Source organism: Arachis hypogaea, chromosome 11 (genome assembly GCF_003086295.3).
Source record: "Arachis hypogaea cultivar Tifrunner chromosome 11, arahy.Tifrunner.gnm2.J5K5, whole genome shotgun sequence".
In the NCBI taxonomy this organism is placed as follows: Eukaryota; Viridiplantae; Streptophyta; class Magnoliopsida; order Fabales; family Fabaceae; genus Arachis; species Arachis hypogaea.
Window position 1 is genome coordinate 117,071,952 of NC_092046.1, and position 72,089 is coordinate 117,144,040.

Genomic DNA, 72,089 nt, shown 5'->3' on the forward strand with positions numbered 1-72,089 from the left:
AAGGTTTGTCTTATTGCCACTATTTTCCCTCCTTCTTTTTGCTTTTCTGAAAGAAAAATGGGTAAGAAAAAATATGAAGTTGATGATGACGGTTCTTATAACTGGGTAAGTGATTATGTGAAGGTTAGGGGTTCATTATTTGTGGATGATGGTAGTGATGGTGAGATTGATTTGTCGAAGATAGTTAAGAGGGTTTCTGGGGTATGGGTGCAGTTGTTGCCATGCATTAGGCTGATCGTATTTTCCATAGAAAAATGGATTTTGAATTCTTTTATATGTATAGTTGTTTTCTTGAAGAACTACACGTAAAATTGCCTTTTACTGTCTTTGAATGTGATATTTTGACACAATTGAATTGTATCCTATCACAACTTCATCCAAATGGTTGGACTTTTCTAAGGTGTTTTGAGATTTTGATGAAATTTTTGGAAATCAATCCTTCTCTAGATTTGTTTTTTACATTATTTCAAGCTAAAGGGGTTTGGATGAATTTAAATAGTGCTCCTCATTTTTCTGTTTTTAAACTCTATAAATCGTCATTCAAGGATTTCAAGGAGATGTCTTTGAAGGTCAGGTCGGTGGAAGAAGATTTTCCATGCTATGTGGACAAACATTTGGTGAGAAATTCCCTTTGTTTTGGTGTTCGAAACTAAATCAAATTTTGGGTCCAGAGGTGATTAGTCTGAGGAATGAGTGTATAATAGGGTACTTGATTGAGGCGGTGGATAGGAAAAGATTGATATATGTTGTGGACTTGCTTCCATGGGAAGAAAATAATTCGTTGCTGTTGAATTATCTTGGTGATGGGTTTTTTGCTTTTTATTCGAAGATGTTGTTTTTTGTTTGTTTTTGATAAATTTTATTAATTTTGTATAAGAGAAATATCATGGGGTATCACCGGCGAGCTTGAGAGCCCGTCTGAAGACGAAGAACTTTGATAAGGAAGGTTTGTCTTCGAATCTAGGAAAAATTGATGGAGATGGGGAGGTAAATCAACCAGCCCCCAAGAAGAAGAGTTTTGTTTTCTAGAAAAGAAAGGCTGAGGTTATTAACTTAGGTGATGACGTTACTGAGAAGGATAAGGAAATTTTATTGGAAGAGCTATCAACTTTTGTTGATAAGCAATAGAGGCTTCATAGGTTTTCCGAGGAGGGTGATGGGTCCTCGGTATGGGATAAGAGATATCCTTTATGGTTGTAGCTAATGAGGTAGTGCAAGCGTCTTCCGACGTTGCGTTGATTGATGAGGTCAGGAATGTTGGTGTCGACCAATATCTTCAGGTATAGTAACTAAACTTTGAACTGTTACTGATGACGAATTGTACATTTTAATCTTGGGTTCTTTCAGGTTTTGGGTTTTCGTCTGCCCAGTATAGGTCAGAGTCAAGAAAAGAAGCATAAAAAGATTTTGTTAAAAAGTAATGAGTTGCTGAGTCTTAAAGAAGAGTTGGACCTGAAGGAGATTGTAATACTGGATCTGAAAAAGAAATTGGCTGAAAAAGGTAAGGAGTTAAAATTGCAGAAGAGTGATCATGACAAAGATGTGGAACATTTAAAGAAGAAAAAAAATGATCTTTCTAGACTGAATGACCAAGTGATTGAACTTACAGTGAAACTAAAGAATATAGAAAAGGGTCGTGAGACTGAGGTTATAGATGCTTTTGCTGAAGGGTTTGAGCGTACTATTACTCAAGCAAAGTTTTTAGCCCCGGATACTGACTTTTTAATGATGGATTTGAGTAAAGTGGTTCGAGATGGAGTTTTGGTTGATGACGAGGATGTTGCTGAGGATGAAGATGACAACATGGCAGATTGATGTTGGTATTTTGTTTTCAAAAAACTTTTGAATTGCTTGGACACATTTGATAGTTGCCAATTTGTCTTGCCTTTTTTGGATTTGTAATAGGTAGTTCTTGAACTTGACGTTATTTTGATAATATTCAATCAGTACTTGATCATGTGGTTGAGACTGATCTCTTTTTTATATTATTTGATTATTTGAGACTTGATAAGTTAGTAGATAGATACTTGATTTGAATGAATTAGGCAATGGCACTGATGTATTTGTTCCCATTATTGAGAAGGATATGATTCAATTTGTTTGGGTGAGAATATCTCGTTAATTTACCTTTTCTTAGTGATTTGATGATTGAGTTTGATTGTGCATGTGTAAACGATGCGACTTTGAATTTGAACAATTATCGCAAAAGGATAAGTGTTTTTGCTTGTTTAATATTTGATTTTTTGACTGTTGAAAGTCATAGTTCGAAGATAGTTGATATAGATCTGATGATAGTTGATACAGATCTAATAGTGATTGATATAAGTCTGATAATGATGGATGCAAGTCTGGTAATGATTAATATAGATCAGAAAACAAGGATAATAGATATAGATCGGCCTTTTCCTGGCCATAATGATTTATTATACGACCTTTGAATGTGCAGGTAGGCTTGCCTCACTAAAACCTCTCCAAGAAAAACCCTTTTTGAAAAAAATCTTGTGAGCAGGAAAAAGAGTATAGGCCTATCCTTGTCTTTTAGCTATAGTATTGCTTTAAAGAAGAAATATTCTAAGAGTTGGGTAACATGCTATCATCTAAAGATTTGAGATTATAAGCTCATTTTCCGAGGACTTCAAGCATTCTGAGTGGGCCTTCCCATTTGGCCGCGAGTTTTCCATGGGATGGAGATCGTCTGGCTTGCTCGGTTTTTCTGAGCACTAGGTCGCCAACTTGAAATGAGAGAGGATTGGCCTTCTAATTGTACCACATAGCTATGTTTTGTTCCATTCCTCAATGGTGAATAGTGCGTGAAATTGGCTCCGCAATATTCGTACAGATAGACCAGAAAGTGCACCGGGTCGTCCAAGTAATACCTCAGGTGAGTGAGGGTCGATCCCACAGAGATTGTTGAATGAGCAAGCAATGGCTATCTTGAAGATCTTAGTCAGGCGAGTAGAAAATATAGATTGTCACGAAAAACGTATAAAACAGAATAGATAAATAAAACGTTACTAGATAGGTGTGAAATCAATGGTAGGAGAACGGTTGAGGCTTCAGAGATGCTTCTTTCTTCTGGATCAACTTTTCTCACCATCTACTCTAACTTCTGATTGATTCATTCCATAGCAAACTGTAAATGATTAACATCGGGTTACCGGTCATTAATCTCCTCTACTTCAGATCAAACGCCGGGTCAACGGTCATCCAATCTGAACGAGGGTGAAGCTCTAACAGTCCATTCCCTTGGTGATCCTACTCAAAGCACCACAAAAAAGGTTAGATATTTTGGATCAGAGAATGCTACTTCAATGGTTCTAGCCTATACCACAAAGACCCTAATCGCCCCGCACCTCGGCTGAACTGATGTCTCGAGAAGTCCCCAACGAAGCCGTGGATTAGCCGTCTAAGAGATGTATAATCAAGCTAGTGGTTCAATACTATCCCGTCAAGGACTCCCAAGAACCCATGTGAATAGGGATGACGGTCAAGTTACATGCCCAATTCATTAGGATGAAGAACGAAGATACATCTTAGAATAGAATCAAGCATAGGTTGAAATAGAATTGTGATATTATTAATTCATAAGAATCAGCAGAGCTTCTAACCTTAACCTAAGAGGTTAGTGACTCATGCTGTACATAGAATAAAAGTGAAACATGTAAAGTGGGCAAGAACTCCTAACAAGGGTGAACTCTTGTCTATATATATACAAATCTGCTAACTAAGAATTACAAAAATAAGATAAACAAGTCTTGTAGTGCAAAAATCCACTTCTAGGGCACACTTGGTGAGTGTTTGGGCTGAGCTTGAGTGAGATCCACGAGCTAGTACTCCCTTTTGGGTGTCCAACACCAGCTTTGGACTCCAGAATGGGCGTTGGACGCCAGCTACTCCCCTTTGGGAGTTGGACGCCAGGAATAGGGCTGGTGGCTGACGTTGAACGCCAGTTTTGGGCCTTCATTTCTAAAGCAAAGTATGAACTATTATATATTTCTGGAAAGCCCAAGATGTTAGCTTTTCATAGCCATTGAGAGTGTGCCATTTGGATATCTGTAGCTCCAGAAATGCTCCTTCGGGTGTATGGAGGTCAGATCCTGACAACATCTGCAGTCCTTTCTCTGTCTCTGAATCAGATTTTGCCAAAACTCCTCAATTTCAGCCAGAAAATATCTGAAATCATCATAAAACATACAAACTCAAAGTAGAATAAAAAAATGTGAATTTTTCACTAAAACCTATGAAAATATAATAAAACTTAAACAAAACATAACAAAAACTATATGAAAATGATGCCAAAAAACGTATAAAATATCCGCTCATCAGAACACCAAACTTAAATTATTGCTTGTCCCCAAGCAACCAAAAACAAAGTAGGATAAAAATAAAAGAAGGATACAGTAAATCTCAGAGTTCTCAATGAAGCTCAGTTTCAATTAGATGAACGGGACTGGTAGCTTTTTGCTTCTGAATAGTTTTGGCATCTCACTATCCTTTGAAGCTCAAAATAATTGGCATCTTTAGGAACTCAGAGTCCAGATGATACTATTAATTCTCCTAGTTTTGTTCTTTTTTATTCTTAAATACAGCTTCTTTTAAGTCTTGGCCGTGACCCTGAGCGCTTTGTTTTCCAGTATTACCACCGGATACATAAACGCCACAGACACTTAACTGGGTGAACCCTTTAGGATTGTGATTCAGCTTTGCTAGAATCCCCAACCAGTGGTGTCCAGAGTTCTTAAGCACACTCTTTGCTTTGGATCACGACTTTAACTGCTCAGTCTCAAGCTTTTCACTTGACACCTTCACACCACAAGCATATAGTTAGGGAAGCAACTCATTTAAACTTTTTAGGCCAAGATTGTGTTTTTTCAGGCCCTCCTAACCATTGATGCTCAAAGCCTTGGATCCTTGCTCTTGCCTTTTGATTTAAAGAGCTATTGGCTTTTTGCTCTTACCTTTTGGTTTTAAGAGCTATTGGCTTTTTCTATTTCTTTCTTTTTCTGCTTGCCTTTTTTTTTGCATATATATATATTTTTTCTTTTTGCTTTTTGCTGCTTTTTCTTGATTCAAGAATCAATTTTTGGATTTTTCAGATTACCAATAATACTTCACTTTTATCACCATTCTTTCAAGAGCCAACATTCTTAACTCCAACATCAAATATGCACTGTTTATTCATGCATTCAGAAAGTAAAAGCAATGCCACCACATCAAGATAATTGAACTATTCTTATTATATAACTCGAGTTCGTGTATCTTACTTCTCTTTTTCAAATAAAATTTTTCTTTTTAAGCAAGGTGAGAGATGCATGGAATATTTTATAGCTTAAGACATAAATACAGGATGATCATGCACTAGAAACAGATAATAAGATGAAACACATGGAAAATAGAAAGATAACATGTGATTAAGGGAACGAGTCCACCTTAGTGACGGTGACTACCACTCCCTCTACAGAATCCAATGGAGCACTTGATGTCTTCTATTTCACGCTCCTGCCTCTGTTGTTCTTCCCTCATGGCTCTTTGATCTTCTCTTATGTCATGGAGGATGGTGGAGTGCTCTTGATGTCCGATCCTTAACTGATCCATGTTAGAACATAATTCTCCTAAAGAAGTATGCAATTGCTCCCAATAGCCTTGGGGAGGAAAACGCGTCCCTTGAGGTATCTCAGGGATTTCTTGTTGGGGTAGCTCCACATGCTTTTGTTGAGGTGCATGTGTAGGATCTCTAGTTTACTCCATCCTTCTTTTAGTGATGGGCTTGTCCTCCTCAATGGGGATGTCTCCTTCTATAAAAATTCCAACTGAATTGCATAGGTGACAGATAAGGTGGGGAAATACCAACCTTGCTAGGGTGGACGACTTTTCAACTTTCTTGAACAACTCTTGAGGTATCACCTCATGCACCTCCACTTCACTCCCAATCATGATGCAATGAATCATGATGGCTCTGTCAATGGTCACTTCTGATCGATTGCTAGTAGGGATGATAGAGCGTTGGATAAATTCCAACCATCCTCTAGCTACGGGCTTGAGGTCAAGCCTTCTTAGTTGGATAGGCTTGCCTTGAGTATCCCTATTCCACTGAGATCCTTTTACACAAACATCTGAAAGGACTTGGTCCAGCCTCTAATTAAAATTAACTCTCCTAGTGTAAGGATGTGGGTATCCTTGCATCATTGACAAATGGAGTGCCAATCTTACACTCTTTGGGCTGAAATCCAAGGGTTGCCCTCGGACCATGGTATTCCAATATTTGGAATGTGGGTTCACACTAGTGTTATGGTTTTTAGTCACCCATGCATTAGTGTAGAACTCTTGCACCATCAAGATTCCAACTTCCGGGATAGGATTGGTTAGGACTTCCCAACCTCTCTTCCAGATTTCTCGTCAGATCTCTGGGTACTCATTCTTTTTTAGACTAAAGGGAACTTCAGGAATCACCCTCTTCTTTGCCACTACTTCATGGAAGTGGTCTTGATGAGTTTTGGTGATGAATCTCTCCATCTCCTAGGGTTCAGAGGTGGAAGCAATAGCTTTTTCTTTCCTCTTTCTAGAGGATTCTTCAACTTTGGGTGCCATAAGTGTGAATGGAAAGTAAAAAACAAGGTTTTTCCAACACCAAACTTAAAAAGTTTGCTCGTCTTCGAGCAAAAAAAATGGAAGAAAAGGGAAGAAAAGAGTAGAAGAAGTAGAAAATAGAGAGAGATGGAGGGAGAGAGTGTTTCGGCCAAGCGGGGGCTTTTGTGTATGAAGTGTGTGTTGAAAGGGTTAGAAGAAAGGGTATTTATAAGGGTGGGATAGGGTAGGGTTCGAATGTGATGGGGGAATTGGGTGGAAAATTTTGAATTTGAAGTGGGTAGGGGTTGGTGGGAGTTATGATGGTTTTAGGAAAAGATATAGATGTGATTGGTTGAGGGTTTATGGAAAAGAGTGTGCGGGGAAGAGTGAAAGTAAGAGAGAGAAAAAGATGGGGTAGGTGGAGATTTTGTGGGACCCACTGGTCCTGAGAGGCTAGGGAATTCAAATTTTCTGCCCCCTTGTGGGTGTTGAACGCCCAGCTCCTACTCCTAGTTGGTGTTCAATGCCAGCTTCATGCTCCTCATAGGGCGTTGGACGCCCATAGGCTAGGCGACCTCTTTCCTGGCATTCAACGCTAAGTCTCTGCCTCCTGGCTGGCGTTCAACGCTAACTGCATGCTCCCTGGCTGGCGTTCAACGCCAGCTTGGCTACTCTTTTTGGGTGTTGAACGCCCATTCTTGCCTCCTTGTCTGGCATTCAACGCTAGCAAGGTACCTGTTCCATGGTGTTCTATTTCCAGTTCTGACTGTCTCTATTTCTGTTCTAACTACTGCACATGATCACAACTTAAAGGAACAAATATGAAAATTAAACTGATATAACTTAGATAAACTTAAAAAAAATAGAAATAACTTTAATTATGGTTGGATTGCCTCCTAACAAGCGCTTTTTTAACGTCACTAGCTTGACAGTTAGCTCCTTACGGAGATGGATAGGGGCTCAGAATTTTGCCCCTTACAGTGAACTTCTTGCCTGTGCTCTCATAGATAAGTTTCACATGTTCTAGAGATAGGATCTTGTTCATAGTGTGTGGGATGACTGGATTGTTAGTGAAGATAACTCTCATGCCAGGTGAGAGGCCTTCAGTGGGGCTTTTCTTATCCCTCTAGCCCTTAGGCACTTTCTTCTTACTGTCATTCCTCTCATGGCTTGAAGATGGTTGCCCCACACCAAACTTAGAATTGGTGTCTGGGAGCTCTGTTAGGCTCTGTACTGAGAGGAGTGGTTGAAGCACTTCATGTTTGTTAATGGTGCTTCTTTCAACTAAGGTAGAATGAGGTTTATGAACCTTGAACACAAGATAGTCCTCATCTAATTGCAGGACTAGTTCTCCTCTATCTACATCAATCACAGCCTTGGCTGTAGCTAGGAAAGGTCTTCCTAGGATGATGGATTCATCCTCTTCCTCCCCATTATCTAAGATTATGAAATTAGTAGGAATGTAAAGGTCTTCAACCTTCACCAAGACATCCTCTACCAGTCCATAAGCCTTTGTCATGGACTTGTCTACCATCTCTAGTGAGATTCTTGCAGCTTATACCTCAAAGATTCCCAGCCTCTACATTGCAGAAAGTGGCATAAGATTTATGCTTGACCCTAGGTCATACAGAGCCTTCTCAAAGGTAATGGTGCCTATGGTGCAAGGAATTAGGAAGCGTCCAGGATCTAGCAGCTTCTGAGGTAGTTTCTTTTGAACCAAGGCATTAAGTTCCATGGTAAGCACTGGAGGTTCTTTCTCCAATATCTCTTTTCCAAATAACTTGGCATTTAGCTTCATCAGAATTCCTAGGTACTGAGCAACTTGCTCTTCCCTAGTTTTCTCTTCCTCATCAGAGGAAGAGTGATCTTCATAATCCATAATTTGCAATAAGGCACTCAATCATGAGCCTTAGTTGCCTTCATTTCTTCAATAGGGAAGTGTTTTGTGGGCGTTGAATGCCCAGCTGCCCTATTACTGGTGTTCAACGCCAGATGTTGTGCCTCTTTGGGCGTTGAACGCCCAGTAAGGACTCCCTTACTGGCGTTCAACGCCAAGAATGTCTCTTGTTTGGGCATTGAACGCACAGTAAGGGCTCCCTTATTGACATTCAATGCCAATAATGGTTCCTCTTTGGGCATTGAACGCCCAATAGGGATGCCATTACTGGCGTTCAACGCCAGATTATCCCCTTCAGATTTGGCCTCAACTTCTACAGTGATGGCCTTGTACTCTTCTATTGGGTTTACTTCAGTGTTACTTAAGAGAGTGTTAGGAGGGGTCTCAGGGATTCTCTTGTTCAGCTGACCAACTTGTACCTCCAAATTTTTTATGGAGGACCTAGTTTCTGTTATAAAACTGTGAGTGGTCTTAGACAGTTCAGAGACTATGGTTGCTAAGTCAGAGAGGCTCTGCTTAGAAGTTTCCATATGTTGCTGAGAAGATGGGAATGGTTTATTACTGTTAAACCTATTCTGGTTTCTTCCACCTTGATTATTGTTGAAACCTTGCTAAGGCTTCTGTTGATCCTTCCATGAGAAGTTAGGATGATTCCTCCATGAGGAGTTGTAGGTATTTCTATAGGGTTCTCCCATATAATTCACCTCTTCCATGGTGGGTTGATCTGGATCATAAGCATCTCCATCATAGTAGGTGTCTTGAGTGCTGCCAGCTGCAGCTTACATTTCAGTCAAATGCTGAGAGATCATATTGACATGTTGGGTCAAGATCTTGTTCTGAGCTAATATGGCATTCAGAGTGTCACCCTCTAGGACTTCTTTCTTCTGAGCTACCCCATTGTTCACAGGGTTTCGCTCAGAAGTGTACATAAATTGGTTGTTTGCAACCATTTCAATGAGTTCCTGTGCCTCTTCAGGCGTTTTCTTCAAGTGGAATAATCCACTAGGAGAATGGTCCAAGGACATCTTGGACATCTCAAAGACACCATCATAGATAATACCTAGGATAGTCCATTCTGAAAGCATGTCAGGAGGACATCTCCTGATCAGTTGCTTGTATCTTTCCCAAGCTTCATAGAGGGATTCACCCTCTTTTTGTCTGAAGGTTTGAACTTCCACCCTGAGCTTGCTCATCTTTTGAGGTGGAAAGGACTTGGCCAAGAAAGCATTGACCAACTTTTTCCAAGAGTTTAGGCTTTCCTTAGGTTGAAAATCCAACCATATCCTAGCTCTGTCTCTAACAGCAAAAGGGAAAAGCATAAGTTTGTAGACCTCAAGATCCACTCTATTGGTCTTAACAGTATCACAGATTTGCAAGAATTCAGATAAGAATTGATGTGGATCTGCTAGTGGAAGTCCATGAAATTTTCAATTCTGTTGCATTAGAGAGACTAACTGAGGCTTAAACTCAAAGTTATTTGCTCTAATGGCAGGTATGGAGATATTTCTTCTATAGAAGTCAGAAGTGGGTGCAGTTAAGTCATCAAGAACCTTCCTTGCATCTTCTTCATTATTCTGTTCGGCTGCCATGTTTGTATTTTTAGCTTCTTGTTCAAAAAGTTCTATGAGGTCTCTTCCGGAGTGTTGTGCTTTAACTTGTTGTAAACGCTTCCTTAGAGTCCTCTCAGGTTCAGGATCAAGATCAAAGAGAGGTTATTTATCTTTGTTCCTGCTCATAAACAAGAAAAAGAAAAACAAGAACAAGAAAGAACGGGAGTTTCTATGTCAAAGGATAGAGAACTCCCTGTGAGATGTGAATAAGAGAGAAGAATGAAGATAGAAGAATGAGATGAAGAATTCGAATAAAGGGGTAGAAGAATTCGAAAATTAAGAAGTAAATGGGAAAATTAGCATAAAAATATTTTTGTTTTTATTTTATTTACTAATTAAATTCGAAAAGAAGAAGAAATTTAAAGACTAAGATAACTAATTGATTAAAAAGATATGAAAATTAAATATGTGATTTTCGAAAAAGAAGAGAGAGAAAGAAGTGAGAAGTTTTCGAAAATAGAAAAGAAGAATTAGTTAGGAAGTTTTGAAAAAGATAGAAGAGAAGACAAGTGACTAATTAAGAAAGATCTGAAAATAAGATAATATAGAAGAATTGAAAAAGATTTGATTTTAAAATTTTTAAATTTAAGATTGGAAAAGAAAAGTCAACAACATAAAATAAGAATTAAAAAGATTTGAAAAAGATTTGATTTTGAATTTTGAAATTGAAAGAAGATAAGATAAAGATTTGAAAATAAGTTGAAAAGTTAAGATATGGTGAAGATTTAAAAAAGATTTGAATTTTGAAAAGATTTGAATTTGAAATTTAGAATTAATATAAGATAAGATAATGATTTGAAAAAGTTTTGAATATTAAAATTTAAAAGAAAGATAAGATAGGAAAGAATCAAATTAAAAGAAAAAATTTGAAAAAATAAGATTTAAAATTTAAAATTTGACTTTACTAACAAGAAAACACTGAACATTAAAATTTCTAAATCAAAATAAAAGAGAGAAACAAGATTTTCGAAATTTTTAAATAAAGATAGAAAATATATTTTTTATTTTTTGAATTAATGAAGAAAGAGAAAAACAACTAAAAGACACCAAACTTAAAATTTTGAGAAAATTCTACTCCCCTCACCTGCGAGATACTAAAATGACGCTCTCTGCCCTCTATTTATAAAATGTACATTCCATTCCCTTATAAACCTCTTCTTTAATCTATTTTAAATTTTTTTGTGTTAACTAATGTTAACTTTATCTATTTTTCAAAAAAAAATTACTTTTTACAAAAATACCTTTTAACAAAAATTTTATTTTTTATCATTAAATTTTGTTTACCAAAATACCATTTAATAAATTATTTTTATTTATTAAATTATATTTTTACCAAAATATTTTTTTAAAAATTTAATAATTAAATTATTTTTTCTAAGATACCCTTCAATAATTTTTTAATTATTAAATTATAATTTTACCAAAATTTTGGTTAATAATTTTTCATATTTTACTATTAATTTTTCGATATCAATGTATATTATTTTAAAATTAAATAAAAAAATCTTACCATTGTTAATATGTATAACAATTAATATATATTGATATTGAAAATAATCTTACTAAGATTTTTTTTAATATTAAAATAATATATATATTAATATCGAAAAATTAATAGTAAAATATAAAAAAATTGTTAACAAAAATTTTGGTATAATCATTATTTAATAATTAAGAAATTATTGAAGGGTATCTTAGAAAAAATAATTTAATTATTAAATTTTTTTAAAATATTTTGGTAAAAATACAATTTAATCAATAAAAAAATAATTTATTAAAGGGTATTTTGGTAAGCAAAATTAATGACAAAAAAATAAAATTTATACTAAAGGGTATTTTTGTAAAAAAATAATTTATTTTTTCTTGAAAAATGGATAAAATTGAAATTAGTTAACACAAAAAAATTAAAATGGATTAAAGAGGAGGTTTTTTAAAAGTTATAAGGAAGGGGAATGTACATTTTATAAATATAGGGGAGGGGAGTGTCATTTTAGCATCTTGCAGGGGAGGGGAATGAAATTTTCTCTAAAATTTTTAGATCAAAGACACTTATTATTCGAAATTTTTAAAGAAAAACAACTAAGGACACCAAACTTAAAAGTTTTATGATCAAACAAAGAAAAGAAACAAGAACAACTTGAATACCAAGAAGAACACTAAGAACAATTTTCAAAAATTTAAAGAAAATAAAAAACACACAAAAGACATCAAACTTAAGAACTGACACTAGACTCAAACGGAAGACAAAGAAAAGATGAATTTTTGAAAAAGTTTTTGAAAAAGAAAACAAAAGACACAAACAAAAGTGAAGAAAAAGTTCCTAATCTAAGCAACAAGATAATCCGGTAGTTTGTCAAATCCGAACAATCCCTGACAACGGTACCAAAAAGTTGGTGTGCAAAACTGGCTCCGCAATATTTGTACAGATAGATTGGCAAGTGCATTGGTGCGGAATTTATAAACCACAAACTAACCGGCAAGTGCACCGGGTCATACCAAGTAATACCTCAGGTGAGTGAGGGTCGATCCCACGAGGATTGATGGACTAAGCAACAATGGTTGATTAATCTACTTAGTTAAACAAACAGAAAAGAGTGTTTTGGTATTCAAAAGCATTAAACAATAATTCAGAAATTTAACAAAGCAAGCAGTAAACAGGTTGTGAAATATGTATGGAGAAACAATTAAGGTTTCAGAGTTATCTATTTTCTGGATTAACTTTTCTTATTAATTTATTTTAGGGATAAGTACTTTTTTCGTCCCCAAGGTCTGGGGTCGAAATCAAAATCGTCCCCGACCTTTTTTTCTTATTAAAATCATCCTTAACATTACAAAACATTATAAAATCGTCCTTTTCTATTTTTTTGGACCAAATTATCCTTAACTATTAATAAAAATAATATTAAAAAAATAAAACCCCACCCCACCCACACCCAGCATCCCTTCGTCTCCCCTCACCCCAAACCCACCTCTCACCCCACTCCCTCACCCCCTCACCCCTTCACCCCCTCACCGTAACCCTCCACCCCTCACCCCCTCACCGTAACCAGAATTCAAATTTTCAGGCAAACTCATGCTAAATTATCAGAATACTAAGATGCCAATTCACCAGGAACGAAAATTATTGGAAAAAATCAAAAGCTGCAAGACACAAAATTGTCATAGAAAAATGTTGCCGCTAACCATGATCAACTGAAATCAAAGAACCCTCTTTGGGAAAAAAAATCACAAAAAAAAGTAATCACTTACAACAGATCCTCATGAAAATTCAAAACCTAGGCATAAGTTCTTTTCCTCAATTGAATCCAAACCAACAATCAAAACTGACTTAAAGCCACAGAAAAATTATTGATCCCACCCTAAGAACCAAAAAAAAAAAACTGTTCATGGTCATCATCATCATCATCAACAGAAAATTCAAGCAACATGCACTTTGAATAATAATCAACAAATTCAGCAACAACAATATTCCAATTTCAAATTTCAGCAACAATAATATTCCACAACAAATTTCATCAAAAAATCCAGAAATTTCACAAAAAATCCAGTTTAAAGAAGCGGTGGTGCGGTGGTGCGGTGCGGCAGGACGGCAGGGCGCAGGGACAGCTGCAGCTGATGGGTCGCTGGCGGTCTGGGCATGATGGAAGGGGGAAGAAGGACTGCCATGGTGGTCTGTGATTCGGTTCTGTGCTTGAGAAGGAGAGGGGCTCTGTTCCGCTGCTCTGAAAGTTCCGTTTCAGTGAAAAGGAGAGCGAGCTGGAGGTGATGGGTCTCGCACAGAGCAAAGGAGAACCGGTGGCGATGTGGGTTCTGGAAAGAAGAAGGCTTGGTGGTTCGCTGATGATGGTGGTTTCTGGTTCGAGGAGGTGCAGGGGTGTGCGAGACAGGGGAAGAGAAAAGAAGGAAAGAAAGAGAGGCTCGCTGGCGGTTAGGGTTGCTGGCGTGGTGGAGGTGGTTGACGCGAAGGTGATGGTGGACGATGGCGAGGAAGAGCTGGCGCGGTGGGTTCTAGGATCGCGGAGGTGGCTAGCGATGGTGGTTCTCTGGTTCTCTGGTTCTCCCCAGTCCCCACCCCCTTTTCTTCTTTTTTTCTATGTACTTTATATTTATTTTATTTTATAATTTTTTAATAATGAAGGGTAATTTAGTAAAAAAATAAAATTGAAGTAGAAAAGGACGATTTTATAATGTTTTGTAACGTTGAGGATGATTTTAATAAGAAAAAAAGTCGGGGACGATTTTGATTTTGACCCCAGACCTTGGGGACGAAAAAAGTACTTATCCCTTTATTTTAATCATGCAAGATTTAATTCATGGCAAATTATATGTGACTAGACCCTAATTCCTTAGACCTTTCTAGTCTCCTCTAAAATTTATCAACCGCCAATTCCTTTGTCACTTAATTCCAATTAGAGGTGAAGTTCAATTCTAGTTTATATGCCACAGAAATCCTAATTACCCAAATATAAGAGGATTATATATCGCGTATCCCTTTAAGTCCAGATAATTTGAAACTTAGGAGAATATGTTTTCAAGCTGTTGTTCAAGTAAAGAGCTTTTCCAAGTTATACAAGAACTCAATTAGAAAGAGGGTCATACTTCCGTTCCACCCAAATTCATAAAATAAAGAATGAAAACAATTCTTGAAATATAAATTAATACATGAATTAAAATAGAAAAATAATAGTATCAATCCATACAATAGACAGAGCTCCTAACCTTAACAATGGAGGTTTAGTTGCTCATGGTTCAGAGAAAAAAATAAGGATTGTAAATTAGGCTGAGGTGGAATGAAAAGTGAACTAATGTTAGGATCCCCAAAAGAGAAGTTTTTTTCTCTTTTATATCTAATCCTCATAAAAAAATCTATCTTTTAAAACTAAAATAATATCTTTTCCTATTTTTAAATAAAATAGAGTTTAAATTAGAATTAATAGATCAATCAGCATTTTTTGCGTTTTCTGCATGTGGCGCATGTCACACGTACGCGTCAGTCACGCGTACGCGTCGATAGTCTTCTTCGCGTGTCACGCATACGCATCAGTCACGTGCACGTGTCGCTAAGCAAATCTTCAAATCACGCGCACGCGTCAGGTACGCGCACGCGTCGCTCCTCGATGTCATCTCCTTTAATTCTTGTGCTGATTCCATTTTTGCAAGCTTCCTCTCCATCCTCTAAGCCATTCCTGCCCTATATAGCCTTCTTCCTTTTTCTACGAAAGTTCCATCAAATCCATCCAAATGCTATCTAAAATAAACAGCATTGCACAAGATTCAAAGTAGCATCCATAGTGGCTAAAAGATAATTAATTCTTGATTAAACTCAACAATTTAAATGCAAATTTACTAGGAAAAAATAGGAAAGATGCTCACCCATCACAACACCAAACTTATGTAATTCATTGGTGAGAATTTCAGATAAGCTTATAGAGATGCTTTCGTTCCTCTGAACCTCTGCTTTCCTGCTGTCTTCATCCAATCATTCCTACTCCTTTCCATGGCAAGCTTTATGTAGGGCATCACTGTTGTCAATGGCTACTTCCCGTCCTATTCATCTGTCGGTTCTCGATCATACTGGAATAGGATCCATTGATCCTTTTGCGTCTGTCACTATGCCCAGCACTCGCGAGTTTGAAGCTCGTCACAGCCATCCCTTCCCAGATCCTACTCGGAATACCATAGACAAGGTTTAGACTTTCCGGATCTCAGGAATGGCCATCCATGGGTTCTAACTTATACCATGAAGATTCTAATATCTCGGACTCGGTCCCCTATATTAGATATCCAAGAGATACCCATTCAATCTAAGGTAGAACGGAAGTTGTTGTCAGGCACGCGTTCATAAATTGGGAATGATGATGATTGTCATGATCATCACATTCACATTGAAGTGCGAATGAATATCTTAGAAGCGGAATAAATTTGTATTGAATAGAAAAACAGTAGTACTTTGCATTAATTCATGAGGAACAGCAGAGCTCCACACCTTAATCTATGGTGTGTAGAAACTCTACCATTGAAAATACATAAGTGATGAAGGTCTAGGCATGGCCGAGAGGCCAGCCCCCAAACGTGATCTAAAGATAAAACTAAAGATGTAACTACAATAGTAAAACGTCCTATTTATACTAAACTAGTTACTAGGGTTTACAGAAATGAGTAAATGATGCAGAAATCTACTTCTGGGGCCCACTTGGTGTGTGCTTGGGCTGAGCATTGAGCTTTACACGTGTAGAGGCTTCTCTTGGAGTTGAACGCCAGTTTGTAACCTGTTTCTGGCGTTTAACTCCAGAATACAACATGGAACTGGCGTTGAGCGCCAGTTTGCGTCATCTAAACTCAGGCAAAGTAGGGACTATTATATATTACTGAAAAGCCCTGGATGTCTACTTTCCAACGCAATTAAGAGCGTGCCATTTGGAGTTCTGTAGCTCCAGAAAATCCACTTTGAGTGCAGGGAGGTCAGAATCCAACAGCATCTGCAGTCCTTCTTCAACCTCTGAATCTGATTTTTGCTCAAGTCCCTCAATTTCAGCCAGAAAATACCTGAAATCATAGAAAAACACACAAACTCATAGTAAAGTCTAGAAATGTGAATTTTATTTAAAAACTAATAAAAATATACTAAAAACTAACTAAATCACACTAAAAACTATGTAAAAACAATGCTAAAAAGCGTATAAATTATCCGCTCATCACAACACCAAACTTAAATTGTTGCTTGTCCCCAAGCAACTGAAATCCAAATGGGATAAAAAGAAGAGAATATACTATAAATTCCAAAATATCAATGAAACTTAGCTCCAATTAGATGAGCGGGACTTGTAGCTTTTTGCCTCTTGAATAGTTTTGGCATCTCACTTTATCCATTGAAGTTCAGAATGATTGGCATCTATAGGAACTCAGAGTTCAGATAGTGTTATTGATTCTCCTAGTTCAATATGTTGATTCTTGAACACAGCTACTTTATGAGTCTTGGCCGTGGCCCTAAGCACTTTGTTTTCCAGTATTACCACTGGATACATAAATGTCACAGACACATAACTGGGTGAACCCTTTCAGATTGTGACTCAGCTTTGCTAAAGTCCCCAATTAGAGGTGTCCAAGGTTCTTAAGCACACTCTTTTTTTTGCTTTGGACCTTGACTTTAACCGCTCAGTCTCAAGTTTTCACTTGACACCTTCACGCCACAAGCACATGGTTAGGGACAGCTTGGTTTAGCCGCTTAGGCCAGGATTTTATTCCTTTAGGCCCTCCTATCCACTGATGCTCAAAGTCTTGGATCCTTTGTATTACCCTTGCCTTTTGGTTTTAAGGGCTATTGGCTTTTTGCTCTTGCCTTTTGGTTTAAAGAGCTTTTGGCTTTTTCTGCTTGCTTTTTCTTTTTCTTTCTTTTCTTTTTCGCTTATTTTTTTTTCCTGCAAGCTTTTGTATTCACTGCTTTTTCTTGCTTCAAGAATCATTTTTATGATTTTTCAGATTATCAAATAACATTTCTCCTTTTTCCTTATTCTTCAAGAGCCAACATATTTAACATTCATAAACATCAAATTCAAAAGACATATGCACTGTTCAAGCATACATTCAGAAAACAAAAAGTATTGCCACCACATCAAAATAATTAAACTAGTTTCATGGATGAATTCGAAACCATGTACTTCTTGTTCTTTTGTTTTTAGAACAGTTTTCATTTAAGAGAGGTGATGGATTCATATTCATAACTTTAAGGCATAGACACTTAGACACTAGTGATCATATAGCAAAGACACAAACATAAATAAAACATAAAGCTCAAAAAATCGAAAAAAAGTAAAATAAATAGACAAGGAGATTAAAGAATGAGTCCACCTTAGTGAGGATGGTGTCTTCCTCTTCTTGAAGAACCAATGGTGCTTTTGAGCTCTTCTATGTCTCTTCCTTGCCTTTGTTGCTCCTCCCCCATAGCTCTTTGATCTTCTCTAATCTCATGAAGGATGATGGAGTGCTCTTGGTGCTCCACCCTTAGTTGTCCCATATTGGAACTTAATTCTCCTAGGGAAGTGTTGATTTGCTCCCAATAGTTTTGTGGAGGGAAGTGCATCCCTTGAGGCATTAGTGGTTATGGAAAAACAAAAAAAAAAGCAATGCTTTTTCCACACCAAACTTAAAATGTTTGCTCGTCCTCGAGCAAAAGAAGAAAGAAAGGATGAGAAGAAGAAGAGATGGAGAAGATGGAGGTGTGTGAATGGTTCGGCCAGGGGGGTTTAGGTGGTAATGATGTGTGAAAAGGAAAGAGTGATGGTTTGAATTTGAGTGGGTGGGTGTAGTTGGGTTGTATGATGGTTTTGGAGGAGTAATAGAGGTGATTGGTGAAGGATATTTGTGGAAGAGAGTTATGAAAAGGAGTGAAGAGGAGAGAAGAAGTGGTGGGGATCCTGTGGGGTCCACAGATCCAGTGGGGCCAAGGACTTAATATCCCTGCTCCAATTAGGCGTGTAAAACGCCCTTGCTGTTCAATCCTGGCGTTTAACGCCAGACTACTGCCTGTTTCTGGCGTTAAACGCCCAAATGTAGCTTGTTTCTGGCATTTAACGCCAGGCAGATGCTTGTTTCTGGCGTTAAACGCCAAACTGCTCTCCTCCAGGGTGTGCTGTTTTCAATGCTGTTTTTCATTCTGTTTTTTATTTTTCAGTAGTTTTTGTGAATTCACATGATCATCAACCTAATAAAACAAGAAATAACAAAAGGAAAATAAAATAGATATAATCAAATAACATTGGGTTGCCTCCCAATAAGCGCTTCTTTAACGTCAATAGCTTGACAGTGAGCTCTCATGGAGCCTCACAGATGTTCAGAGCATTGTTGGGACCTCCCAACACCAAACTTAGAGTTTGAATGTGGGGGTTCAACACCAAACTTAGAGTTTGACTGTGGGGGCTTTGGTTGACTCTGTAGTGAGAGAAGCTTTTCATGCTTCCTCTTCATTGTTACAGAAGGAGATCCTTGAGTTTGAAACACAAGGTTGTCCTCATTCAGTTGAAGGACTAAATCTCCTCTGTCCACATCAATCACAGCTCTTACTGTGGCTAGGAAGGGTCTTCCAAGGATGATGGATTCATCCTCTTCCTTCCTAGTGTCTAGGATTATGAAATCAGCAAGGATGTAAAGGCCTTCAACCTTGACTAACACGTCCTCTACTTGTCCATAAGCCTATTTTCTTGAGTTGTCTGCCATCTCTAATGAGATTCTGGCAGCCTGCACCTCAAAGGTCCCAAGTTTCTCCATTACAGAGAGTGGCATTAAGTTTATTCCTGACCCCATGTCACACAGAGCCTTCTCAAAGGTCATGGTGCCTATGGTACAGGGTATTAAGAATTTGCCAGGATCCTTTTTCTTTTGAGGTAATTTCTGCCTATCCAATGCATTTAGTTCATTGGTGAGCAAGGGAGGTTCATCTTCCCAAGTCTCATTACCAAATAATTTGGCATTCAGCTTCATGATTGCACCAAGGTACTTAGCAACTTGCTCTTCAGTAATTTCTTTATCCTCTTCAGAGGAAGAATACTCATCATAGCTCATGAAGGGCAGAAGGAGGTTCAATAGAATCTCTATGGTCTCTAATTGAGCCTTAGATTCCTTTGGTTCCTCAAAGGGAAACTCCTTATTGGTCACTGGACGTCCCAGGAGGTCTTCCTCGCTAGGATTCACGTCCTTCCCCTCCCTTGTAGGTTCGGCCATGATGGTTAAATCAATGGCCTTGCACTCTTTCTTTGGATTTTCTTCTATATTGCTTGGGAGAGTACTAGGAGGAGTTTCGGTGACTCTTTTACTCAGCTGGCCCACTTGTGCCTCCAAATTTCTAATGGAGGACCTTGTTTCATTCATGAAACTTACAGTGGCCTTAGATAGATCAGAGACTATATTTGCTAAGATAGATGGATTCTGCTCAGAATTCTATGTCTGTTGCTGAGTGGATGATGGAAAAGGCTTGCTATTGCTAAACTTGTTTCTTCCACCATTATTAAAGCCTTGTTGAGGCTTTTGTTGATCCTTCCATGAGAAATTTGGAGGATTTCTCCATGAGGGATTATAGGTGTTTCCATAGGTTTCACCCATGTAATTCACCTCTGCTATTGCAGGGTTCTCAGGATCATAAGCTTCTTCTTCAAAAGATGCCTCTTTAGTACTGTTGGATGATTCCTTCAATCCATTCAGACTCTGAGAGATCATATTTACTTGCTGAGTTAATATTTTATTCTGAGCCAATATGGCATTCAGAGTAACAATTTCAAGAACTCCCTTCCTCTGAGGCGTCCCATTACTCACAGGATTCCTTTCAGAAGTGTACATGAACTGGTTATTTGCAACCATGTCAATGAGTTCTTGAGCTTTTGCAGATGTTTTCTTTAGGTGAATGGATCCACCTGCAGAATGGTCCAACGACATCTTTGATAATTCAGACAGACCATCATAGAATATGTCCAGGATGGTCCATTCTGAAAGCATGTCAGAAGGACACTTTTTGGTCAGTTCCTTGTATCTCTCCCAAGCTTCATAGAGGGATTCACCTTCCTTGTGTCTGAAGGTTTGAACATCCACTCTTAGCTTACTAAACTTTTGAGGAGGAAAGAACTTGGCTAAGAAAGCCGTGACCAGCTTATCCCAAGAGTTCGGGCTATCCTTAGATTGAGAATTCAACCATATTCTAGCTCTGTCTCTTACAGCAAACGGGAAAAGAATAAGCCTGTAGACCTCGGGATCAACCCCATTGGTCTTAACAGTATCACAGATCTGCAAGAATTCAGTTAAGAACTGAAAGGGATCTTCAGATGGAAGTCCATAAAACTTGCAATTCTATTGCATCAGAGAAACTAGTTGAGGTTTCAGCTCAAAATTGTTTGCTCCAATGGCAGGGATTGAGATGCTTCTTCCATGTAAATTGGAATTAGGTGCAGTAAAGTCACCAAGCATCTTCCTTGCATTGTTATTATTTTCGGCCATGTCTCCTTCTTTTTCAAAAATTTCTGTCAGATTTTCTCCAGAGAGTTGTGCTTTAGCTTCCCTTAACTTCCTCTTCAGAGTCCTTTCAGGTTCAGGATCAGCTTCAACAAGAATATTCTTATCCTTGTTCCTGCTCATATGAAAAAGAAGAAAATAGAAAAGAAAATATGGAATCCTCTATGTCACAGTATAGAGATTCCCTTTTGTGAGTAGAAGAAGAAAAGATTAGAAGAAGAAAAATTCGAACACCAAGGGGAAGAGAGGGTTCGAATTTTGAGATGAAGAGAAGTGTTAGTAAATAAATAAAATAATTAGAAAGAGATGAGGGGGAGAGAATTTTGAAAATTAAATAAATTAAAATGAAAGTATTTTTGTTTTTAATTTAAAATCAAAGTTAGAATTCGAAAATTAGAAAGAAAAATGAAATTAATTTAAATTGAAATTTAAAACAATTAGTTAATTAAAATTGAATTTTGAAAAAGAGGGATGTGATTTTCGAAAATTAGAGATAGAATTAGTTAGGTAGTTTTGAAAAAAGATAAGAATCAAACAAAAAGATAGGATTAGTTTGAAAAAGATTTGAAAATCAATTTTTGAAAAGATAAGAGGTTAGAAAAGAAGTTAGAAAGGATTTTGAAATTGATTTTGAAAAGATGTGATTGAAACTTATTTTGAAAAAGATTTTGAAAAAGAAATTTAAAAAGATTTGATTTTGAAATTAAAGTTGATTACTTGACTAACAAGAAACTAAAAGATATGATTTAAAATTTTAAAGATTGAACCTTTCTTACTAGGCAAGTAACAAACTTAAAATTTAAGAATCAATCACATTAAATGCTAATAAGATTTTCGAAAATTATGAAAGAAAAATGAGAAAGATTTTATTTTTGAAAAAGATTTGAAAAAGATAGAATTTTTAAATTGAAAATTTGATTTGACTTATAAAAAACAACTAGATTTTAAAAATTTTGAAAAAGTCAACTCAAATTTTCAAATTTGATGAGAAGAAAAAGGGAAAGATATTTTTTTAATTTTTGGATTTTTAATGATGAAAGAGAAAAACATCAAAAAGATTCAAAACATGAAAATTATGAATCAAAACATGTCATGCATGCAAGAACACTATGAATGTCAAGATGAACACCAAGAACACTTTGAATGTCAAAATGAACACCAAGAACTTATTTTTGAAAAGTTTTCAAGAAAAGAAAACATGCAAGACACCAAACTTAAAAATTGTTATTCTTTAGGCATTAATGTTTCAAGAATGCATATGAAAAACAGGAAAAGACACAAAACAAGAAAATATGAAGATCAAACAAGAAGACTGGCCAAGAACAACTTGAAGATCATGAAGAATGCAATGAATGAAATTTTCGAAAATAATTTTTTTCTAGAAAGTTAAAAAGATGCAATTGACACCAAACCTAAAACTTGACTCTAGACTCAAACAAGAAACACAAAAAATATTTTTGATTTTATGATTTTATAAAACTTTTTTGGATTTTTCGAAAATTATTTTGGAAAAACGAAAAAAAGAAAATTTTTTTGTATTTTTCGAAAATAAGAAATAAAAAGTTTAAAATTAAAATAAAATTACCTAATCTGAGCAACAAGATGAACCGTCAGTTGTCCAAACTCGAACAATCCCCGGCAACGGCGCCAAAAACTTGGTGCACGAAATTGTGATCATCAATGGCGCCAACAACTTGGTACGCACAATTGTAATCTCAACTCTTTATCACAACTTCGCACAACTAACCAGCAAGTGCACTAGTCGTCCAAGTAATAAACCTTACGTGAGTAAGGGTCGATCCCACGGAGATTGTCGGCCTGAAGCAAGCTATGGTCACCTTGTAAATCTCAGTCAGGCGGATTCAAATGGTTATGGTGAATTGATAATAAAAACATAAATAAAATATAAACTGGGATAGAGATACTTATGTAATTCATTGGTGAGAATTTCAGATAAGCGCATAGAGATGCTTTCGTTCCTCTGAACCTCTGCTTTCCTGCTGTCTTCATCCAATCATTCCTACTCCTTTCCATGGCAAGCTTTATGTAGGGCATCACCGTTGTCAATGGCTACTTCCCGTCCTCTCAGTGAAAATGGTCCAAGATGCTCTGTCACAGCACGGCTATTCATCTGTCGGTTCTCGATCATACTGGAATAGGATCCATTGATCCTTTTGTGTCTGTCACTACGCCCAGCACTCGCGAGTTTGAAGCTCGTCACAGCCATCCCTTTCCAGATCCTACTCGGAATACCACAGACAAGGTTTAGACTTTCTAGATCTCAGGAATGGCCATCCATGGGTTCTAACTTATACCACGAAGATTCTAATATCTCGGACTCGGTCCCCTGTATTAGATATCCAAAAGATACCCATTCAATCTAAGGTAGAACGGAAGTGGTTGTCAGGCACGCGTTCATAAGTTGGGAATGATGATGATTGTCACGATCATCACATTCACATTGAAGTGCGAATGAATATCTTAGAAGCGGAATAAGTTTGTATTGAATAGAAAAATAGTAGTACTTTGCATTAATTCATGAGGAACAGCAGAGCTCCACACCTTAATCTATGGTGTGTAGAAACTCTACCATTGAAAATACATAAGTGATGAAGGTCCAGGCATGGCCGAGAGGCCAGCCCCCAAACGTGATCTAAAGATAGAACTAAAGATGTAAATACAATAGTAAAACGTCTTATTTATACTAAACTAGTTACTAGGGTTTACAGAAATGAGTAAATGATGCAGAAATCCACTTTTGGGGCCCACTTGGTGTGTACTTGGGCTGAGCATTGAGTTTACACGTGTAGAGACTTCTCTTGGAGTTGAACGCCAGTTTGTAACCTGTTTCTGGCATTTAACTCCACTTTGCAACCTGTTTCTGGGGTTTAACTCTAGAATGCATCATAGAACTGGCGTTGAACGCCAGTTTTCGTCATCTAAACTCGGGCAAAGTATATTCTATTATATATTTCTGGAAAGCCCTGGATGTCTACGTTCCAACGCAATTGAGAGCGCACCATTTGGAGTTCTGTAGCTCCAGAAAATCCACTTTGAGTGCAGGGAGGTCAGAATCCAACAGCATCTGCTGTCCTTCTTCAACCTCTGAATCTGATTTTTGCTCAAGTCCCTCAATTTCAGCCAGAAAATACCTGAAATCACAGAAAAACACACAAACTCATAGTAAAGTCCAGAAATGTGAATTTTATTTAAAAACTAATAAAAATATACTAAAAACTAACTAAATCATACTAAAAACTATGTAAAAACAATGCCAAAAAGCGTATAAATTATCCGCTCATCAGTAGTGTGTCCGTATTTCTAATGAAAAGCATAGTACTTTGTTTTATCCACATTCTTCGTATCCTGGTAGGTTCCGGCCTTCCGAGGAGGTTTGATTAGTTTTGAATTTAATATTTCCTCGATGATTTCCTCCCTTTTGGTGTTGAATTGGGTATAAGAATTATAGCGCGGTGCCAACCAAAAGGGTTTCTTGTTGTCCCGAGCTTTATCATCATCCTTACTGTTTTGATTCTTCTCGGATTTCCGAGCTTAGCGTAGCTCTTCGATTTTCATTTGACCTTTATCCTTTTCTTGAAACTTGGCCAAGGTTTTTGGTTTGGCCACTGTGATGGCTTCTTGGAACTTTCCTAGGCGAAGTCCACTCTTTATAGCATGTAGGTGCACCTCAGGGTGGAGGTTTGGGATACTCATTGCCACTTTGGTGAAGCGGGTGATATAGTATTTTAAACTATCATGTTGTCCTTGCTTGATAGTGTTCAAATAGTCAGAGTCATGTAAATAGATGGAAGATGCAGTGAACTGATCTTCGAATTGCTTGGCGAGCTCCTGAAAGCGTGAAATTGAATTTGCAAACAAAGATGAAAACCAATCAAGTGCAGGACCATCTAAAAAGATAAGAAAACATTGACATAAAATAGGATCAGAAGCATAGTTTACTATCATCATAGATTCTTGTTGTGTTTTTTTGGGGTCTCTCATGCCATCATAGGGAGTCAATTTGAGTGGTAAGGTAAAGTTCCTAGGCAGTTTGAAACTCATAACGTTAGCCGTGAATGGACCAACAGCGTTCTCCAATTCGTCATCGTCATCATTTTGTTGGTTTCTCTTTGGTTGTTGAGTTTTCGAGATGTGTGTTAGATCAGAATGTTCTTCATCATCTTCTGGCTGCTCAGTGTCATTATTTTCAATTCGAGCATTGGTTACTCGGCTATTTGATTTGCCATTTGTTAATTTTCTTCTGTCATGCGCTGATTAGCCTGTTGTAACTCTGTTACCATTCGAAGAAGCTCAAATGGTGTGGGGGGAGGCAGGTCAACCATGAGCAGGTAGGGGAGTTTTGGGACCTATAGAAAGAAAGGACAAAGGGTTTTATTTTGAGGCCCCACGGTGGGTGCCAATTGTTCTTGTGGAGGTTGGCTGGTGTATAGCTCGTCTACCAGTGAGTACTTGTATGCTTTTCGTCGGGATGAGGTATACGTCAGCAATGAGAGAACAATGGGGTGGGTACCTGCAAAAGGCACTCCGACACTCAAGTCAGTAAATGAGTAATAGATTTTGTAGAATTCAATGAATAGAATAATCTTCTTACCATTTTCTTTATATCTAAAAATGAAAAGTAACGGTTATTTCTCCAAGTATGATATTTTAAGTGGAGAGTAATAGCATATCTGACGTTTTGGTGCAGTTATTGACAGCTAATTTATAACGTTTATGACCGAGTTATAACTTGTAACCGATGTATAACGGTCATATCATATTAGTTTTTCTCAATAAATTCTTAATTGTATAGTATAATAAATATAAACTAATTAATAATACTCGTTACATTATTATAGATATTAAATAAATGAGAAGTGATTGGGAGGATTAAATAGTAAACCAAATTTTTCTCTTAACTCTATAAAATTGACATTTGTTAATTTTTTTTATATCTTATGAATAAATATTTCTCTCTCTTAATTATCAATTTTTTATTCTTGTTTTTACCCACTTATTTGGTTTTATATTTTTTTATTCTGTCATATTCTCTCTATATCTTTCTAAACTTTCTAAAATTACAATTAGCAAATTAACAAATTCATCATAACAGTTAAATCAATAAACAAAGAATAACTAAACATTTAAAATAAAGATCAGTATGATGATAGAAAAATTACATTATTAACAAATTATAGAAAATCATAAGACAACAATAATACCAATTAAAATTTAAACCAAAGCAACACACAAACAAGAAAAATTGATTATCACAATAACACAAAAAGTTACATAGCAGCAACAAATTTTTTCAAAGATTAACAAAAATTATCAAGGTTTCAAGCTTTTAGCACAATTTTAGTATAACTTTTTTAGCACAATACAAAAAAAATAACAAAATAGAGTATAACATAGCAATAGTGAACAGAGCTAATCATTCAAAAATTCAATTGAAATAGAACTAACAATAGCAGAATCCTAATTAAACCAAAGAACAAAGAACCAAGAATAAAAAATTCAAGAAAATTAAAGAAACCAATCTAAGTAGCACTAGTAAAATCCTAAATGTTCGTTTTGACTTCTGAGCAGTCTAAGCAAAAGGGCAGAAGCGTGACAGAGACGGAAGCCAGATGACGAGCACGACTCGAAGACGGTGGTGGGTTGGAAGAAGTTGCGGCTAATCTAACAAAGGATAGACTCCAAGATGCCGAGCTCAAGGAAGAAGCTACGATTGGTAGGTTGGAAACTTCGAGAACCATGGCTAGAGGGTGGTGCCTGAGCACGACAAATGGCGGCAGGAGCGTGACAGAATAAACAAAGACCAGGACTGACTCCAAGCTCAAGGAAGAAGGTGTGATTGTTAAATGACGAAGAAGAGCGAACGATCAAACAACGACGATGGCGCCTGAGCGTGATAGACAGCGACAGTCCTTGTGGAGGTGGTGGAGAAGGTAGGTTTTAAGGGTTTCAACTTTGAGATTTCTTTTTGCTTTGGTGAATTTTGAACTTAAGAGAAGGGAAACAGTCACACGTGATTCTGATGCTCTATTTTTTTTTTAAGTTCAAAATGATGTTGTTTCTTGTAAACTGGCCGAATTCTGATTCGGTTTAACCGATTGGTTCAATAATCCACAAAATGGTTTTTAGAATTATAATTTTCTCCTTAAGATTGAGTTATAGAGACATTCGATTCATGGTCGGATCGGTCCAATTTTCAAAACCATGCTAAGTATTTTCTAAACCCAGAAAATTAAAAATTATTTTATGTGTCACAATCAACTATGGAAATGAACATTTTTATTTTTACATAATTTTGCTTCTAGCAAATTAATTGGTGCACTAGATTTGTGGTTTTATTTGTTATTTAGTTTTCATTCGTTTGATTTTTTTGGTTATATATAAGAGGTGATCACTTTATATATGGCTATATATATACAAACAATGTAACTCTTAAAGTTTATCATGAGTCATCACTCTTTAATTATTATGACATTCTTAAATTCAATGTACAAAAAATTTTAATTAATCTATATTATTTTTTATATTATTAAATTTTATTAATCTCTGACCTTTTGACAATATATAATAATAGATTTCTTTGAATTCATTAGTGGTTATATATATATATATATATATATATATAAAATGTGTATTTGGTCACCAATAAATAATGTGTTTATTAATTTTTATTTTATTATTTAATTATCTAAATTATAAAACTAATAACATATTAGAGAATTATTATTATTAATAATTTATAAATTATATTTTAATTTTATTATTTATATATTTAAAATTTTTATTAAAATTTATTTATTTGGCTCTGTAATAAATAATATTTTTAAATTTAAATAATTTATTAATTAATTTGTACTTATTATATCATATATTTAAGAATTTATTGTAAAAATATTAATATAATAAAAAATATTATATCAAAATTTTTTAGAATAAATAGGTGCTGACAAATAGGCCCTGACCAATTTAACGTTAAAATGACATCATTTTTGTCTGAATAAATAGGAACAAATAGACTCGTGATCAATTTAAGTTTTGGGACCAATCGCTCTGTTCTTTTCTAATCATTCATGCTCAACTCACTAGTTTAACGTGTCAGATTAGCAACTTTCGTTAGTATTTTACGACAAAATTCATAAAAAGACCACATTATCTCACAAAAATGAGGAAAAAGAGATAAAGTAGTTTTTTTTAAATAAAAAATCACGTTATCTTTTGTAAAAAATGACAAAAATCGGTTGATAGATCACTCTTATTTAGATAAACATAAGGTGAATTTATGATGTAGAAAGAAAGATTCTTCTACATGTGTATGTTTGTGTTGTTAAAAGAATAGTGTGACAAGTGTTTAGAAAGAGAGTAATTGAAGAGACAAGATTTGACATATTGCAAGTAAAATGTAGTGTATTTTGTCTTATGTAACATGTAATGATGTATTGATTAAATAGGCTAATTATATTTATGTTAATTAATTATTAAAGATAATATTGAATCTTGTATGATTTTCTTATTTTTGAACTTTTTGAATGTACGCTCTCTTTCTCCAAAAATATTAACTTTACACACAAAAATTTATTAATATTTATTTATTTTAATATATTCTTTTTTCTTTTTTGATGACTTAAATATATTCAGTTTCACAAATATAAAAATGTATTTATTTACATATTTTAACCAACAAAAAAAATATAACTTTACGTATTTACATACACTTAAATTAACGATAATATTTATATATATTTAATTTAAATATTATATCAATATATCTGTCAATATTACTCTGGGTATATATAGATATTTATAAAAAAATATTATTCAACTACCACATATTCTTGACATCTTATAAACATAATTATTCAGATGATATTTATTATGTAAATAAAAATAATTAATTGAATTTTCTTTTTCAAGTAACATGAGGAAGAAAAATAATTAATTGAATTTTTCTTTTTCATTAATTTTTCATCTAAGTTAATAATTTTTCTTCCAACTCATGTTACTTGAAAAAAAATTCAATTAATTATTTTTATTTACATAATAAATATCATTTGAAAAATTAATTTTTACACACAAAAATTTATTAAAATTTATTTTAAATTAAATTAATGAATGTATAATATATTAGAAAATTTATTATCTTTTTTCAACACACTTTTATGCCTTCAAAGAGAAATTAATCGTATAATTTTGTTAAATCTGTTCAGACATACTTTTTTCGTTTAATAAAATAATAAATATTAAATATTCACTCAATAACATAGTTTATTCATTGTAAAAAATTAATAATTTAATTATAAATAATAGGTTACAACTAAAATATTCCAATAATAACTTGAAGTATTTAATTTTTTTTAGACAATTTTTTTTCTGAAATATTTAAAAGATTTTTCTTTTTTTAGTATTTAAAATTTTCTTTTGATTATTTTTTATAAACAACTGTAAATAGATATTTTAATGCAAACAAAATAACAAGATATCGTCTACATAATACTAAAAAATAACTATATTTTTCTTGGTATCTACCATGTTTTTTTATATGTCAGGTGTTATATAAATTTTGGGTACACATATTTTTAGTGAGTTTAATTTTGATGTATTAACAGTGTAAAATGTATTTTACATAGTCGTGTAATTATATTTGATCTTTTGGATGACAATTTACACCGTCTATAAAAAGTAATTATTTTTGTTAATATAGTATTACGTCATTAGATGTAAATATAAAATTATTTTATACTAACACTACATTAAAATTAAATTTATTTTTAATTTTTCTTTATAACAAAAAGCAAAATTTCTTATTACAATTTTCATTTAAAAAAAAATCAATTCTCCTAAAATATATATTCTCTCTTTCTGCACCAAAAAATGGCAGTATTACAAATGCTATTTTGACATCAATAATTTTTAAACAATTAAATATAATCTTTTTTGTTTTATTAATTAAAAAAATTTAAATATAAAAATAATTAATAACAAACTATTTTTATAAGATGTCAAGAATATGTGGTGTTTGAATAATATTTTTTTATAAATATCTATATGTACCCAGAGTAACATTGACAGATATATTGATATAATATTTAAATTAAATATATATAAATACTACTGTTAATTTAAATGTACGTAAATACGTAAAGTTATATATTTTTTTGTTGGTTAAAATATGTAAATAAATACATTTTTATATTTGTGAAACTAAATATATCTAAGTTATCAAAAAAGAAAAAAGAAATATATTAAAATAAATAAATATTAATAAATTTTTGTGTGTAAAGTTAATATTTTTGGAGAGAGAGAGCGTACATTCAAAAAGTCTAAAAATAAGAAAATCATACAAGATCCAATATTATCTTTAATAATTAATTAATATAAATATAATTAGCCTATTTAATCAATACATCATTTACATGTTACATAAGACAAAATACACTATATTTTACTTGCAACATGTCAAATCTTGTCTCTTCAATTACTCTCTTTCTAAACACTTGCCACACTATTCTTTTTTTTTTTTTTGGTTTCCCACGGTATCCCCCAACCCGATAGGCCAAGGACTAATCCGTCGCGGTACTGAGCTCCATTTAAGGGTTTGCCGCTGGCCAATGAGTTGCTGCATGCACAAGGCGGGATTCGAACCCCCGACACTTGCTTAAGCGGACTAGTGAGCTAACCACTAGACCAACCCAACTTGGTTTGCCACACTATTCTTTTAACAACACAAATATGCACATATAGAAGAATCTTTCTTTCTATATCATAGAATTTACCTAAATATAAAATCACTTAACTTAGGATAGTAGAAGTTTGAACACTCTTGCAAACTAATAGATAACGTTTTTAGATTTAGATTTTTTTTTTTTTAATGCAATACACAAGGTAATATATTGTGTAGGTAATACTTACAAAAATTTTGAGTAATGTTATTTTTAACAGGGTTATGTTAGATAATCAATGACTTTTTTGAACAACATAAATAATGAATCCTAAAATTGATCCAATTTAAGTAAAATATATTACACTCCAAAATACTCACCTAAATCTTAATATTAGAATAACCATCCGCACACCTAGTAAATTAAACATCTGATATATCCATTATTCACATTGTTTAATATTTTCATTGTCTACCTATACTTTTTCTTTTTAATATGAGTAAATGGTTAAATTAGTTACTAAATTTTTTTTTAAATTAGTCATTGAAAATTTTTTTAATCAAATTTGTTCTTCAAAAATTTTAAATTAGTCAAATTAGTTCTTCCATTACTTTAGTTGCTGACGATATCAAAATTTACTAATTTGGCACATTAGCTGATGATACAATACTAACCAAAACACACGCTTGACAATTCTATTTGGCTGTCAACATGATAAGTTTATACAATTAGATCAAATCAATCACAAATTGAAAGAAAATTTTAAGGTATTAAAATCCCTCAATTTAAAGCTAATTTAATCTAATTTTATAAACTTATCATATTAACAATTAATTAAAACGGCTAAGTATGTGTGTTTTGGTGTCACTTAATAACATTCTATATGAACAAACTATAATGATATGAGCAACAGAAGTGACAAAAAGAATAATTTGACCAACTTAAAATGTTTGAAGGACGAATTTGATTAAAAAAATCTTTTGAAGTCATAAAAATTATTAATTCTTAATTCGTCATAATAATATTGGGTAAATAATATCAAGTCAAGAAATTATTAATTTTCAGATACTCATAATTTGAATATTATTTAGAGATATAATGTACTGTTAAACAAACAAGCTCAATTAGAGAATTAATTTTTTATACCATTTTTAACATTACCATAATTTTATTCTGTCATCTATCTTTTGACGCTATTATTTTCGATCACTTAAGTATTAAACCCTAAACCTGAACCTTCTGAAGCATGAAGATTAAAAAGTTGGCCAATGTAATCTAAAAGTTGGATCTCTGAATATTTTCTACTCAATTATATAGTTTTAATTGATGTTTAATTTTTATCTAATTTATCTTTTATAATAAAATTTAAATATTTAAAATTTATTAATTTTTATATTTTTAATTAAATATTAATTATTTACTTTTTGTAATAATTAAATATCAATTTTTAAGCAGCACAGCAAACATCATATTTTCTAAACGAAAAAGAAAACCAGTGAATTAATGTGAGATGCTTCTACGTTTGGGGTACCTTAGGTCCTTAGCTTGGTTCAGCAGCGCAAAAATATTCTTGAACCATTTGTTCAAGACTTCTGGTACTTCATTTATCGTATCCACATTGCTATGTTGGACCACCACTACCGCAACACCCCCAAGATACTCGCTGCTGTTAATTTTGTTATCTATTTTTTTTTTTTTTACCAAAAATAAGAGACTCGAACCCGCAACCTCTTAATTGAGTATGGGGAGACTATGCCATTTGAGCTATTACTCATTGGCTAATTTTGTTATCTATTCTATGAGCCAAAAGAATTAATTAATATTAAAGTTATGATATGTTTCTAGGTTTTCTAAGCTTTAAGAGGGATATTTATTTTATCTACACTTCAAATAATCAATATGAGAATTGAACTGTGTAGCGAATTTTGAGAATTTTTTTTTAAAATTCATTGGGTTAACTATTTTTTATAATATCTTTTGACATGTGTTAAACATATTGATTTTACACCCAATAAATACTTTTGCTTAATTCGTATAAACCACATGTCAAAGAAAGCATAATCTATTTTCAGTAGACAAATTTTCACACTATACTTGTCCATCCAGCAAAGAATATCAAAGCAAGCATAAAACAAAATAAAAAATAAAAAAAGAAGTTAGGTTGAGTTTAATCAGAAGCAACAATATAGATTAATTTTAGTTTTAGTTTTATTCTAGAATCTAGCAAGCAAAATAAACCACATCAACTAAGTTTATTACAAATGGTTCATGAAAACCAAAAGTTAGTAATTTTAGTAACTAGCACTAGTAATAATTCATACATAACCAATAAGAGTGCATAAAATGAGATGATTACACACAATAACATATGGATTTAAGTAACTTTTGATGCTTCTTATAGACCACATCCAAGCTTGCTTCGAATCTTAGTGATATAATCAGAGGCCAATCCATCAACACACTCTTCTTTCTTTGGCTTATTACTATGATTGTTATTAATATTATTACCATTATTAGCCTCAGAGATTCTCTGTTCTTTGTATACAACAGAACCAGTTGATGATCCATGGCTTCCACTTGGCTTGATCACATATGTCCGGTTGGCGCGGGTAAGCGGCTCCTGCGACCTTCGGCTCATGGCAGCCGGGAATTGATGATCACGAAGAGGCACCATTGACTCCTTTTCATGAAGAGACTCAAGATCAGAGTCAGACACTGAAGAAAGGTCCTTGCCATTTTTCCCATTTGTGTTGACTCCAAGAGTCTTTTGTGCAATAGAGAAAGATGATAACCTAATAACATTTGCTACTACCATCATAGATTTTTCACAAAGAGATTTCTCACTAGTCTTGGACTTCATGACTCTGCTAGTGCTATCCATGGCTTTTTCTTTTTTTGGGCTTCTTACTCTCTCAACAAGTAGTTTCTTAGTATCTTAAGATATGTGGTTGCAACATAAGAGGCATGCTTGATTTATTTATAGGCATGATATGTTAGATGGGGTGAATTGGTATTTTTGGTGGGGTTCTTCTAGTTTCTTGTAAATCTAATTAAAATTTGGAGAATCCTAGGATGAACCAAGTTGATTTTGGTTTTTGATGCACCCCGAGTAGAATGAACGGTTCGATGGAGCTAGATCTATTTGTAACTCGATAGACATCAGATTTTGACCGTTAGATGCGTCGGTGTATTATGAACCACGTTCATCGTAGACAAACCCTAAAAGGATAATATACTAACTTAAGTGCCTTGAGTGGGGTGGATCCCTTGCTCATTCAGTTAAATGGAAGTTCTTTTTTTTTTTTTTTTCTTTTTGCAAAAGAGTATAGCCCACGTAACAACAGAATCTTATTATTGCCTTAACTTATATCTCTTTGACAAGTGAAAACATGTGGTAGTCACACATGCCATTGGTAATTGGTTTTGTATGGTATTGGTCCCTGTATGTAAAAGTAAAACCTTTGGTTATTGGCTTTATTGAATTATAGATGGAACAATCCATTTGGATTAGTCAAATAATTAGCTGAGGAGGTGAGCGGCAGTAAATTTTGTGATTTATAGTCATTAATTAATTATTATTGGTGTTTTTAATGGTATAAGATTTCATCTAATAATGTAAAATTATTCATTTTTTTTTTGCGAGTTAAGTGCCGGTCAAATTTTAATAAAAGTACTGACTCTCTAAACTTTCTCTAATTAACTAATTCGTCTATTTAAATAAGTATTAGCTAATTCGTCTATTTAAATAAGTACTGTAGATTCATTAGCATTGACCTTTACGAACATGTATATTAAAACATCAACTTATGACAATTACTTATAACTACTACGGTACTAGCCCATATTTCTTGGCTTTGGTCAGTACAAGGATGAATCATGACCAACCTTTAATGGATCAATTTGTTCTAAACTGAAGAAATTGTTATTCTTTATGTTAGTGATCGTTTAAAAATGAGTGTTCTAAACGAGTGTACAAGTATAGGGAGTATATATACAGGACGTCAGGACGAACACATTTTCCTTGCATGATCGGTTTGACGGGGAGATCCAAAATAGGACAAATAATTTGGCACCAAGTCTGCAGTAATTTATTTCATGAGTTGTACTAGTTGCCATGCTTGGAGACAATTTTCCCCCAATGTTCAAAGGTTAATTACCACATCTCTTTTACAAATAAAGGTAGACACCTATGTTATTACTATATATGATTTAGACGAAACTATAACCAGGAATTTTAAATGCAATTCTCTTGTCTATCATTTCCCTTAACCTCTCAGCATCATTAAATCTCCCAACACAAACAAAGATATTGGACATAAGAACATAATCCCCACCATGTCTTCTCTCCATCTCTAATATTTTTCTTGTTACCCTCTGACCAATTTCAACATTATTATGAACACTACAAGCACCCAAAAGTGTTCTCCAAATCACAACATTGGCTATATCAAGAGGCACTTGCAAGGCAACATTTTCTGCTTCCTCTAACCTCCCAGCCCTCCCTAACATATCTATCAGACATCCATAGTGCTTGATATCAGGCACAAGCTGAATATCATTCACCATTTTATTGAAAAACTTGAGCCCCTCCTCCACCAATCCACCATGGCTACAAGCATTCAAGACACACAAGAATGTCACACGGTTCGGCCTCAGCCCGGCTTTCTCCATCATTTCGAAACACTCCACAGCTTCCCTCCCCATCCCATTCATAGCAAAACTAGAGATAGCTGAAGTCCATGATACCAAATTCTTCCTATGCTCTGGTATCTCATTGAAGAATCTAATTGCAGTATCTATGCATCCACACTTTGCATACAGATCAATCAATGCATTACAAATGCGTGTATCAAATTCATTGAACCCTTTCTTTTCTACATAGCCATGAACTAATTGACAAATCTTAACATACCCTAAATTTGCAACTGCGGGAAAAATAGTCAAGAAAGTAGCTTCATTAGGTTCTATACCATGAACAACAACCATTTCCCTAAACAAAGACAAAGCCTTCGCAGGCTGATTCGAGCGAGTGTAGCCATCCATAACAAGGGTCCACGAGACCACACTCCGGTCTGGCATTTGATTAAACACTGAACAAGCAAGTTCAACCTCACCCCACATGACCAAACCGGTGATCAAAACATTCCAAGTGACAGTGTTTCTCTCAGGCATTTCCTCGAACACCTTGAAGGACTCAACCAAACGGCCAAAATTTGAGTACATCTGAAGGAGCCCAGTTTGCACATAGACATGAAACTGAAACCCCACCTTGAAAATAAGGGAATGGAGCTGAATCCCAAAGTGGGTACAGGTTGAGTTGGCACAAGCATGGCATAGGAATGCAAAAGTGAAGGTGTCAAGTAAAGGATATGTCAAGAAAGTAAGGGACTTTTGGGTGCATGCAAAGAAGTAAAGGGCTTGTTGGGGTAATGAGACAAGAGAATAAGAACGAATAATGTTATTGAAGAGTAGCAAAGAAGTGAGGTGGGTGTAAAAAAGAGGGAAGTGGAAGAGGCCAGAGGTGATGGTGTAAGAGTGAACTTGTTGGGTGGTTTTGTTGTGGTGGCGATGGGATGGTGGTTGTTTGAGAAGAATGGAGAGCAAGTGTTGTGGGTGCTTGGGTTGGGATGAATATGAACTGGTTTTGGAGTATGGGAAAGAATGGTGAATTTGGTGAGAGATGGTAGTAGTGATCGGAATGAATGGGAAATAAGCTGAAAGAGGGTGCCTCAACTTTAGGTGTATCATAGTATGTATGACACAATGACATGCAATGTGATCAACGTCGACATTTGTTATCACTCCTCTCGATTCTCACAAGCCACAAGGCAAGAATCTATATATCTTCCCTGCAACACACAGGAGAAGCAGAACAGAACCAACGCCAGCAATAGGAGAAGAACAACATTCGGAAGCAGAAAAGTAGGATGGTAAAACACAAGAATCTATATTTTAAAAAATTTGTACACATGAATTAATAAAGAGTAATGGTAGGAACCAAAAGGGTATTAGCCAAAAATCAGCCAAAATACTTTTGGTGAATCCAAAATTTCTATAAGTTAATAAATATCAGAATGTTTCTTTTTCATACTAAATAGATGTTCTTTTATATATTTTTCGAATTTTTTTGTATTGCAAAGGTGAATGTCTCTATTTCTTTAAAAATTTCATATTTTTTTAAAATTTTATAGATATTTAATTATTTTTACTAAAATATAATTAGATGTTTCTTTTGTTAAGTATTAGGATGTTTTTTTTCATATTAAATGAATGTTTTTTTATATTTCTGTAATTATGTAATTTGCAGTCTCTTTAATCATCAAAATGGCACCTAATAAGTAATATCCCAAAACGCAGAGAGCAACATCATGATGATAAATAATTTTTTTAAAATAATAAAATTTTATTGAAGATAAAAATATTTTATTAAAAATAATAAATGGAAAACAATGAGAATGGAAGGAAGAATGCAAGCAGCCAAGCAAAACCCAAGAAAGTACCCAAAAAAATAAAATGCACCAAAAAATAAACCCAAGAAAGTTCTCCAACCCTCTGCTCAATTCTCTGTACGACTGCACACCGTTTGATTGGCCTCAGCTCACAAACCCCAACTTTTCAACTGTTAATGGCCTTCCTTTGCTGACCACCCGCGGCGCCGCATGCTTCATGTCTTTCATCCGTAACCACGGCGGAGTCTTCCCTGTTCCTGTCGCTGTTGACGCCGGCTCCGAGGGGGAAGTCACGTGCGCTGATGCGTGAAAGCTCCGAGACCCGAACCCGAGTCCGAACATAAGGTTTACGAGCTTCCGATCTGGTAAAGACAGTTCCGACTGGAAGCGGAAGCGATCGAAGGAGTGGGTCGCGGTGGGGAGGCGGAAAGGGTCTGACGGTGAGAGAGAAGTTTGTGTGTGTGATTATTAGAGGTGGGTAGATTAATGTGAGAGAGAAGAGGAATGTTTTTATAGGTTTAGTTAATCAATTTTGAATTTTAAAAAAATTTAAAATTAATTATTAATATAAATTAATGTGATTTTGTTTAGTTTTTGGCTAGAAACTTTTTGATTCCATATACTTTTTTATTAATAAAATATATTTATTAAAGATAATTTAATATTTATAGTGACCAAATAATAATTAAAAATACTAAAAGTTATTGGTCCCAAGAGTTTCTATTATCCCAAATATAAGGCTTGTAAAATGGATCCTTACTCCTTAGCGTCAATGTTGGTCTTTTTTTTAAAAAAGTTTTTTAAATATGTGTAATTCTACCTGAGTTAAAAATACTACATTTTTTGAACACATACATAAAGAAATACTTTTAGCTTTCATAATTTATATCAGTAGTGACAAAAAAAAAAAATAAAACTCAGTCCTTTTAGAAGACAAGTATATTCTTTATCCACTACACCATAACACCAACTATTTCGGCAAGCAACAAGATTCTTTTCTGTTAAAAAAAAAACCCCTCTTTCATACTGCTAATCTCTTATTTGTGAGAAAGTTGTCTCAAAACGTGTGTTTCTTGATGCTTGACTTTGTTGTTTAAATAATGATTAGCATCCCATTGTCTTGTAAAACATGCAGCGATAGAAAAGGCAGTCCTTCGGAGAATGAATGTTTTTTTCCTCAATTGTTTAGTTAAGTGTAATTATTTAGTATTTACCATTTACATCTTCTCTCACTTTTTTTTTTTTTTTTGTCAACTTTTAAAAAGTGTAAAATAAAATATCAGATTTATCGGAGAAAGAAAATTGGGAAAATCCATTCTCCAGCGGCGCCTAACTACGCAATAAACATGTTTTGTATTAGAAATGGATATCCTGATGTATGCTCCGTACCAGTCCCAGACTCGGAAAAGGGGTCAATTCAATTTGTTGTTTTATAGGGAGGTAAGGAAGAAGACTACTGTGCCATCTCATCCAGTAATTATTCTCTATATGTATGCTATTTGTCTTTGCATTCACAGAGAACCCTTGTTTACAATGATACAGCCTCAACTAAGAATCAGGGGAAGAATTGGGTTATAGTCACTAACGCTTTCCTGCTTTATTTTTTATACATCCATTCCATATAATACACATGCTCTCCGGTATGACCGCCTTCGGCAGTTCAGTCTATTTGGATGAAAGCCAAGGGTTTGGTGCGACATACGTGTAGCCATGGAAATGGTCACCGGCCGTGGGAGTGGAAGCTGGTGAGTCATCTGGAGGCATTGCCGTCCAGCATTGGTCAAAGTTAGCTGTACACTCTTTACCGGAGACATCTGGTTTGAACTTAGGTTTGAGTTCTCTCGCCTCCAATTTCTTCCAATTGATTGGTCGAAACCATTTGTGACTTTTGATCTGTTCATCTCCATTTGGCCCGTTGCCTAACCTTGTTGATGGATCCTTTTGCAGCAACTGTAACGAGTAAAAACATATGCAGTTTTTTAAGCATCCAAGATATCTCTCTCACTATATCTCTAATAAATAACATAATATCTCAGAGAACCAAGCTTTCCAGGTTCCTTGTGTTCTTTTAAAATTTTAAAGATACATAATAATTTTTTATGTCAAATAATGTTTTTAGTACCTTGAATTAGAAACCACATTTCTTAGGGTGCCTGTTTCAAAATAGATTTACATATTGCAAGGACAGTTGGGAACTTAAAAGACCTTAGTTCTGTAAGAACACTAACTAAACATCAAGGCAGTAAATTCAAAAACCTTTATCAAATAGTTTAAGGAATGAACACATTCTACTATTGTCTACTTACCCCTTTGAGCAAAGAATGAGCTTCTGTGGAAACCGTTGGTGGAAGTTTAACTTTCTCTTTAATAATCTTCTCCTGAAGCTTCTTTTTGTTCGTGTGTGTGAATGGTGCCTGCCAAATGAAAAGCTAAAAATCAGGAAAAATGAATGAAAACACTTTGTAGCACAGCAAAAGCATTCTGTAGAGTGCTGTGATTTGGCTGTATGAGCTACGAAAAGGGGAAGTCTAAGAGAACGTTCAAGAAAAAAAAAAAAAAAACAATATTCATCCACAATAAGGGCCATCTTGAGATAATGCAGTCAAGAGCTATGCTTTTGTTATTGACACACTCAATAGAAAACTAATTGGAGATTGACAACAAATAAACCCCCCAAAAAAGAAGAGCTTCAAACTTTGCATTACTAAATACTGTTGAACCATACTTGATTATAAAAGGTAGTAAATCCCTTTTGTAGATCACATGCATCAATCATTTAATTGTTTCCACAAAAGGTACCAAATGTGCATATTATTGCATACCATCATGTAATTGAATTATTCAACTATGACTCAAGCACACACAACCTATGCATAAGTACTGATAACGATGCAAGATGAGAAAGATGACATTACCTTCCCTGTTAGCATCTCATACAACAAAATACCAATGCTCCACCAATCTGCATCCTTATTATGGCCTTTGGCCAGTATGATTTCCGGAGCCATATATTCCATGGTCCCACACATAGAGTTGGATCTTCCTGATTCGTCAATCTCTTTCGACAATCCGAAATCAGTTAGCATCACCTATACGGACAAATGTCAAAGTTCAAGAACATATTGTACGTCACGCATTCAAAATAATATCATAGCAAAATCAAATTTGACTTGTCATCAATACAAATTCAGACAATACCATACAAGGTCAACTAGGAAATTTTAAATCAAGGAAATTTAACAATTTTTTAAACAAATCCCTAACAACAGTAAGTTTAAGAGCCATGATCATTACATGCCCATCACCATCCATAAGTATGTTCTCAGGTTTAAGATCCCGGTGCACGATGCCATTCTTGTGAAGATGTGAAACAGCAGATACTATCTCAGCAGTGTAAATCCTTGCCTGATCCTCACTACTCAAACATATCAAAGCCACAATTAAAAAATAAAAATAAAAGGTGCAGGATTTTCACAGTGATGGAGAACATTATACCTGAAGATGCCCTGTCGATAGAGATGAAAGAAGAGATGCCCTCCATTTATGAAGTCCAAAATCAAATACAACTTAGATTTAGTCTGCACATAAATTTCAATCAAACATAGCATTAAGGTTAAAACTGATCAATAAAGTATTTGATCTAGAAGATAGGATCAGATAAGAAAAGGAGAAAAAGAAAATAAAAACAGAATCCAAAAATTGTTCCACAGTATTCTACGTGTCCAAGGATTATAAGCAGAAAAGAAAGACTGGATGATTTCTTCACACAAGATATTATAAACTCCTTTAATTTTAATTTTCCATAAATGACACCATAATCCAAGAACAACAACTTGGGTGTTTCCAAAAGAAAGGATTTGATTAGAAACCAGTGTTAAAACACTTGTTTACACTGAATCAAAAGTGAATTCATCTGTATATACAAATCCATTATCAATTTCATAATTAGTTTTAAGTCCACTAGAAATTCATTAAATTTCAGACGCTGATAGTTTAGCAAAATAAATAAGAACCTGGAAAGAGTAGCGAAGTTGAACAATGAAAGGATGAACAACTTTAGTGAGAATATCCCTCTCAGCTTTCATGTAATCCACATGGTTCTTCTTGATGATGGTCTCCTTCCTCATCACCTTCATCGCAAACACACCATCTTCACAGCACTCTTCTTCGCTCTCTTTCTTTTGATGCTGCTGCTTCTTCTTCTTCCGTACAAGAAACACTTTCCCAAACGAACCCTGACCAACAACCCTCAAAATCTCGAAATCCGCAGGCCCAATTCGAGGGCTCACTTTCTCTTCTTCGATGACATTGAGAGGCACTTGTTCGGATTCTTCTCCCTCGCTCTGAGAGGAGAGTTCGTTGACGAAGGAGAGGATGGGGTTGGAGGGTGGGGCCACGCGAGGGGAGGGGCCCACAAAGGAGTGGGACCTGCTGTGAATCACGTGCGGACTCATTGCAGCTGAGGGTTCGTCGTGGTGGTGCCCGAATACATGGTTAAAGTCGAAATCCTGTTCATTGTTGGGAGGTGGTGATGATGAAGAACAAGGTATGGTGAGCTTGCTCAGGTTAGCTGCCATTAGAGAGTGCAGGCTTTTCTTCTGAGATGTCGACACCATTCTGTTAGTTTCCTTGTTATTCTTGTGGTGGTTGATTCATTGGGGCTTCATTTTATGGGGAAAGGAAAAACAAAGAGAGAGCTGGCAATTATTTTTTGATGCATGAATGAATTATGGGAAGTGGGGAAGAATGGACGGGGAACCGGAGGGACTCGTGTTCTTTTATTATGTTCATCATCATGACGCGCTTTTCATGTGTGTGAGAATCAATTGCCCTTGGGCACGGGTCACCCATAATTGATGACAAAAGGATTTTGTTACACTGACCACCGTTGAATGCTAGAGCCGGTCGGATTTTCTTTAGTTTATTTCATTCTGAATTATTACGTAATGTTGGTATATACATCCAAAGATTAAAAGCATATTTAAGCTTATTTGCAATCAAAGTCATTCACTCCGGAGAAGTGAGAACTGATTCAGGTCACATTCAACAAGTCTTTTTTCATAAAGGATAATGTGTAGAGAACTTTCAGGACCTAGAGGCCACCAGTCAAAGTTGCAGTAATCAGAGTCCCACACTATATCTTTGTTCTTTCTGCATTTCGATAGAATGTAGCGCAATACATATATTCTTGGCAATCACTGTAGCCAAATATAATTGAACTAATGATATACCACAAACAAGCTCAATTCTAAAACTATTTATTACTCATACTTTTTGTCTTTCCTTAAGCTCTTGAGCTTAACATTTCTAATCACAATAGTGAACAGTATATATCCAAGTCCAAGCAAGCATAAGACTGTTATGATTAAAGCAGCTGGCATATTAACATGTCAAACACATGCGGCCATTTTCCAGTTTTAAGAGCCCTAAAGTTTGCAACATCAACATTCATTTAAAATTGCAACAACTTTCATTGTCCACTATATTTCCCCACCTTTTTTTCCCTGTTTACATTTAACTTACAATTGTATGGCAAGTAACTCAGCCCCCAAAAATGAAACCCAGGACAATGACATCACTCACCAATCCCACATCTCCAGCATATAAGACACACCACCTAACATAATTTCTTCCAGCCAACACAACAGAATATGCAGGGGCAGGAATTCTCCTAAAAAACTGGAGAATGATAATTGATTAAAAGAGAGAAAAAAAATGAATATAACATAATACACAACAAGCTAGCCTAACCAACAGACAAGGCCTAACCAAAATGGCCCCCTCTATCACAGGCATTTACCAATAATCTATGATACAATCCCCAAATTCAACTCAAGGGGTCTCAAAGCTTCTTGAACTATTTCCTGAACTGCTCTATTTCGTCGGCAAACATCTGAGAATTCTTCAACAGGAACAATCAACCCATTAGTATCACCTCCAGATGCTGCATCAGAAAGGGCGGATAAGAATCTTGATCGCTCCACGTCAGTGATAGCTGTTGATGGAATCAACAACACACACTCTTTTGCCCATTGCAGTGCTCGTGACCCATATGCTCGCATTAATGCCAGTAATGTATAAGATACCTGAGACATTCAGAGAAAAATAGTTTGCAAGTCATCCTTCCATCAATTTCTTTTGGGTTAGTATATAATATATGAAAATTAGGAAGTTATGTCAACAATGACTTGAGAAATTACCACATCAACTCGAGATTTAGGAAGTGCTCCTGTTAATGAGGCAACCAAAATTCTGGTGATGCTGGCGCCTCGAGGAATAATTACACCATCTCGGATTGGGATAAATTGCTCCCCCAATGCAGAGTTTGCAAGATCAAAAATGTCGGCTAAGAAATGCAATATTGACTTGGAAGCCTCCCTACAAAGATGATGCCAAAGCATAAAGAATGATGCAATAAGCACTAGAAAATCGGTGCATGGTCTGAAATGAAATAATTGATGGTATTCTTTACTCCGCTTATACATACCATCGTATTCCTTTGGTAATTCTATATTTTATGATATGCAGAAAGAGATACTTATGTCAATAGTTATCCCTCGTCTTAACTTCATAAAAAGTAAGCAAAACAAATGCATTACATCAGAGATTCAATACATTGTCTTTATTACGAGTAAAAAATGTCCACACCTGCACTTAAGTAGGCAAGTAAGAAGTGAGACAGGTTTTCTTGTGTTTATCCAGTTGCTAATTCATTGCGGAATCTTTTGTTTCATAGTTCATAGAGTAGATTGGGTTGGTCTACCTATATTATTATAGACTTTTTCAATACGGTATTAAAGGATTTGATGGAAGTAAAGGGATCTTAATTTTGTCAAACTGTGGACTTGTTGAAATTGTGTGCCATCTTAGTTGTAGAGGAATGCTCAACTTTTTTTCAAGGTACGTCAGTTCAGAAGTGTGATAAAATATGGTTCTAGGCTTGTATCTGGTTCTCATACAATGGTCTTCTCCCATTTGCAGTTTCAAATATGCGCAGACATCAAGATGCCATCCTTAATTGGGGTTTTTTTTTTTCGAGTATTATTGATGAATTTATACAGACATAAATACCATTCAGAAGAACATTGGTTTAGCTTTCAAGGTTGTTTTGAGAGAGAGAGAGAGAGAGAGAGAGAGAGAGAGAGAGAGAGAGAGAGAGAGAGAGAGAGCGCCAATACCTGTGTTGTACCGTGATCCCAATCATAGAACAGTCAACTAATGAAGGAAGAACAGACGATGGAATAAATAGTTGAGGACAGTAGCGAATACACCTTGAAGCCAACAAAAAGCAATCATCTGCTATATCAGGCCGAGCTGTGAACTCCTGCAGCAAGAAATAATGATCCAGCTTGCCACACTACCAATTCATATGTTGCAAAGAATGTGTGACATGGATCATACCTGAATATTTGTGAGAAGCCGGGTGGTGTGCTGGAAGAGAGCCTCAATCAAATTCTTCAAGTAGTCAGCACAAGATGGATCTGAACCAAAAATCTGAAAAACCAATAAACAATCAAAATTATAGCGAATTAATTACCACTTAACATCAATTGTGTACAATCTATAGTCAACAATAGAATTGCGAGATGCATAACAGTCAACTTTTGTTTATAGAATATACGAAATTCAGTTAAGAAATGAGAACAGGCAATAAAATATTACAAATTTGCAATACTGAAACACACACACAACAAATTTAAACAGGCATAGAATGTTGCCATACTTCAAAATACTCAAAGTAGCCAACAAAAATTCAATGAAACTAAGGCAATCCCCTTTGCCTTCGCATACCAGATATCCCTTTGCCTTCGCATACCAGAGATGCTCCTCTAAAATCGAGAACCACTTCTAAAACCAAAGGTACCACTAGAGCTAAAATCGTGTATAACTTACGCAACATATTGTTACTAGAAACGGTGATAAAAATGGCAGGATAAGATAAAAATACCTTTATAACTTCACTGGAAAGATAAAGAAAGCATGGTTGGTGATGCTGCCTATATAGACTCTGAATCTCTTCCAGCATGGCACCAATGGTAACACCCATGAACCTTCCAGATGTTCTCACCTAGAAACATGTGATAGAATATTGCCACAGAGCATTCAATATTACAAACTAATCTTTTTCAACGTTGACAATGCATAGAACCAGAGTTGAGCATTTGTACAGGCTCTTTAGGAGGAAGAAACCACCTGGGAACTGGCATTAAATTTTAAATTTGTATCATTGACATGGCTGACAAACAGCCAACTAAAACATAGCTTACTACACAGAAGAAAAACAGCACATCACATTGTGTTGCAAACATGATGAAAAATTCCATGCATAAACTTGACAGATCACAGAATCAAAATTGGAGAGAGGGTTGATTCAGGCACACAAGACTAACATTAATAAGAGTGTTAAAATTAATTGCCTAATTCAATTGCACAATTCGATGGTAAAATTCACACCAGCTTATTATGGTGATGGTTGGTTGTTATTTTACATTTAAGGAATATAGCAAAGCTAATGGTTTAGCTTACTCACTGCATATTTACATGCTCTGCATAGAGATTCCATTGTTCTCATGTCCCATGCACGACTGGCAATATTGTCATAAAAATTGTCTCAGACAAAGCAAGCATCAAAAAGTAAAATAACAGATGAATGAATAAACAAACAAACAAACAAACAAACTTAAGAAAAATATGGAAATCAGAAGAAATTTGGGTTACTTACAGATCAAAAATAGCTTTGAAAATAGGCCAGAGCCGTTGAATAGCATCTGCCACAACTTCAGGATGGTTTACATACCTACAAGCAGAAAGTGTTCACAACTGTGAAAAAAATTGTTTAAGACAACACAAGGCTGGGCCTGACATGGGGGCGTGTAGGCATAATATAAATTTGGAACACACCTGAAGATGTAAGCAAATCTATCAATGTGAATTGTTAACTGCCGAGAAGGTCTTTTGCTTAAGATCTCTGGACCTTGATTGATGGCTTCCTGATATAGCAAAATGTAGAAAGTGTAATTATTAAGGAAAAATGTATGACAAAAACATCCCTGTACACCAATACCAACCTGTAAAGGAGATATAATTGGTATGCATAATGCCTCAAGAGCTCTCTTCGCATCATCTGGAGGAAGTTCAGTAACAACCACACTGCATGGGAATTAAGATCAAACCACATCAGTCGAGATAGAATCAATCACCAAAAATACTATCCCTATATATTTCAAGGATCCTGGATACCTTAAGGCCTCAACTAGATGCAACGAGTCCTCAGCAGGGACTTTGAAACTATCTTCCCCATTCACAGTCCTATTGTAGATATGGAACAGACCCTCTAAGCATCCACAAAGCTTTTTCCGGCAGTCTAAAACATAACCAAATCATTTGACTCGTGCTTAACATACCGAATAATGAAAAAAATTTCAATCACAAACTCTAAATACTAACGTGAAATCTGAAGTAAAAAAATAATAATAATTATTGTCTTCATCTTAATTTTAATACTCTTCAATCTCAATTAATAGGTTCCAGAAAAAGTAATGGAAATTAACTTTTGCAGATACAATAAAAAAAAGATATTAATAACAAAACTTATTCAATCACTTGCAGATTACAAGCTGTGGACCAAATATATCCTAACACTCAAATCTAATCCAGAATCAAGTAATATTTGAATAAATATATCCTTGATTAGCTATTATCCTCAATCAATATCCTCTTTTAAAAATTCTCCATAAGCTATTTTTGCATCTTTTTTTTTATAAAAGGAAAAGTAGATCCCTGTAATGCTTTCTTCAAACACAATCTAAGCATAAATAAGTTGTATTCCCTAATAAAAGCACCAGAAAGTTTTGACGACGTATGAAAATGATAGAATCAAACACTCCAGACAAAATGCTAGTGCTAAACTTAGTTAGGAGCACAAAAATTGAATTGATATCTGTAATAGTCTTCACTCTTCATCATGTTGGCACCAACTGTTGCAACTCACAAAATCAATTCTTTAACTTTCCAACAAGCATACAAAAAGTGAATGAATATACTCAAACAGTAAACTTTACCATCACAGATGTGCCTGAATGCCAAAGCAGCAGCAGCTGCACATTCCTCGGATGTACCCATTCCCTTCATTAAGATATCCAAAACTGAAGGCAGTATGGACACTCCACATGATGCAGAATCAAGCCATTTTGAATAAGCTCCAATTGTTAAGCACACTAAAATTATGGAACAAGCAGATAAACAGCAATTTAATTAGTAAATTTGGTATTGAAATTTAAAAGGAAAAGCTACATTATTAATTACACATACAGGGCAATGGGCCAGGAACTAAATAAACTTTGAGAGAGGATAATAGGCACATTACCAGTCTGTAGTAACTGGGGTTGAAGCGGAAGTTTCGGAAGCAGAGCCATGATCTGCATGAAATGTGAATATAAATAATAGAATCCATAAGCTAGCAATAGAACAAGTTTAGAGAGAGACAGCGTGCAGTTAACATAGTGCATGTAAAACTATGTAACATGCTAGAGAGTTGGTGTTTTGAGTAGAAGTTTTGGCTGCTAAACCTTACATGGATTGTCAAAATTAAAAGTTATTTACAAATCATTAATGTTTAAATTAATGATCTGTTGATGATTAATGTTTAAATTTTCTCCATTACTGTTCGTTGTCATATTATATAAACTTATTGCTTAAGGTAGTATTTGGATTGTGTATTAGACAGAGACAATGGAGTCAAAGACACAGAAAATGTCACTGTTGTTTGTTGGTAGTAACAAAAGACAAGGCAAAAGAGGGGGGGGGGGGGGGGGGGAAAGGAGGGAGGAGGGGGTGGGGGGTGGGGGGACTAAGTTCTATCTCCACTGTCCCCTTATTTTGGGTAGCACAGTAAACACAGGAACCTGGTACAAAAAGTTTTAGCATATTTGTAATTGTACTTCTGTTGCAGGGAAATGAACCAATCACAGCTTAAGGGGATTCATTTTAAAGCACAATAAGTTGTATCACATCTTACTATCAATCTCCATATCCAAAAGAGAGCAAAAATAAAATAAGACATGCTCAGAATTTCATCCACATCAGTTCAGAGATGTAATGAAAATGAAGGATTTTGTGACTGATGTTAAATATCAAGTATCAATTGAAATAATTAAAACTAAGATGTTAAATCATGTAGCCATATTTGGGCAAGATTAATATAACCACCATTACAAATTTTTAAGGAGTAACAATACCTGAGGCATTACTTCTGCTTCAACAACTGACACATAATTTGATATAGCCCGAATACAAAATAAGGCAGCCTCTGCTGGACGCCAATCCTTGTGTTCATTATTACCATGGCCAGATACAGCCTAAATTTTTGAGATTGGGTGCAGAAAAAGGGGTTAGGAAGTCATTCACATTGTTTAGGCAAAAGCAATTTATATAATGAAGAGGAATACAGACAGGATCTACAATTTAAAGGATAATATTTAACCAAAGGCAAAGGAAAAGGAAAAGAGAAGTCAAGATCAAGCGAATAATGAAATTTATGTATTACATAGAAATTATGGTAGTGTTTTGGTGGAGAGACAGAGACTAAGAGACAGAGATTGAAATAAATCTTAGTATTCTGTTTGGTGCAAAGTGGGAGACAAAAATTGGAATAAATTAATTGAAATGAAGGTATTTTAGGTATAAAATGTTATTAAAGTTTCAGTATCCATCTTTAAAAATTTTAGTCCCATGTGTCCCTACTTTTTGGAAATACTGAAATACTGAAATTTTGGGGACAGAGACAAAAATTTTAGTACTAGTCTCTAAACCAACAAACATGATACTGAGTCTCAGTCTCCCAGTCTCTGTCTTAGTACCTCAACAAACGCTACCTATGAGCTCAATCTCTCACAATAAGAAGTTCCACTAATCAATATAGACAACGCATCTTCAATTCATCCACATATACAATACACACCTCAAGGAGTTTCATATATAGAATTCTTAGAGTAGCATCACCACCAAGAACTGATGCCGCATCCGTTAATACATCCGCAACAGCTGAAACAACAATTTATAGTTAGCCTTTATAGATACCATGTATTTCTGGTTAAGGCCTTAAAGCCTCCACACACAATGTAAGCAACAAATTTAAGCATTAGTGGTAATTTTTTTATTGAATAAATTTGACAAACATTTGCAGTGAGCACCTGGTACATATCCATGAAAACATAACTTCCATCTGCTAATATATGGTCAAAATACTATCTATTATTACATACCATATTGGACTGTCACTTATCAACCAGCAGTTCAATGCCCGAGTGTGCACTAATTTTCTCTTTCCAAAAGAAAGAATGAAAAATCCATATATAACAGAGCACCAGAGGCTACTACTGCACTGTCATATTTATAGAATATGCAATTCGAAACCACAAACTATTGACGCCTACAACGTGAAACAATTCAGCAATACTAATGAAAAACTATGGCTCTATAACTTAAGTCTACAAGAACAAGAAATTCCATAACTTGCCTTTAGTACACTGAATTATCAATTATCTATTATCTATTACAAATATAATGGGGAATTGAGAATTCCCCCATTTGGTGTCCAATTCTTAGGTTCCAAAATTGTGTCAATTATGGACATTTTTGATACAAAGCTTTTTCTTTAATAACTTTCAGGAAGTTAAGGCAGGCACTAAGTGCATACACATTATTAGCAGTAATAGTGAGGATACTAGTAATCATGATGAAATAATATTAGTATTCAGTACTCTTATTAGAAGGAATTCAATGAAATAATACATGAGACATAAAAGAGGATGACAAACAAATGCAAGACAACAATACCATATTACCATATTTTGTCTGCTTAAATTCCTTAAGGTCCTCATATGATAGGTCTTGATAATCTTCAGGATACTGAACTCGAAAGCTAACCTGTAAAACATCCATGAAAAAGGTAGTAACATGAAACATTTAAGAACTACAGAAACTATTATCTAGAAATAAGAAGTGCAATGTCTCATTTAATCAAACATAATATTATGTATATAATGCTACAACACTGAGAACAACTTAATATTACTACAATACAGGTTGTATATATATTTACCAGATATACAAAAAATAATTTCAAGGTACCACACATAATTTCTTGATGCTGTGCGTAAGATTTTGAAGCCTAGTTTCTAGCCTGGAAGACTTACCAGGGATACAAGTGACTCATATGCAGGACGGAAAACCAGTAGCCTCCTATTTCTCTCAGCTTCAATTGATGCTTCATTAACGTATTGAATGTTGGACTCCCTGCCAGACAATGTGTTGATTTTATTTAAGTGTGATCAAGGAAAAGAGCAAGTATACTAAGTATATTTTCAAGGGAGAAAAGCACCTTCTAGTCAAATTCAACTGAAGACTGTGCCAAAAGTTAAAAGTCATTGAAGCTATATCATATTCTGGATGTGATGCAACTTCTAACAATGCATGCACTATCAACATTGATTCATTTGGCCCTGGAAAATTAATTCATCACAACTTAGATCACTTAACATCACCAAGAACCACGACTCCACGAGTAACTTGTCAATGGTCCAGAGAGATTCAAGCTACACGAGAAAGCACAAATGATTCTCAGACAGAAACCAATAAAAAATTATCTTGTAAACATACCAGTTGCAATCAGTTCCACATATGAATCACCCATATCTGCAAATAACCTAGCAATTGCCTTTACATCTTCCTCATCCTAAAGGCAGATAAAAGGATCATGAAGTAGACCAAAAGTAATATAGGAAAGCAAGCAGTTGCCTTTTAACTATTAGTGTTGGTAACATATAATGGATTAAACATATTTACGACCACTTACAATGGGAAAGAATACTAACCATTTTCTATTCCTATGGCCATTCACTTTGTAACTGAATTACTCACAGGAGTTTTGGATGAAAGTTATCTAAATGAATACTAATATGATGGTAATTTCTTTAAGAAAAACTTGCAAGACAATCAAACTTTTCTGCGACTAAACAACTCATCAAGTTGTACATCACAAGTGTTCATAGTCATACTAACCCCAGCGATGTACAAACAAAGAAATAACAAGATCTCTTTGATTGTTTGGGGAATTGATACCAACAACATGCTCCAGAAGTGAAGGCCCCTTATTTGCTTTGTCCCCCTAATACACGTATAATGTGCAGTTTAAATTCCCAATCTGGGACTCGTATCTTATGCATTATCCGATAGCAAGATCTCATCGGATCGGTCTTTTTGGTATCTTCGGGGAATCTTGGGTGTACCATCGAGTTGCGTCAGTTGCCACTCACTAAGTTTGAATGTTTGGACTCATGTCAAAATGCAGAGATTCTATACTCTATAGCAATCATTTACAGTGATTTGGTGCATTTTGTAGGAAAAAGTTCTAGGGTTTAATGATTCATTTTCCAACATTGATTTTGTTTGGAGAAGGATCACATATTTGGCATCCCTATGCTGCTCAGCGCCTCAGCTGATGGTCTGCTTAATCGTATTCCTATAGCAGATATTCAAAAGAATTGGCATGTGCTATTACACAATCTACTTAGGTCTTCACCATATCTTCTGTATAATTATTACCCATCTTCCTTTGTACATTCCCTTTTCTTCAACATAGTTTTTGTGTAAATTGTTTTAAAAAATAAAAGAAATGAAAAAGAGAAAGAAATAATATGCCTATTCACCTATCAGCAAAAATGATAGGGCATGCAAAATTCATTTTTGTTTGACCACTTCCTTTGAAACCCTTAAGCCTAAACCAGGAGAGAGAGAGAGAGAGAGAGAGAGAGAGAGAGATTGGACATTGGAATTCAAACAATTAAGCTAACTTCTAAATATTAATATTTGCACCAGTGAGATTTAGTGACATTGGAATTCAAACATGTGAGCAAGTGCTTGTAATATAATGTATCAGATTAAATTCGGATTGACATTATCAAATATCAATACAAGATAATGGAAAAATATTTAACAGAGAAGAAAGGACCCAAGAGCATGTTGCATTCACTACTTAATGTGTTTGGATTAAAATTTACAAACGGAAGGTTACATCAAATTGATTTTTCAAACTTGAATTGGATGAAAATAAGTTAGTATTAAGTATTAACATGATTTATGTTTAGTAACTTTTATACGAAAATGAATTATAATAAAATAAATATTGTTTGAATTACATTATTAAAAATCACTTTTAGATGAAGAATTACTGAAAAGGACATAAATTTGAATAACCTTTATATATTATCTTATCATTTTATTTTATATATTTGAATAAATAATTTTTATTAATCAATTTTATTAGAAAAAGTAATATTTAATTATTAAATTAAAAATAACATAAAAAATTACAAAAATATACTGTATATTAAAAAATAGAAAATAATATACAAATAAATCAATAGTTTAAGATGTTAATGTAAATGATTATTAAATTAAATTATAAAACACTAATAAAGTACATAAAAGATAATATAATACATTATACAAAATCAGTACATAAGGACACTATTATTTCTATTACAAAAAAATATAAAATTTAGATACATAAATAAGAATATTTCATCAAATATATTAACTGTCCAAGCGTGTTGCATTTTTTCAGTACTCTTTTTTAGTATTTTATTTTCACACACTATTCTTTTTCTAGTACTCTCAGTGCTTTTTTAGTGTGCTATAATTTTTCACTAATGATTTTATTATTACTTATTAGTTTTTGTTTAATTTGTTAAAAAAGATAACAATAATAAACATAATAAAAAAGCTAATAAACGGTAAATAATAAAAAAAAGAGGACTCATATGAACAGAAACAATAAGAACTCTATAAAAAAAAATAACATGCATGAAAGGTAGGGTTGGTAGAAAGGAAATAAATTCTCCCAATTAATGGTACAACGCTATCAAGTGAACACAGAAGCTATAAAGCTTTTTGCTTCACGTAAATGCGGGTTAGAGTACAGAAAAACATGCGTTCAGAAGGAAAAAAAACAGTGGACAAACAAGAAATTGAAGCGCTCAAGGAACTTGAACATATTTTTTATATTTCAAACACCAAACCAAATACACCCTTAGTATTCTAGTAGGTCTAAAAACTGTAGCTACTAAACTAAATAAACAGAATAAGCGCCACCAGGTGTAGAAGAATACAACTATAAGCAAATAGATTGAACTAGATCACCAATAAAAGATGAAAAACATAATGAGATACTTAGGAATATGATTATAAACAAACAAAGAATCGGTTATGGCCCAAAGCAAACAAAATTGAGAACTCAGAATTGTTTACCTTTGTTGAATCACTAAGCTGTGTTTTAAGATTCATTACTTTAGGTACAATTACTTGAATTAAGGGCATATTTGCAGAAACGCCATCAACACCTCCTGCTGCTGTGTAGTGTATTAACTCAGAAATCACTGTAATAAGTAAAAAGTGAATATTATTAAACTGAAGTTACTGGGTAAAAGTAAAGAATGAAATATGTCAAACTAACATGACTTTCGCAAACAGAGAATCCAATTCAACAGTCACTTAGATACGTTATGATAAAAAACATAATTGTGATTTATAAATATAGATATTTTGGTGTGTGTGTGTGTTTGGGGGGGGGGGGGGGTAGGGGGGAAGTTGACAATAGCAACAGCAATTTGGCTACTTGTGTACAGATTTTCTCAAGTGATTAAATCTTTCTTAAAATAAAAAAAAAATAAACAAATAATTTTCGAAAGTTAAAAGGGGAGGGGGGGGGACGCTTAATTTAAGGAGGAGAATGGAGTAAAACATCAAAAAATAACAATAGATCTGGCAGGAGCAAAAGGTCAATATTTTTCATATTTCCAACACAAACATGAGCTATTTCAAAGCTTAACTATCAAGACTATAGGTCCCACAAAGAAAAACTCCAAACTACCAATAAACCTAGACCTCAACCTTAAAGAACATAAAGGCTGAATGAGAAGGCAAAGCTAGCAGCCTCTAAGTCAAATGCATTACATTTTTTGGGTAACTAAAATGCATTGAGTATTAATTATAAAGTTCAATTATTTTATACTAATTGTATCTTAGAGAGTACCTTAAATGATATCTTACGAGTGATTTCTATACTTCCTTATATTTCATGATTTAGTTGTTATTCAAGAATCTAGGACTTGATGCTTTTTCTTCTGTGACAAAATATATCAAATAAAATGAATATCAAACTTCATACTATTCATTAGCTTATTTTATCATATCTTCCTTCCTACATTTCATTGCTCAACCAACAAAAAGCATATGAATATTTACAAAAAATAGAAAATTATTAGTATTTTCCCATGCTATCATACATACCATTTACAGATGCCTCAGAAAGAAACTCAGAATTCAAGCTTGATAATGCTGTAAGAACTAATGGATGAGTACTGAGAACAGATCCGGGAATCCTGAAACGAACAAAAATTTAAAGAGAAATAGTAAAGCCAATGGAAAAAGAAACAAATAAACCAAGATAATAAAGTTGTAATATTCAAATTAAATACATATCTCCCCATATTCTTCATTAACTTTATAAACCCTTCCTGAAATTATACAGCATTTGTGGAATGCATCTATGCTTTCCATCAGTTTCACTTGACAAGTCTGTTTCCTATAAGTTGAGATACTCATTCCATTCAACATTCTTTTGTTTAAAAGCCAACTGTCAATTATATATGTGTGATTTTAAAATACCCAAATATATACATATAGTTGAGAGCACTATAGATCACCCAAAAAAAATTTAACTAAATACTTGACAGTAAAGCACACTCATCTGACAAGCTTCCTCCAATATGCTACACAATTCAGATGATTCATTTATACAAAACAGTTCTTGAATAATTAATCTTGATCAGAATAATATATTAATACATTCAATAAAAACAACTTAGCCGAACACTCCAATATGCAAAGAGGTAGGAAAAAATTAGTACCCATGCTTTAGGCGAAGCCACGAAGCAAACGCTTCAAGAACCTGAATGATAACCAAGAAAAAAAAATCACCATTGGAGAATTCATCAATAAAACTGAGTTTAAAATACCTCAGTCATGCCAACCACTTAGGGCCACACACACACACACACAGAGAATACAGGAACTCATTGCCCACCTGCTCTTTAAGCTCAGAAATAGCCAAACAAGCTGTCAAAATATTTAGAGCAATCTCCATTTGAGAAGTAAGCTCTTTTTCAAATTGACGACGCCTTTCAGGCCGAGCTGCTATCTTATAGTTTAATACTTCCTGTTTATAAAGACAAAATACATTAAAGGTATGCATGCAGAACAACCAAAGAAACTGTTAATCAACTTGCAATAATTAAAAGACTTTATCACAACCATTTATATAAGAATCTACGAGCTGCATGACATTACTTGTCGAATAAAATACTATCCGACAAGGCAGCAACTTTGAAAATTATAACAACTTGTCACTTAGTAACTCAAACCTTAGGCATTTGTCTCATTAATAAAATGAAGAGATGACACATAATCACACATATCATATTATGACCTCTGGCAAAACTGTTAGTAACTCCAAGAATCCTGGTATATATTCCGGATGAGAATCCATCTCGTCCCTAAGCCATTTCACTATACCACCATCTCCCCAATCTTCAGCAGGCACATGCACAGCCAATGCAGCCACAGCAATGCTAATCTACACATTAAAAAGATTTGAAGAATACATTTGGTTACCCTAAACTTCCATTTAAACATATTCAAATGATAATAAAAATAACTGTAAGAAAAGATAGAACGGTGCAAAGGACTTCTAGATGAACCTGAGTTCTGACTTTTGGATGACCCTTGTGGAACTTTTTTAGCAAGTTCTGTGTTCAAAACAACAATGAAAATAAAGCCTTAGCAAATTCATTACTTATTGTACATACTACCGCATCTGAATGGTCATAGCTGACAGACATCAATAATTCCCAACAAGCCAGCAGACACTCTCGGATCACCTCAAAATATTACAAGATGGATAGTCACTCACATTTAATGAATCACGCAATGGCCGGAAAGCTGTGGAAGGTAGCTCCTCAAAGTCTCGTTGCACCTTGATCATACAAAATTAAACACTCAAAATCAACAAGAAAAAAGCTTAAGGGCAAGCATTTTGTAGTTGTGCGTGACTACATAAAACAATAAGTACAATAACAGTGCTTACCTTGCTTCTCAAGGTCTGAGAACAAAATATCAAGGTTTCCAGATTGCTACTGGAATCATGTAGCAAATTATCAGCCACCTGCAGAATTCAAAATCATCGACAAATTATCAAACACAGTACCAAAATTTCATTTCGGCACTGAAGTAACTACTGGGCTCAGAATTCACAACCGAAAAACCTTAAATCCACTCAAAACACAAGAGGTTCACAAATAGAAACGTTGCACATAACTTCCAGCTCAGCTCGAGCTCCAGAATCAACAAAAAGCATCAAATCAAACACGATACAGCTCATAACCGATAATGAAGAAACCTCCCTATCACTCACTCCAAGATCAAATCGGAAAATGAACGCCAACATATAATAATAATAATAATAATAATAATAATAATAATAATACATTTAAGAAACCAAAGAGAAACGAATCGAGATAGCGGAGAAAGGGATTCAACAGAGGACCTGCCACGCATCGAGAGTTCGCTGGAAATCCTGAAGGTAGCGATCGGCTTGCATGCGAACCGCATCATCGGGGTGATGGTACAGTGCATTTAGGGCTTCCTTCACAGTGTTCTGAAGGTCCATGCTCCAATTCAATCCGAATCGTATCGAACCGAATCGTAGCACCGATTAGGGAAAGACGAAACCGAAGCTCAATCTCGCTGTGGATTTATCAATTTTCCGCTTCTTCTTCTTCTTTCGTCTTTAGGGGCACACTGCGGGTTTTTGAAATGAAGTGTGTTTTGTTCTGTGTGTTGTTTGTTGATAAAGCGACGAAAGGGGTTTTTGGCGCCCGGTGAGGGGGAAGGGTTTGATAAAACTTTGGATCAGCGACTCTTATGAGAGAGCGATTCTCGGCCGTTGGATTCTTTGACGATTTATTAACTTTGGCTGCGTAGCGCTTACGGTGTGTACCTGCTCTATTAGAGGAAGAGTTGTAGGCAATAGGGTGCCGTTGGATATGGACACGTGGTAGACGATTGAGATGGTTGGAATAGTGGGTCCCTATTACAGACCGTCAATGCGTGATTCCCCGTTGGACGATGACGCCCGACCTGCAGTTTTATTATTATTTAAAAAAAAAAAAAAAGAAAGAAAAAAAGAGGGTTAGATTATAATTAGACAATAGTGGGACAGATTTTGAAACATAATATAGAAGAGAAATACAGTCATACAGAAGTACATGTTCATAACTCGTAAGTATACTTGGTCTGGGGTTTAGGGTTGACCGAACCACCTTTTTTTTTTTTGTTGCTATTTGGGAATGAAAAAGTTGAGGATTCGATCAAAAATAGTTTATCCTTAAACGATGTTTTGTTAATAAGAAAGGTTGTATTTTTTAATTAAATAAATTTTAATTCTTTCTCCATCATACTTTAGGTTGATATTTAAATTTAGGTTTTAATATTTTAAATTGAAGAGTGCTAGAAATCAGGAGATTTTGTGATTTATAATCATTAAATAGTTATCATTAATATTTTTAATGGTGTAAAATTATATCTAATAATGTAGAATTACTCACTTTTTTTTGTTAGTTAAATACTGACCAAATTTTAATAAAAGTGATGACTCCCTATATTTTTTCTTTTAAATTTAAAATTTATTATATTCTGTTTTTTGGTTCTTCTTATTTTATTTTCAATAAAACAAGTTAATTTTTAACGAGTAATAAACTTCTTATTTTTTCTAAATGCATTAGTATTCACCTAAAAAGATGGGATAATAGATATATGAAAAGCTTATCAACAGAATTTTGCACGATTATTTAATTAGATTTAGGTGTTTAAATAATTTTTTTAAGTGGTGATTTTAAAAATTACTTATTTTTATCTTTGTAAAAATATTGTTTATATAAATTACTTATAGGTCCGTTTAGGAAGTTTCAAAAGTAATCTTTTTAAGATTTTAACTTATGAAAAGTAGTAGTATTAGGATCCATTTGAGAAGTTTCAAAAGTTACTTTTTTTGAATTTTTAACTTATGAAAAATAGTAGTATTAATGTCGGGTGCAAATTTTAAAATTAAATTATAGCTTTCTAAGAAGTTATTTAAGGCCCAGTTTGAATAAACAACTTAATTAAGTTACTTTTGAAGAAATAGCTTAAACAATAAATGCTTATATTAAAAGTACCTTATAAATAAGTTATTTTATGTTTAGTTTTTTTAGTTCTAAAAGTACTTATTTTAAGAGAAAAGTGATAAAAAGCTTTTTAGGGTTAAGTACTGAAATCGTCCCTAAGGTCTGGGGTAAAAATCAAAATCGTCTCTGACTATTTTTTGTTATTAAAATCATCCTCAACGTTATAAAACGTTATAAAATCGTCATTTTCTACTTTAATTTTATTTTTTTACCATATTACCCTTCATTATTAATAAAAATAATTAAAATTAAAAATAATATTAAACCCCCCTTTCCCCTCCCCTCTCCTCCCCTCACCCCTCACCCCTCACCCCACACCCCATTCCTGACTCCTGACTCCCGACTTCCGTACCTCTCTTACCCCCTTACCCCACTCCCTCACCCCGTCACCCCACTCCCGTAACTCCCATCCCCTTCCTTATGCCGCTCTCTTCAATATCCCAACCCCAATTTCAACTTCAATTTTTCTTCTCACCACCGCCGCCGCTCTACTTATTCGTTTCTAGGGTTCGCCGCCGTCGCCGCGTGGTCATCGGGAGGGGGATCTCGCCGGCACTGCTTCTTCTTCTGTGACTGTCCTGCTTCTTCTTCTGTGACTGCTTGAACTTTTGCTTCTGCCCTGCTTCTACTTGAACTTCTGTGGTCATCTGTGACTGCTTCTGTTATTTTGCTGTTTTTGGATCTAAAAACTGAAATTGTAATTGATGATTATTGAATTATTGTTTATTGAAATTGTTGTGATTATTGAAATTGTTATGGTTCTTCTGCCTCTGATTTTTTTGTTGATTTATTTTGTTTTGTTATGAGTAATGAATGGCTATGGTGACAGTGGTGATGGTGGTGAAGAAAAGAAGAGTGAGAAGAGGAAAGAGATTGGGGAAGAGTGAAAGAGGAAGGGGAAGAGGGGGGGTGAGGGAGTGGCGGTGAGGGGGTTACGAGAGGGTGAGTGAGGGAGTGGGGTGGGAGAGTTACGCGAGGGGTGGGTTTTGTTTTAATTTTTTAATATTTTTAAATTTTAATTATTTTTATTAATAATGAAGGGTAATATGGTAAAAAAAATAAAATTAAAGTAGAAAAGGACGATTTTATAACGTTTTGTAACGTTGAGGATGATTTTAATAACAAAAAAAGGTCGGAGACGATTTTGATTTTCACCCCAAACCTTAGGGACGATTTCAGTACTTAACTCAAGCTTTTTATTATGAGAGAATTCATTTTTTTTTAACTTCTCCTTAAGCACCAAAATAGCTTTTTAGAAAATTGCAATTTTGTTTTGAAAATTTGTACCAGACATTAATACTACACCTTTTCATAAGTTAAAAATTAAAAAAAGTCACTTATGAACCTATCCAAACGGGCCCTAAGTGTTTATGGAAAAGTTAAAAAAAATGACTTCTCTCATAATAAAAAGCTTTTTATCACATTTATTTTAAAACAAGCACTTTTAGAACTAGAAAATCAAATACAAAATAACTTATTTATAAGTTACTTTTAATATAAGCATTTTTTCAAAAGGAGCTTAATTAAGTTGTTTACCCAAACTGGACCTTAATGTTTGGTGCAATTTTCAAAACCAAATTGCAGCCTTCTAAAAAGCTATTTAGGAATTTATATTGAAGTTAAAAAAACGACTTCTCTCATAATACTACTACTTTTTATCATATTTCTATAAAATAAGCACTTTTAGAACTAAAAATCTAAACACAAAATAACTTATTTATAAGTTACTTTTAATATAACCATTTATTGTTTAAATTATTTTTTCAAAAGGAGTTTAATTAAGTTGTTTACCCAAATTGGACCATAGTCAAAAACAAAATATGATACAAAAATTATATTAAAATAAAAAAGTAAAGTGACAAACAAGCCTATAAGAATTTAAATTTTTAGATAATTAATTCCTAAAAAAATATCAATAAAATTCTTTACGATAGCATAACAGATGTGAACACATTATCTCCAAATTAATTCTTATAATAAGGGTAAAAGATATTAATTTGAACTTAACTTGTCCATGTTTATTATCATAAAAATTTTCATTAGTATTTTTTTTCAGAGATTAATCTATCCGAAATGTAAATTTTCAAGAGTTTATTTATCACTTTACTCAAAACAAAAAGATTATTATTGTCATACTTACTTCGATTATCTAACTGAAGATTACCAATGACTTAGAGAAGATGTAATACACTAATATTTAAATCCTTATACTCGAGTTATAAGTCAATGATATTACGGTGGTACGACTCTCAGGTGGATTTTTAATACATAATTATAAGTATAATTGAAAAGAGTATTAATCGAGAAGCTTGAAAAGAGTAAAAAATAGAATTGCGAAGTCGTATCACTCACGCATCGACAACTAGAAGATAAAGCGTGAAGTCGAAAGCGATATACAGATAAAGACATCTAGGAGGATAAGACAAGGACAGTATATAGATATATAACATAAGTAAATAGCCACTAGTCGCGACCCGCGAAGTCAAGGCTGACTAGGATACAGTATGAAAGTAGTTGACAACAGTATCTCCTAATCTCTCCCAAAAGAAACATAAGAGCCTCTATAGGCAAGTTCAAAAGAATTCAATACATAATATAAGCTTTTCAAATAAAGGTGGAGAGACTCTAAGCAAAATGTAAAGTAGAGAATATAAAGATCTTTGCCGTCTTTCAGATGAACCACAGCTCACTTCTGAGCACCTGGACCTGTATCTGAAAAACAAGAGATATATACGGAATGAGAACCCCGGACCCATGGGTTCCTAGTACGGTAAAAGTGCCAAATAAATACAATGCATTGTAATAAAAACTCGCTAAGCATCCTAAACTTCCTTTCACCAAACATTCATCCTACGTTCTCGCTAATCCATAAATAGGCAACTGTCATAAGGGAATGCTAAGTCTAATTCTTATTCTTCATGCTTCTTAACTCTCTCTAACTCTCCAACAAATCAGAATCAGAGTCATAAACAAAACCATCACCAGTTATTTTATCTCAACAATTCTATATCAATACATCATATCCTCACCTGGAGCAAGTGAAATCACTTCACTGCGTCTACCCAGGGAGCTCAAATTCTCTCATTATCTACCTGGAGCAAGTGAAATCACTTCACTGCGTCTACCCAGGTAACTCAAATTATCTCATTGAATAGTCATCGTCATTATTCAATTACATCATCAACTCATCTCATCAAACACAACCCTCAGCGTCCACCGACACCAACATGAAAGACCTCTCAATTGTACAAACACAGGCAATACAGACAAGTAATACACAATTAAGGTACAAGTAGAACAAGTAGCACATAATCAGGTAACATAGCATATATGATATAGTAATCTAAAACAAATAAGCAAACCCAAATAATTCAAACATATGCAAATGATGTATGCCTGCCCTATGACTGATGAGTCTCATTTGTCGGTTATAAGCCAACCCGACAAGTTCTGGTAGCTAACCATTGGACTGTCCCTCTGTCGCGCATCCCCAACTCGAGTTATTCTCAATCATAAACATGATCATAATCATAATCATACAACACCCACACTGGTATTTATCCACGGGGGCAAGCTCATCCGGAACTTTTACAGTGTCCGGCCACACTTACGACATAGGATCAGCAGAGTATCGAGTCTCAACTTGGAGCACGTGGTGGCTAGTCACTGCTTTCATCCAGGGAAACTCGTATCTCAGATAATCATTTCACATTCATTCATAACATTCCATAATCATTCATCATGACCATATCGTCATTCATACATCACATGATTGCATATTTTATACATCACTCATCATAACCCGGGGCAAGTGGGGTGAAATCACAACCCTTGCGTCCACCCGGGGAGCCTCTATACTAACCAACCTGGAGCAAGTGGGGCGCAACCACAACCCTTGTATCTACCCAGGAGGTACGTTCTCATATGCCCAGAAGAAACCAAGGAGGAGATCCTAACCTCCCACCATCTCGCTGGGGGCAATTTTACAATACCAGGAGGAACAAGGAATGGGATCCTCACCTTCCTTCATCTCTTTGGGGTCGCACTTCCGAGAAAGAGAGCTCAAGATAAAACAATCATTCAAAGCCATATTTTCATTTTCAGCCATAAATCAATATTTATCATGGCCATCCGGCTCATGACATAACCCATAACCAGCCAATAATCATTATCAAATACAGCCCTTTGGCTCACGGTATACACTGCACTTCCATCATCACCCTCAGCAACTCATACAGTTATCATTAATCATAATTCATCATTAATTCTCCCCTTACTTCATCCACAAGTTACCATATCTCCTAGCCTCTTCTCATCGCTAGGCATACTATAAGTATTTAGGACATAAAAGGTGAAAATGGAGATTTAGAAGTCTGAAATATTTAGCTTGAAAACTCAAAATCAGCTTTGGGGTGAAAACGGGGTCATGCATGCGCGTCGCCCATGCACACGCGTGGAAAGCAGAAAAGTTAAAGTGACGCATGCGTGTCGTCCATGCGCACGCATGGGAAGCAGAAAGGTAGCGCGACGCATGTGCGTCAGTGACGCGTACGCGTGGGTGCGTTCTGTGCTCCTCGCACAAAACCAGCACAATACCAGCGCAACTCTCTGAAATTTTTACTGGGCACTTGCATCAATACATCGACGCGTACGTCAGCCATGCGTGCGCGTCGGAGTACGTTTTACTAAAAATTTTACTAAGTTAAAAAGCTGCAGAATTACATTTTCAAACTCCAAACTTCCAACAATCATAACTTCTTCTACAAAATTCCTTTTTCAACTATTTCTAAACCGTTGGAAAGATCGTTCAATAAACTTTCATAAAAATCCAATTTTGAAGAATTCCAAACTTCGTGGATCGAGTTACGGACCGCCAAAGTTGGTCAAAAATCAGTTTTTACCCAAAAATAGAAATCACCAAATTTTCCAATGTTCACAAGGCAATTTCATTTTCACTCATCCAAATGGCCACAACCCAACCACATTCACATAATTACACTCAACTAAAACTAAACCTACCTCATCTATATAATTTCACCCAAAACTATCAAATTCCACACCTCAATTCCTCAAACCTTATTATTCAATAATCACACCAATTATTCACACATTCAATATCTAAAATTCATCCAATCTCTTATATCATCACACAATACACACATCAACTTACCTTCCTTACCTCTTTTCGGCCTCCGGCCTAGGATTCACGGCCTCCGGCCTAAATTCACAATTTAATTGCATATTCCACAAACCAGTATTCATTATCCAATTCATCAAATTCTCAACACACCATACATACAAATTCACAAAATTCTCAACCCAGTTATTAATTTACATTACATATCAACTATACATATTAGTACCAACCATTCACACAATCCAAACTTAATCCTAAGGGCATCTAGCCTAGAAATTCTCATCACACCACACGGTACTTAAATGAAACTTAAACCGTACCTCTTGTAGCCAAAGTAATTGAATTTCTTCCTGAGAGTCTCCACCAATTCTTAGCTCCAAGCCTCACCAAAGCTCCTCAAGCAATATCAATCTTCCAATTGTGCACCAAAATCACCCAATACTCTAACATAATCAATTTTCACACTTATAATCAACCTCGAGTTCATGAAATTGATAAATCACAAGGTTTTGAGTACTTCTTACCTCATCCCATATGAAATAAGGATAGAACCCACTTAGAATCCATGTTAGAGTATCCCTAAACAACCAAAATCACAAGATTTTAACACTAACTACACAAAAACGCGTAATAGTGGGGCATTTCAAAAATTGGGCAGAGATGAATGGAATACTCACCACAAAACTTAGATAAAATTATAGAGGATGAAAAGAGCAACACGTGGTCACAAACAGCTCGTCAATCGGAGTTCCGGATCAAAAGTTATGGTGATTTCAAGTTTGATGGAGATATGATTTTCTCTCTTCTTCCTCCCTTCTCCATAGCTGCGCCCCTCTCTCATTTCCTAGGTTAAATGAGCTGAAATGCTCATGAATAATGTTTATATATGTTGGGTCTTGGGCCCACTTGGGCCCGGTTCACTTATTTTAGTCTGTTGGTCCAATTTTGGGCCAAAACCTTTAATATTAGAGTTTTAAATCGCATTTTAAATATTTCTATCTTCCCAAATTATAAATTCTTATTTCTTAAAATTATTCACTTCTAATTAATTTTCTCAGCCACAGCACCAGACAGATCGTAGCTGGTACTGCTGGTCAAATTTCCAGTGCGCGTTTTTACGCATTTCTGACTCAAAAAAATTCACTGAATCCAAATATCATATTTAAATTATCAAATTCCGATTGCTAAATTTTCTAACCATATTCACTCTTATTTAATTTATTATTTAATTAATTACGGTTTGACTGGGTTTTACAGAAGATAGTTGAATCTAGGGTCGTTTTTTATTTGAGTCGCCAAAACATATTTGAAACTTGATTATAGTTATGTCTGTGAAAACAATTATGTAGGATGTATTTTAATTTTGTCTCATAAAATTGTATAAAAGACAGAGCAGAGAAGAGAAGCTTATATATATATCTTGGTTCAGCCATTTAATGCAATATGACCTATATTCAATCTTCATCACAATAATAGTAGAATTTTTACTATAATTTTAGAGAAATTATATACACTAATTCCTTAGAATTCTTTCTAATCCTACTAAGAAACACACAACCTTCTAACCAAGCTTGTTACCACCAAGCTAACCTAGCTTAGGTTTCTCTATTAAGTGCTCTTCCAACTTAGCAAAGAGAACCTCTCATACTTATGACACAAAATAGAAAATTATTATCACTATATATCTTGGTTTAGCCACTTAATGCAATGTAACCTACATTCTATCTCCACCACAACAATGGTAGAATTTTTACTACAATTTTAGAGAAATTACATACACCAATTTTCTAAAATTCTTCATAATCCTATTAAGGAACACACAAGCTTGTCACCATTAAGCTAACCTAGTTTAGATTTTTCCACTAAGTGCTCTTTCAACTTAGTAAAGAGAATCCCTCAAACTTATGACACAAAATAAAAAATATATCAAAATAATTTAACATATTTAGTCTCTTTTTCTTTAAGTATATTTATCTTTACTTTTTTTCATTGACTTATACTAATATTTCACGTATTTATCTTTTTCTATAAAAAATAGAAAAAGATAAACTAAAAAAGTCAACATATTCAATGAATAAAATAAAAGAGAAAATAGAAAGTTGGAATGCTCTAAGAAAATCAAATTTATACCTTTATTCCTTGCACTTAACTCTTGGCTGAATGCCTCTTTTCCATAAATGCATTGCATTCGAAACTTGAAACTTTTTTTTAGCAACAAATTCTGAGCACATAAGACTACAATGAGATTTCATTCTTCTCCAGAAATGAGTGTAGCAGTAGAGGTAGTGGATATGCAAAATAGCAGAGGAATAAAGTTGCATATTGCAGAAGATTATGGGTGTGGGTGTGTGTTGTTCTTGCGGTTCTTTTTCTTTCTTTTGGTAGCCACACTTGTCTTTGTTGTGCTTATTTAACTTTTACCCTTAATTTTTAATTTTGACTCTAAGTTTCATCCTTTTTCCTCCATATTGATGAAAAAATATTTGTTCTTTCTTTGCAAATGCTTTTACCCAAATTGGTATTGAACAAGGTTGCAACAACAATAAGCCATATTATTTGTCTATTTTTTGTTCAAATTGCTATAGCTCTTTCTTCATTATTTTGTCCAATATGAATTGCTGAAATGCTTGGTCTTTTTGTCAATAACAACACTAATATGGGCTTGCACAAATAAAATATTCATCAAATAACATTTGGACTTTTAAACCCAATTAATTATATGTTTATCATCATAAAAAATGTTATTGTTTCTTAAGTTCAACGATCTTCCCTTTGATTTGATGACAAACATAATATATATAAGGTAAGAATCGAAAGAAATTGAAAGAAAATAGAGTTTAGAGACTTACCTTTGATGATATCACTTTAATTTGCGATGTGCTCCCCTTTTTTCCATAAGGGATAATCCTCCTTAACATGAGCTTTTTCACATAATTTGGGAACACAATCAACATAGCCAACCATACAAACATACAAGCTAAAATTTAAGTTCAATGTACTTATATGACAGCAGCTATGTAATCCAAACTACTTAAAAACTAATCATAAAAAAACTGAAAAAAGTTCAACTAAAAGAAAAATCTAATCAAACTTAATAATCCTAAACCTCATGTCCTCATATATATCATTTTTACTTCCTTTTTGGTATCAAAGAGGGTGTGAAAATGATTCAAAACATGCACAAAAAATGTTAGAGGCATAAAAACAATTCTAAATATCAGAGCGTATAAATACTTAATTATAGTCATCCAAATTGAAATAGTCAAATAAAAACAAGAGATAAAATTAAAAAGTCTCATAAAATCGAAGATAGCAGAAACAAAATTAGATCAGAAGTAGTAACATCAGACTATACTAGCATCTGAGCCTTCATCCTCTATCTCCAGAGGTTTCTCTTCTTCTTGATCAGATTGGACATGCTCACCATATATCTTATTTACATACTTGAGAAGGACTTAACCATTTTCTTGGATTTTCTCAAGGTATTCTCATGTTGAATATATCCTCTCTTGTTTGCTAGTGTTGATAAGATGTTTGGACAGATTTATGAATCATTGAGTACATTTTTAACTATTCTAGTGAGATGTCCAACTTGTGAGGATGTTTTGGATGTTCCCAGAGCTAATAGAGAAGGAATGTCCATGTTTTTCTTTTCTTCTTCTAATGGTTTTCTCTCGAATCTAGGATTCCTTTTCACAATTTGCTTTACTACACCCCCGACTTTAATATAAGAGTTTTATTCTCATAGGATTCTTTATTCAAATCAATACCAAAGTATTTAAATATTTGAGTCAAGAACATGCCATATGGAAGAGAAAAATTTATATTATTTTAATGATGTCATACATATATCTCATCATAAGATATGCAAATGAAATAGAAACTTTCATCACTATAAGAAAATTGTCAAATATCATCAAATTTACTGGTAGAGTTACTAAAAAAATTTGACAATAATCTATTTATCGTTGAATTTACTGCCAGAATAAATCTGACAGTATAAACCTCTCGGTAATTGTTTGCCAATAGATTTCTTATCTGCTGCTAATTACCGTCGAAAATTTTTTGCTGATAACTTTTACCATCGGATTTATCCCCCGGTAAATGCGACGGTAATATGTTATTACTAATAATTAAATTAATAATTACCGGCAAATTTATCCGATGGTAAATCTACTGGTAAATAATGAATCCGCATTTCATAATATTTATTTGCTCTATTTGGGTAGATTTCATCAACTTTTCTTGCATTTATCTATTGAAATAGCATAGTTTTATGATTTCTTCCTAAATTGTGCTTGAAAGTAAAAACATACTTTTTAGGCTTTTTAATTACTAAATTTTATTCACTTTAATCCCATTTGATGTCGTGATGTGTTTGCTAAGTGATTTCAGATTTCCAAGGCAAGTATGGGTTGAAGAAGTGAGAAAAGAGCATGCAAAAGAGAAGAAGCCATGAAGAAATGGAATTTGGAAGTTTCAGGATCCGTGCATACGCACAGTGATGCGTGCGTTCGCATAATTGTGAGCTCATGGCGACGCGTACGAGTGACCCATGCGTACATATGAGGGTGAATTTACGCATGACCCATGCGTATGTGTGACCCTTCTCACGTGAGCTCATTAATTGTAATACACTGGGAGCGAATTCTGGGCCTCCAAAAGCCAATCCAACTCACTTCTGAAACTATTTCAAGCCAAATTGAAGAAGGATGAAGGGGAGAGCAATTAGGTTTAGGTTTTTACATGTTTTAGTTTAGTTTTTCTAGAGAGAGAAGCTCTCACTTCTCTCTAGAATTTAGGGTTTCTAGCTTAATTTCTCTTTAATTTTAGTCTTTAACTCTTGTTTTAGTATAGTTTCATTTATGTTTTCATACTTTTTTGTCTTGATCATCTTCATTTCTTTTGTTATTTTCTCAACTTTGCCACTTTTAGTTTATGAACACTTGTTAATTTTGGTTCATTAATGCAAATTTGATATTTTATTATTCTTTAATGCTTGTTGAGTTTCTATTATTATTCTCATGCAATTGGTAGTATAGAATTTATTTTTATTGTAATTTATGATATTTTTCCTTTTATGCATGTTAGGTGTTTGATAAAATGTCTCATATAGTTTTTGTATAATTTTTCACACTCTTGGTTAGGAATTGGGTAATTAGGTAAACTTGAGTTATGGATGTCCATTCTACATTGTGTTAGGATTGTTAGTTGGTTTGGTTTTCATTGACGATAGTCTTTCACTAAGTAATTAGTGAGTTGACTAGGACTTATGGATTGAGATCAATTATGCTCTTTTGACTTATCCTCGATGTTAGGATAGACTAATTGAGATTAATTCTATGCAATTACCATGTTTGTAGTCCATAACTAGGATAGGAATCCTCAATTTCCTAATCCTTGCCAAGAGTCCTTTTTGCCACTTAAATTCCATTTTTGTTGCTTTACTTGCTTTGAGTTTTAATTCCCTTGCATGCTTATTTACTTTCTTGCCTTTTAATTTTCTTGTCACTTGCAATCACAACCCTGAATTCTCTCATAGCCAATAATTGAGCAATTCATTGCAATTCCTAGAGAGAACGACCCAGGGGATTTAAAACTCCCGATTATTTTGTGTTGATTGTGACATCTTTGATTTAAACTTTGATTGAGAGTTAATTATTGGTTTAGACTATACTTGCAATGAAGAGATTCTTTTTATTAAGCAATTCTAGACCGGCATAGATTCTCTCATCAAGTTTTTGGCGCCGTTGCTGGGGAATTACAATGGTGTTACATTGTTGGCTATTGTTAATATGTGAATATGTGAATAGTTTGTTTTTGATTTGTTGCTTATTTTTGCTAGTTTTAGGAGTTTATTTTGCTTGTTCTTATTGTCTTTTGTTTTTATTTTCTTTTTCTCCTATGAATTCTCATTAATTGAATTATAAGTTTGGTTGCTATTGTGTTATAGGGATTGAGAATTTCAAGTTTTGTCACCTAGATGGAATGAAGAGAATACACAAGAAGATTGGGTGCAAAAGTTTTGGAATCTCAAAAGCCATGGAAATTGCAAACATGGGTGAAAATTCCAGGAACAATAGAAGCACAAGCCTCCTTAATGAAAGCTTCTCAAAAGTCCAACTTAAGGACTCTAAAGAGAAGTGCTAGGTGGGAGACATCCCACCATGGTAAAACTTTCCAACTTCTCTCCTTTATTTCATTCTTGTAAATATGTCTCTTGGTTGATTAGCTTACTTTAATAGATTTTTGTTTTGAAATGCATATTTGAATAGTTAATAATTTTGTTTTAAATTGCCTTTTTGACTTGAATTGCGTGTTGAAAAATTTTCAATTAGCTTTTGGATGGTTGAAATAGTTTTGGTAAATTTTTGTTTGTGTATATTACAAGTGCTTTAAATAGTCCAATGATTTTGATTTGGAAAATAAATTCTTGGACAATTTTAAAGTTAATGTGAATAGTTGCATATTTTTGTTATTTCTTATTTATATGCATTTTGGAATGTTGGGCATAATTCAGTTTTGAAAAAAAAATCGCGTTTTGTGTGTACGCACACTTTCATACCAGCCCCCTACCCAGAGCATGCGTACACCTGAGTGCGTGTGCACACTTCCTTTCAAGTATGTATGTCACGAGTACGGGTGACCCACGCGTACGCGTGAACTTTCATTTTTCCTACCCACGTGTACGCCTATCAAATGCGTACGCGTCACTTCCAATTTTTCACCAGTCCCACGTACGCACCCCCAATACAACCCCCTCTGTTGGGAGCGCCCGCACAACTTTGTGCGTCCGCATCCCCCTACTCTTCCCTTATTTTCTCTTTTCCTCTTCTTTGAGCCAACCATTCACCATCAATAAGCTTCATCTTCTTCACCATCATCATCATCCATCACTGTCTCAGACCACCAACCTCCACACCACAGCCCCTCCCTTCAACCGCCGGCGACCACCGTCGAGCCCCCCATCTCTCTTCTTTCTCCCTTTCTTCCCTTTTTCCTTCACCCACAACTTCCGGCGAGCTCTTCTCCCCCTGCCCGAACCCTAGCGCCGCCCAGAACCATCGAACCTTCGCGGACCAGCCTAGCCACCGTAGCCTCCACCATCGACGAGCCACGACGAGCCAACCCTCTTCTCCTTTCTCCGCAAGCCCAGAGCCATCAGCTCCTCCTCACTGTCGTCCACCATCAACGTCGCTGATGAGCGGATAATTTATACCCTTTTTGGTAATTTTTATGGGGTTTTTAGTATATTTTAGTTACTTTTTATTACATTTTTATTAGTTTTTATGTAAAAATCATATTTTTGGACTTTACTATGAGTTTGTGTATTTTTCTGTAATTTCAGGTATTTTCTGGTTGAAATTGAGGGACCTGAGCAAAAACCTGATCCCGAGGCTGAGAAAGGACTGCAGATGCTGTTGGATTCTGACCCTCCTGCACTCGAAGTAGATTTTCGGGACCTACAGAAGCCCAATTGGTGCGCTCTTAACTGCGTTGGAAAGTAGACATCTTGGGCTTTCCAGAAATATATAATAGTCCATACTTTGCCAGAGATTTGATGGCCCAAACTTGCATTAAATGCCAGCCAAAAACTTTCTGGCGTAAAACGCCAGAACTGGCATACTTCTTGGTGTTAAACGCCCATTTTGGCACCCAGGGTGGCGTTTAACTCCAACTTGAGGTATATGCACATGAAAGCTTGAAAGCTCAGCCCAAACACTCACCAAGTGGGTCCCAGAAGTAGATTTCTGCACTATTTGCACTTAGTTACTCATTTTCTATAAACCTAAGTTACTAGTCTAGTATAAAAATTACTTTTAGAGATTCAATTAGCAACTCATGACATTTTTACATTTGATATTGTATCTTCTATGGCATGAGTCTCTAAACCCCATAGGTGGGAGTGAGGAGCTCTACTGTGTCTCAATGGATTAATGCAATTACTACTGTTTTCTATTCAATCACGCATGATTCTATTCTAAATTACTCACTCGTACTTTAATCCGAAGAAGATGATGATCCGTGACACTCATCATCATTCTCACATCTATGAACGCGTGCCTGACAACCACTCCCGTTATACCTGAGCTCAACGTAGTCATTGGGCGACAGCTTGAGTGCGTATCTCTTGGGTCTCTGATCCACGGACCGAGTCTGTGAGATCAGAACCTTCGTGGTATAGGCTAGAACCAATTGGCAGAATTCTTGGGATCCGGAATGTCTAAACCTTGTCTGTGGTATTTCGAGTAGGATCTGAGAAGGGATGACTGTGACGAGCTTCAAACTCACGAATGTTGGGCGCAGTGACAGTGTGCAAAAGGATAGAGAGATCCTATTCCGACGCTAGTGAGAACCGACAGATGATTAGCCGTGCGGTAGCTGTACATGGTATTTTTCATCTGAGACGAGAAATCCG

General features: G+C 34.7%; 3 protein-coding genes and 2 non-coding genes across 5 annotated transcripts; 2 read left to right on the plus strand and 3 right to left on the minus strand.

The window, feature by feature from the left end:
- Positions 1–9,547: 9,547 nt before the first annotated feature.
- Positions 9,548–9,651, plus strand: LOC112725108 (small nucleolar RNA R71). The gene has a single exon (XR_003164236.1). It is a non-coding gene; the product is annotated as a small nucleolar RNA R71 (small nucleolar RNA).
- A 10,902-nt stretch (positions 9,652–20,553) lies between these two features.
- LOC112724311 (small nucleolar RNA R71) lies at positions 20,554–20,661 on the plus strand. The gene has a single exon (XR_003163480.1). It is a non-coding gene; the product is annotated as a small nucleolar RNA R71 (small nucleolar RNA).
- A 14,147-nt stretch (positions 20,662–34,808) lies between these two features.
- Positions 34,809–38,102, minus strand: LOC112722421 (pentatricopeptide repeat-containing protein At1g09220, mitochondrial-like). The gene has a single exon (XM_025773430.3). The coding sequence runs from the start codon at positions 36,489–36,491 to the stop codon at positions 34,953–34,955; it is 1,539 nt and encodes a 512-aa protein (XP_025629215.1). The 5' UTR covers positions 36,492–38,102; the 3' UTR covers positions 34,809–34,952.
- Positions 38,103–38,661: 559 nt separating this feature from the next.
- Positions 38,662–42,223, minus strand: LOC112722423 (serine/threonine-protein kinase AtPK2/AtPK19). The gene is made up of 6 exons (XM_025773434.3): positions 41,206–42,223; positions 40,688–40,770; positions 40,487–40,607; positions 40,108–40,281; positions 39,499–39,606; positions 38,662–39,142 (listed from the first exon to the last, which is right to left on the minus strand). Exons 1-6 carry the CDS (start codon positions 41,806–41,808, stop codon positions 38,858–38,860), a joined length of 1,374 nt encoding a protein of 457 aa, XP_025629219.1. The 5' UTR covers positions 41,809–42,223; the 3' UTR covers positions 38,662–38,857.
- Positions 42,224–42,624: 401 nt separating this feature from the next.
- LOC112722422 (transportin MOS14) lies at positions 42,625–57,517 on the minus strand. The gene is made up of 27 exons (XM_025773431.3): positions 56,856–57,517; positions 56,397–56,474; positions 56,223–56,285; positions 56,011–56,058; positions 55,740–55,886; positions 55,338–55,469; positions 55,162–55,202; positions 54,542–54,633; positions 53,501–53,628; positions 50,852–50,927; positions 50,574–50,694; positions 50,389–50,488; positions 50,038–50,119; positions 49,152–49,234; positions 48,430–48,549; positions 47,559–47,610; positions 47,254–47,409; positions 46,433–46,556; positions 46,261–46,342; positions 46,094–46,182; positions 45,915–45,989; positions 45,723–45,777; positions 45,141–45,260; positions 44,594–44,686; positions 44,371–44,516; positions 43,393–43,570; positions 42,625–43,278 (listed from the first exon to the last, which is right to left on the minus strand). The coding sequence occupies exons 1-27, from the start codon at positions 56,976–56,978 to the stop codon at positions 43,000–43,002; spliced, it is 2,883 nt and encodes a 960-aa protein (XP_025629216.1). The 5' UTR covers positions 56,979–57,517; the 3' UTR covers positions 42,625–42,999.
- Positions 57,518–72,089: the final 14,572 nt, after the last annotated feature.

Coding starts and splice junctions, on each gene's coding strand:
- LOC112722421 (XM_025773430.3), bottom strand. CDS start 36,491: ATGATACACCTAAAGTTGAGGCACCCTCTTTCAGCTTATTTCCCATTC.
- LOC112722423 (XM_025773434.3), bottom strand. CDS start 41,808: ATGGTGTCGACATCTCAGAAGAAAAGCCTGCACTCTCTAATGGCAGCT. Junction 40,282..40,486: donor TTATGGATGGTGATGGGCAT/GTAATGATCATG, acceptor TTGTCCGTATAG/GTGATGCTAACTGATTTCGG. Junction 39,607..40,107: donor ATGAGATGCTAACAGGGAAG/GTAATGTCATCT, acceptor TTCATTTGGCAG/GCACCATTCACACACACGAA.
- LOC112722422 (XM_025773431.3), bottom strand. CDS start 56,978: ATGGACCTTCAGAACACTGTGAAGGAAGCCCTAAATGCACTGTACCAT. Junction 56,475..56,855: donor GAACTCTCGATGCGTGGCAG/GTCCTCTGTTGA, acceptor TGAATTCTGCAG/GTGGCTGATAATTTGCTACA. Junction 44,687..45,140: donor TTTCCAGTGAAGTTATAAAG/GTATTTTTATCT, acceptor TTGGTTTTTCAG/ATTTTTGGTTCAGATCCATC.